The 72,089-nt window shown below is 42.6% G+C and overlaps 2 protein-coding genes across 3 annotated transcripts; both read right to left on the bottom strand.

The window, feature by feature from the left end:
- Positions 1 to 1,041: 1,041 nt before the first annotated feature.
- Amacr (alpha-methylacyl-CoA racemase) lies at positions 1,042 to 11,107 on the bottom strand. Its single transcript, XM_048429546.3, has 5 exons — positions 10,809 to 11,107; positions 9,768 to 9,911; positions 8,299 to 8,459; positions 3,469 to 3,655; positions 1,042 to 1,791 (listed from the first exon to the last, which is right to left on the bottom strand). The coding sequence occupies exons 1-5, from the start codon at positions 11,053 to 11,055 to the stop codon at positions 1,382 to 1,384; spliced, it is 1,149 nt and encodes a 382-aa protein (XP_048285503.2). The 5' UTR covers positions 11,056 to 11,107; the 3' UTR covers positions 1,042 to 1,381.
- A 3,776-nt stretch (positions 11,108 to 14,883) lies between these two features.
- Positions 14,884 to 38,284, bottom strand: C1qtnf3 (C1q and TNF related 3). Of its 2 annotated transcripts, none has more exons than XM_048429539.3 (6): positions 37,845 to 38,284; positions 32,427 to 32,538; positions 29,503 to 29,657; positions 25,646 to 25,775; positions 20,161 to 20,260; positions 14,884 to 16,956 (listed from the first exon to the last, which is right to left on the bottom strand). In XM_048429539.3, exons 1-6 carry the CDS (start codon positions 38,145 to 38,147, stop codon positions 16,797 to 16,799), a joined length of 960 nt encoding a protein of 319 aa, XP_048285496.3. In that variant the 5' UTR covers positions 38,148 to 38,284; the 3' UTR covers positions 14,884 to 16,796. The 2 variants fall into 2 exon arrangements, with proteins under 2 accessions (XP_048285496.3, XP_085532759.2); XM_085676633.2 differs by having other exon boundaries at positions 38,064 to 38,280.
- Positions 38,285 to 72,089: the final 33,805 nt, after the last annotated feature.

The raw sequence follows: 72,089 nt of genomic DNA, 5'->3' as shown, positions 1-72,089 counted from the left end.
AGAATGGGATTGGTGATCTAGGCAGTTTTCATTGTTGATTACTGTTATTCTTGCTATTAAGATTCTATTTTATCCCATGGGAGAAAAATGCACTATTGCAAAATTTTGCATGCCTAAAAGGCTAGTCTTGCATCAAAAAAATTACCAGTAAGGTGATACAACAGAAATAAAAGCAAAGTAGTGGTATCAAGAAGTGGAGACAAATAGAAAAATGGCAGTCACCTGTTGGGAGTTCTGTTGAGGTGGGTGTTGGAGGGGGGAATGGAGGATAGATATAATCAATCTATATTGTATATGCAAATGAAAATTTCAAAGGATAAATACATTTTTTTTTTAAAGAAAAAGAGCATTTCAAAAGAGTTGGGAAGCCATTAAGTGATCAGGGGTTAAGCCGCTGTAGAAATGTGAACTCTAGCACTGAGCAAGGAAAACCATGACTCTCTGACCCAAGACCAAGGCTGACAAAGTCATTAGCATCTTTTGAAGTTGTAATAGAGATGTCCAAAGATGAAGTGCTCACTTTGCTCCTGAAGTTTATCCCAGTCATGGCTTTCACTGAGAGGCAGGTCAGCATTAAGATGTCTTTTTCACACTTATTGGTCTCCATGTTGTCTGTGAAGTACCTCCTGACTTACTTGGTTAATTAAAGCTGCTTAATGTGATTTTCGAGAGGATAAGCAGAGGACTTCTGGGGCAGACAGAGACATGATCAGTTAAGAGGTAGACATTGGTGGGAGGAGCTTAGTAGACATTCATTGGATACAGGACAGTTAATTATCAGATGATGGAGAAGGCCACCAGGCTACCCAGCATCCAGCACACTGATCTAAAGCAGGGTTTATGAAGAAAACTTAAGACCATTTGCTAACATCTGAGTTCAAAGACAAAGAGGGAATGATAAGGCTTCGACATTTTTAAGGGGTATACATCTTTTTAACAATAGAGTCCCAATATTTCAATGCATCAGAAAATGCTATTTAATGACATTTAAAGGGCTTCCTAGAAGGCTTTTACTACTTAAAAACACTGTTCACTTCCAGGTGAAAAAAAAGTTTTATTTATTAAAATTATATTAATCCATTTAAAATATACCATAGTTATATTTCTATAAGAGCATTAATACCAATCAATCATGTTATCAAGTAAATTGAAAGGCAGAGAAGTCATGACAAGTTAATATTGGTACACACACAAAAATATTCCTCAATCAGAGGCTCTGGAACGCGGTTTCAAAATGCAATCATTACTCTGTAATCAGCCTTCAGCTGTGCCTTGATTGGAATACTCGGATCGCTTCATTGCTATTCATCTGCATTTCCACGCACACCATGGGTGTCATTCTCCAGTGTAACAGTGTTCAGATTCCCCGGAGCCATGTGAGTCAGAGGTGGGCTTTTGGCTTCTTATTCCCAATGACTCCATCTGAGCACAGCTGCTTGATCTCGTCTGGACTGAACCCAAACTCTCTAAGAACCTCTTCGGTGTGCTCTCCTACAAAGGAATCCCTTTTGACAGAAGGGACGCCCGGGGTTCTGGACAGCAGAGGTGCAGGGCGGGGGCTTGTACGCTGCTCCTCGTCAGTGATGAATGAGGCGCGCTCCCTGTTGTGACTGTGGTGGACGGCCTCCTTAATCGTCAGCACCGGGGTCACACAGGCGTCTGTCCCATCGAAGATCTGGCACCACTCGGCCCTGGTCTTCTTTGCAAACACATCTGCAAATTTCTTCTTCATTTCCGGCCAATCAGCCACGCTCATCTGGGGGGGCAGTTCTTCCGACTGGAGTCCAAGTCCTGGAGGGAAATGCAGTGTCTGAGGTTATTAGGCTCTGGGCGCAGCAATAATCAGCGAAGACTCCACCATGACAACCTAAATCAGAGTTTCTCAAAGCAGTAGCCAGGAAAAACCTAACCAGTTTGATGCTGAAGCCAACGGCAGGGGTAGTAGCGGGGACATCTCAAAACAAGCTTGTCATTGTCAAGAGTTTTTTTACTGACAATTTCAGAAAAGGAGTCTGTTTTCAATGATCTAGTTTCCAGAAATTGACATCTTTCCTGAGTAGATTTTTTTTTAAAAAAGAAATTTCCTCAGGGGGGCTGGAGAGATGGCTCAGAGGTTAAGAGCACTGACTGCTTTTCCAGAGGTCCTGAGTTCAATTCCCAGCAACCACATGGTGGCTCACAACCATCTGTAATGAGATCTGGTGCCCTCTTCTGGCCTGCAGGCATACATGGAAGTTGAACACTGTGTACATAATAAATAAATCTTTAAAAAAAAAAGAAATTTCCTCAGAATAGCATTATCTGTCTAGCTGAATTAAGGTAACACTACACTTTATATAAAAATAAAATTTTAAATATTATACCTGACTATCACTGCTGACAAGAAAGGAGGCTCAGGATAAGTGGTAAGTACAGGGCTGTAGCTTTGTAAGTAATATTCCTTTCTCTTCACCTTAAACTAAAAGCTCAAAGGTTTTTAAGGTAGCCAAAGTCTAGGTGAAGATTTTTAGACCGCACATTGTTGTGAAAATTTGCCAAAGAACTATTATTTCTCATTGTCAGTGTTCAATAAATTATATGGGATATTCAACAGTTTATTATTTTTAAAAAGCCATGGGTAAGAGGAGTTTTCCAGTTGTATAGTCTCATGTAAGTGTTCAGAGCCCATTAAGTTACGCTGTTCAGCAGACACATCTGATGCATCTTCATGAGTTTGTCTACAACACTGTCCCAAGTGAAGGAGCTTCTATGCAGCCAGAGTCACTTTACAGGGGATGGGTATAAATCTCACTTTCCCTCTTAAAAGTGAGATTTTACGCCTGGGCAGTGGTGACGCAAGCCTTTAACCCCAGCACTCAGGAGGCAGAGGCAGGCAGATCTCTGTGAGTCCAAGGCCAGCCTGGTCTATAATAGCTAGTTTCAGGATAGGCACCAAAAAAGCTACAGAGAAACCCTGTCTCGAAAAAACCTTTAAAAAAAAAGTGAGATTTTACCTAGCTTAGCTGAGCACTAAGCGAACTGGGCAGACTTCAGTGGTTATACATACAAGTAACAGATTTAGTTATGAAAATCATTAGAAACACAAACCTGCAGAGTACTCAATTATCTAATCAGAGAAACAGAATGCCGCATTAATAAAGAGAAATGAACAGACTTCTAAGACACCACCAAATATATTTACAAAAGCATTAACAGGGCCATAAAAAGACAGGACAGAAAGGTCAGAAGAAAGAGACTGAATAAATATCCTGAGTTATTTTACAGAGTAGTAAAATTATCTGTCAATTTAAGAAATTGACAGGAAAAATGCCCCCACAATACGTTGATGGCTAGGGTTACATTAACTAGAAAGTTGGATGTAAAAAACAACAACAACAAAAAGACATCATGGAATTCAAAAGGTCTCAAAATCAAGATTAAAGAGCTCACAGTAAAGGGGGAACAGGAGAATCACAACTGGTTACTTACCTTTGACCAGCAGCTGATAGAACTGAGGCTCTATTGCACCAACAGCCATGAACTTCCCATCTGCTGTCTTGTAGGTTGTGTAGAAAGGTGACCCACCATCTAACAGGTTTTGTCCTCGAGGCTGTTCCCACAGTATCGAGTGCTGAGTCTTCCACAGGAAAGAACTTAAGTAGGCCGATCCTTCCACCTTTGAAGAAGCAAGGCACTTTAGGTTGCAGATGCTTAGGTAGGTATAAAGGAAGGGTTATTTAGGGTTTTGAATATTTATGTATCTGCCTATTTTACAAGGCATGGCAATTATATCTAACCATACAATATTCACTGATATTTCTGCAAACTGAGACAGACAGGGTTTACAAGACAATGCCATTGGTCCACTCTTCAATTTAGGAAATACTGTATGATGTAGAGGAACTATATTTGTCTTCCTTTCAAATACTGCCAAAGTGTTAATGATTCTTGAAGTTAGGTAACAGTGCATGGGCACTCACTGAATTTATTCTCTCTACTTTTGTTTGTGTATGAGTATACAGACGTCAGAGGTCAATGTCAGGTGTCTTTCTCAATTACAGGTATACCAAACAATCCTACAGGTCAGGCAGTTATAGAAAGACCAAATCGAACTATAAAGGATATGCTAAACAAACAGAAAGGAATGGAAAATACTTTCAGAAATAGATTGCATAATGCTTTATTAACCTTTAATGCTGATGAGAAAGGAACAACGGCAGCAGAGAGACATTGGATAGTAGAAAAAACTTCTGATTTAAATCAACCAGTGTATTTTAAGGATGTGTGGACCTCACAATGGAAACGAGGAGATGTGCTATGTCGGGAAAGAGGTTTCACTCTTGTTTCCACCAGAGGAGGAGAAAAGCTATGGATACCATCAAAATCCATAAAGATTCACTTTGAAAAAGAGAAACCTCTTAAAAAAGAATAATGACAGCTCATCCACAGAGGTGGCAACCATACAGGTGATAAGGAAACCTCATAAGAGTTGGGCAGGATTCTGTTCTTGTCTTTACAGGAAAATACACATCTTCAAAAAGTCAAGAGACCCTGGATGTTTAGATGCCTAAAGAAGAAAAAATAACTATCCAGAAAGGATCACTTAACAAAGAAGAATATGACTTATGAGGGCAGGTCATCTGAGGGTAAAAAAAAATCATTATATATATGATATATAATATGATTATATAAAAATATATAAATCTGGCTTTGGAGTTGACAACGGCTATCCTTCTCTAAAACCAAGCATGTTGTTAAAAGAAAAACTCAGAGTTTCTGTCTCATGTCAGGAGCCATCTGGTATGGGACAGAAAGAAAATAGATTTTAAGGAAATATTTTACTTCTCTTCATGCCAATTTTGTTTATATCGTATCTTTTATTGACTATATGTCTATATGAATATTGTTTAAGTTATCCACAATGAACAGTAGATTTTCCTGCAGTAATCTTTGAAGTTTCCAGGAAGAAGAGGGGCCCCACAACAATGACTCTACCTGGCTGATATGACGTCATGATGCTGATAGCGCTACTATAAGACAGGTTTTGGGTACCAGCTGCTCAAGATGCTTCCAACTTGATTAGCTGAAATGGTGCACTTTCTTACAATATTCTGGCCAGAACTCCAAATAAGAACTTCAGAAAAACCTCTAACGACTACTCAGAGACCATCTGCATTATACAAGACAGCAATCTTGAAACTTAACCATCATTTTACTTTTACAGGTTCTCATAAAAAGAACATTACCCCATGACCGTTGGAAGCAATTCTAGGAGATGACATCCCCTCTCCCAACAAAGTTTGTCCTCAGGGTTAGGGACATCATTTACGGGTTGATAATTACTCGTATAGGGTTGGGGTGGAAATTATGTAGGCCCAGAGATCTCCTTGAAAATAAAGAGGGGAGACTGAATGGAATAATAGACAGATTAGTATGAGTAAACTCATATTAATAATAATATTAGTGAGTAATCGAGTGAATACTTGTGAACTATTATTTATAGACAATTTACATTGGTATAGATTCTTATATATTGATACAGGTACAAATTATATTTGTTATATTGAATATGCTATTTCTGTGTACAATATTTGTACACCTATGCAGTTATTTTGTCAGATTGTATATATGCATATTTCTACCACTATTTAAGACATTTTGTATATTGATACAATTTTAGAATATATTTATCATATTGCATTATGTATTTATACCTATGATCAAGATACTTATATATTGTTTACATTTTGAGGTCACTGTCCTCTTTTACTGTACAGTTGTTTAAAGATTGTTTAATATTCTGATATGAAGTCTTAGTCTTTAAGTTATATAGGTATTAAGTATTATAGGTCAATAGTCATTCATGTTTGTCATACTTACAGTCAGACTAAGGAAAACTATTGTTCTACACAGATCTCAGTTTGGGCTTGCTCATTCCAAACCCAACAAGTTAGTGCCCACTACAAAAAGGGCCGGCTTCCTCCTCAGGCCTCACACCTGACAGACAGTTAGGGGAGCAAATACTAAGCAAGCTGCGTTACCCGAGCGGCGGCACTAGCAGTTCTCGTGGGAAGTTCAGAATACTGATCATTTGACTTTCACATTCAGGCCGAAGAGGGCAAAAAGTTTTCAGGTTCCAGACTGAACCAACCTTGTAACAAAGTCTTTCCACTGCGCTTCCTTGTAAGTGAGGCACACTTAGCATCACAGGAGGCCGCAGGAAGAGACCCAGAGCCAGTGATCCTCATCGCACGGTGAGGCCCAGCCGTGACTCGCTCTCTCACATGCCTCGCAAGCTGCCCAGACAAGAGCCTACGGCACAGGAAGAGGGCAGCCCTGACTACCGCCACTGTCATCATGTGGGCCAGCAGTCCACAGGCGACACACAACGCCAAGGTCAGGGGCACTCCAAACAGAGAGCAGATACAACAAAATCAACCTTTGCCACAGATATCTTAACCCCACAGGTTTTAGGGCAAAGCACTGTGGAAAAAAACCAGGCCCCATTTCACTTCAAGTCCTCTGCCACCAAAGATTCTGTTGCTAAACAAGAAGCTACTGGCCTGACGGGAAAAGACATCTGGCTCACCTTAGTGTCTACAAAGCCTTACAGGGCTGAGGACGTGATAAATGAGGTTTATTCAACCTCTTGCCTTAAGTCATTAACCAACAATGATTGCCTAATGTAAGTATGAATCCCAAGGGAAGTTCGTACTTTAACACACACTTGGACCTCACCATTGTTGAATAATTAGGGAAGTCTAATTAGATACATTCTGATGAAAAGTGAAGCCATCTTCTATTTACATTTAACTATAAACAGTCAATTACATGTAGCACATTATGATCCCTTATAACTCCCAAGGCCACATGTCTGTTCTTAGTCCACTCCTTTTGGATGGCATGCACTGTGCCCACGGCAGGCTGTAGAAGAAAGCTTTTGAAAGCCTGGCTTGGGTTAAATTGTGCTACGGTTCTGTTTCTGAATCTTTCTAGCCACCCTTCAAAGAACAGTATCTGGAGTCCCCAAATTTTCAATAGCCAATGGGAATGAGCCCATCGCCCTTGAGCTGTAGGGCTCACAGAGAGGTAGCCACACGGCGCTCAGTGGTACAATATGAACATTTTGCGGCTGTGGCTATCTCAAGTTGAGGCTGTGCAGTGACGAGGCCAGGAGCCAGGGTTAAAGGGTAAACGCCACAGTGCGCCTCCCAAAATACACAACAGAGTGGTCAAAAGGACATGGGGAGCTGTGCCCATGACAGAACCACAAGAAAAAGGCATAGTGCAGGGCTGGCTATGACTCACCCACGGGGAGAAAAAAGCAGTCCACCAAGGCTTCAAGGTGAGGAGGTCCAGTGGGAGATGGACTCTGTAAAGGTCACCCAGTGACCCAATCCAATTCACATTGTTCAATCATTAAAACCTGAGGTGCTCACAGGCCTTCCTTTGACCCTCTGGCCATTAATGTCCTCTGGGCACTGTCTGACTTTGGTCTCCATGATGATAAGGCTCTCCTTGTTCTCGGCTTCTCCTTCCCCCACCATTGCCTCTCCTCTTCTGCCTACACACTCCAGACACAACAGCAGTTTGTCCCCTCCCCAGGGGACCATGGACTCTCCCACTTTATTCCCAAAATGACTGCAAATCTGTCACTAGTTTCTACTTGGGTATTCCCCCTGGACATTGAAAAGCTCCTTCAAATTGAAATGTGCAAAACTAAATTCATTTTCCTCTAGGGGAAAAAGACAATCAAAGATCCTTAGAAAGTCAACTGGGGGCACCGTTGACACACCACACAGCGAGGAACTAACTCCCTAACAACTCTGACAAGTTGACATTTTATTCTTTGCCACGGTTGGAATGTGACCCACCAAGAGGACGGCAGAGCTAGGAGGAAAGAAGTCAGCTGCCCTCTGACCTCCAGATGTATTCTGACACACACAAAGCAATTGAATGAATATTCAATTTGAAGTGCTGGCGCCATAGGTGGCTTCAAGACGGCATTCTAAAGCATACGGGGGGGGGGGTATTTGAAAGAAAAAGATATCTTGTTAGGCATGGTGGCACACACCTTTAATTCCTGCATGCAGGAGACAGGGGTAGGTGGAACTCTATGAGTTCCAGGACAGCCAGGGCTATACAGAGAGATTCTGTGTCAAAGAGAGAGAGAGAGAAAGAGAGAGAGAGAGAGAGAGAGCCACCTCCCTTGAATATTAAGCTTTATTTACTCCTTGTCTTATTCGGAGAATTTCTGAGGCAATCATACATCACACGGCAGCCCTACCATCCCCAGTCCACCACCCAGTTAATACTCACCATGTTCGCATCAATGACCTGACCTCGGCCAGAACGTGTGCGTTCCAAGAGAGCGAGCACAATGCCCAATGCGCACATGAGGCCACCACCACCGAAGTCGGCCAGGAGATTCAATGGGGGGTATGGGTTCTCACCATGTTGGCCAATCTTTGACAGAACACCTGTGCCATGGACAACAAATCGAATGCCCCCTTTAAATAAACACACAAGCATCTTCGAGGTATAACCGATTTTTATAATCATTGACTGAAGTGAAAATGGTACACGGTGCTCCTCAAACTATGAATTCATTTGGTTTAACTTTTCCTCTGCTAAACTGTCATAGACTCAGGCGGTGGCACAGCCCTGCAATCCCTGCACCCAGGTGACTGAGGCAAGCAGATCTAGAGTTTTAGCCTGGGCTAGACAGTGAACTCCCCCGGCAAAATAAATAAATGAGTAAAAACAAAAAAAAATCACTCCAATTCACATTTTTAATATTTTATTAAAGTTTTTGCTTACTAAGTTTAAGAGAAAAAAATAATTACTGTCAATTTGTTTCCTGACTTTAAAGCACAAAATACATTTTCATTTTTTTTTTATCAAAAGGAGATGTAAGAAAATAATCACACACAAAAAGAACAGGAATTAAGTCTTGAAAAGATGTGAAAAGCCAGTATTATACTCACGTCCCCCTCAACCTTTGAATACCTTCTCACAGAAAGCAAATTTATTTTCATCAGAAATACACCACCCTTAGACGTAATAGAGTCAGGCTATTCTAACGCATGTTCTCACAGGCACGGATTCCAACGGAGCAATGGAGAGACCCAAAACCTGTGGGCTTTTCACAGAAGCCTGAAATGGTGGCTCAAAAGGATTCTTGGTGAGGGAATGTCAGAATCCAGCTGAACCATCTTTCCCAAAATGTAGAACGACCATCCATCTTATTACCTTGTTCCTCACCCCAGTAGGGACTTTTCTGAAAACTGACATCCCAATCATAGAAAACAGGTGTTACTAGTGATTATTACCCATCAAATGAGTTGGGGGGGGGCACAAGTAGAGCTTTAAAATGTTTAAAAGGACAGTTCTAGGAACTCAAATCAACCTGTTTTCAACAACCATGCTCTCTTTGCCAGTTCCAACAAGTATTTCTATCTTTACACTTTAAAACTCTTGCTAGTCAGGGCTGGGGGCTAGAGTGATGGCTCAGTCATTCAGGGTGTGTGCTGCTCTAGCAGAGAACCCAAGTTCAGTTCCCAGCGCCCACACAGAAGGGCTCACAACAGAAACCTGTGACCCTAGGTCCAGGTGGTCCAGGACTCTCTTCTGGCGTCCAGAGGCATGTACACTCACACTCATGTATCCACATACATACACACAATGAAAAATAACGAATAGTTTTTAAACCCTTGTCAATCAACGGAACTGCACTTTCTGATGTTGGAGCCAATCCCAAGGGTTTTCGAAAAGCAGTTCCCACATACCTGATAAAGCCAAATAGTTGATGTCATGGCCAGCTGCCTTGGAGAAACTTCCCGACTGGCCGAATCCACTCAGTCGGGCATAGATGAGCTTTGGATTGTCCTTCAGTAGGGTTTCTGGCCCAAGCTGAAGCTTCTCCATGACACCTTTAGAGAAAAAGTCATCAATTGTTTGGGTTTTTTTTTGTTGTTGTTTTTAAAGAGAGCACGAGATAGGGATAATCCCTTCTACATGGCAAACTAAAAGTGTGCTCATGCAAGTAACACTAACAAGAGTTGCTGTGATTTGATGAAAGCTGTCATAATTAAGAGACATTTGGAGAAACCACTTAGCCAGACTGAACCACCCTCATCTTCAAATGGGGCACTTTAGCGCTATAATATAATCCTAAATGTTACCGTTATTGTCCTCAGATACGCCTATGAAGACTAAAAGTTACATATAAATATGCCTGGTGCTCCATTCCCATTCCGTTCATTGCCCAGCTTCTACCAGGCAGTGTCAGTAAGAGTGTTTAGCAAGAGTGGCTAAATCAGGGACTGATGGACACACAGGTGCATGGGATGCTCTGAACTAATAATACTGGAGGAAAGACCATTCTTAAACGGACGGAGAAAGACTTGACTCAGGTTTGTGACAGTTGCAAATACCTGTGGACAGCCAGATGGGGGTGTACGTCACCAAATAAGCAAGTCTACAGCTCGAAAACAGCGTCTGTAGAGCATTAAAACAGTGTCTTTGCAAGGTCCAAAGTAAACGAAGTGATCTTGAAGCCGGAGTTTAGGAATATCATCATTTAGGGAGAGGCTAACATGGACTGTGGATAGCTTTAGAGCACAGGCATACCAACATATCAAAGGGTCAGTGGCAATATTCCAACGAGTCAGATTCTCAAACGGTTCAAAACCCCCAAAGAATAAGGGCAAATGTAGAAGAACTTTTAGGGTAAAAAAAAAAAAATTCAGCAAATTAAAAGCCTAGGGAACCAGAGAGGCTCAGAGTTAGGAGCCAGGAGGGAAGGGCGAACTCGCAGCGCGGCTCACCGCAGCGGAAGGGCTCCAGCAGCACGTCCGCGCTTGCGCACATGCGCCGCAACACGGCGGCTCCGCGCGGCTGCTTCAGGTCCAGCACGAGCGAGCGCTTGCCCCGGGCCAAGAGGCTCACGTCCCCGGCGGAGCCCGGCCGGTCGACGCGCACGACCTGAGCTCCGAAGTCCGCCAGGATCATGCCGCAGAACGGCCCGGGGGCCAGGCCCGCCAGCTCCAAAACCCTGACGCCACGCAGAACCATGGCCAGTCCCGCGGCGACAGCCGAGCGGCCCGGAGTCCAATCCGCCCCGTATCATCTCGGACCCCCCTCCCCCGCACCCCGCCTCCCTCACGCGCCTGCGCGGGGGCGCCCCGGAGGCTTTGCGCTTGCGCACTTCCCGCCTACCCGTGGTGGACCCAGGCTAAAGTTTAGCCAGTTGTTTCACTTAGTGGTTTAAATCGGGTGACAACGTTAAGTCCTTGTCCTTGAACTCCGGCTTCTGCCGACACTCTCTGGAGTCCCTGCTCCCATCCCCCAGAAGTGACTAAAGGTACTTTAAGCCCTTTACTATTTAGAGCAATATAAGGAGGTAAGCACATTTCCTCCTGTACGCCACAGGATGTCTCCCTTGCAGTCTTGAAAACTGTTTCCTTCAGTAACAGTTTGAAACCCCTCCTAGATGTCCTTAGATTTAAAGGGAAGGCCTGGGGTGTAGCTCAGTTGGAAGACTGCGTGCCTAGCATGCATGAAGACCAGCGCGGCTTAAAATACCCGTGGTGTGGACTCCTATGACCCCAGTATTTAGGAGTCTGGGAGATCAGAACTATTGTTCAACCGAGGTTGAGTGAGAGAGACTTAAAAATGGTTTTGGTTTGCCAGCTGTCAGTTTTATGGACAACTACAAGTTCGAGTTAGAAACTCTTTTTTTCAGCCTTTAAAAAAGTACGGCAAACAATCAAATACCCTACCCACGTTTACAGGTCGTTTTCCCAGTAGCGGGTGGAGACTGTGTGTAGGTGGCCAAATACCGTTTTTAAAAGCTCTAGGAAACTGAATAAAGCGAGAGAGACATGAAATCTAGAAAATTCTGGCACCTATGTTTAACAATTGAGGCAGATAAGAAAAGCAAAGGCGAAATGCTATGTAGTTGTCGCCAAAACTGTTTTAACCTGCAGCTGAGTTTTAAGATACTTCTGGGCAGGGGGAATCTGTGCTCTCCCAGAGTGAGCTGCCTCCTGCTAGGGGCAGGTCAGTTGCTGTTTCGCGTGTCTACCCTTGTTCCAGCCTAAAGTTTCCTATTATCGCCGCTTACTTTCTGTGCATTTTGAAAAACTGGAAAGGAAAAAGAAAATTGCAAAGCCTGGTATGGCTGGCTTCCGCACCGAGATATTAGCATTTTATTGGAGTTGCTTTCGTTCTTTTTTTTCTGAAAAACCTGGTACAATGTGACTTGAGCTTACATACAAGATCATAGTCACATGAATTGAAGGTCTTAACCAGTACCATACTTTACAAATCATTTCAAAGTACTGAGTTATCCAGAGGTCCAGACAATGTACTAAGAAATCTCAACACTCCAGATCTTTCCTCTGGCACAAACTGTCTTCGAAAAGATAATCAGAGGAAACAATAATCTAGAATTTTTGGTATAGTGTCACACACCTGTAATCCCAGCACTTGGGAGGTAGAAACAGAACTATCAGAAATTCAAAGTCATCCTTGACTATATATAGCAAGTTCAAAGCCAGCCCGGGCTACATGAAACCCTGTTTCAAATCAACCACAACAATAATAAATAAGCAAATAAAATATAGATGCAAACAAAAAAATCCTCCTAAACCAAAAGATTAAATATGTAAGAAGCATTATTTTATACTTTTTTATTGGTATGGATGTTTTGCCTGCATGTATGTCTGCACACCATAGGCAAGCCTGGTCCCTGCAGAGCCAGAAGAGGGTGTTTATCTGAGGATACAGCAGTTACCTGAGAGAACTGAAGTCAGGTGGCTGTAAGGTGCCAAGTAAGCACTAGGTATCAAATCAGTGTTCTGAAGTGCTGACTCATCTCTGGAATTGTTCTGGAAGTGCTGACCACCCCTAGAATTATATTTACAATTGGGTCTAAATAGCAAATGAGAGTTCTCTGTTGGGTCAAGATAGGAAAATATGTAGAAAACTTGTCAAATGATGTGTCTTATTACTGTGTTTGAAAATAAAATTGTAAGTCTATGGTTGTACTTTAGTCATAGAGTGTTCATGCTTAAGGTGATGGGCTTAAAACCCTAAATAGCGAAGCAATAATAAAGCCACAAATGCATACAGAAAAGGATCTGGCCCCTTGCGGTCTGTGGCTGTTGGAATCTGCTTCACACTGTGCTCCCACTTACTTTTAGCCTACTGTCCTCTGTTGAAAACTCAGAGAAGGCAGACTGAATGGCTGAGTAGCACGTATCTTGAAATGGGGAGGCGTTTACCAACTCTAGCTATGTCTTTTGGGATTTACATTCTCATTGGAATACACATTTATTTTGGTTTAACTTTACGTTTTGTTTTCTGTTTTTTTCCAGTAATGGGATTGAGCCTAGTACCTTGTCTATGCTGGGCCAGCACTCTGCCTGGGCTATATCTCCAGCCCTGTTTACTTTCTAGATTGATTCAGGATCTTGCCAAGTTGCTCAAGCAGTATGGAACTTGTGATCCTCCTGCCTCAGACTCACAAGTAACTGGGATTACAGATTTACACAATCCAGAATTGCTTTTTTATATAGACTTCAACTCTTTCCCATAATGCACTCCCTTATTTTTTTTACTATTTCAAATAATGCAAATAGCATCTGAGAATGTTCTTAATACATAAGCTCAAATCCTAGAAGACTGCATGTGTGCACAAGTGCGCATTGAGTGTGAGTATTTATTTCCACATACGCTTATGAAGTTTTTCTTGCAGCAGTTTTACCTAAGGATAGCTCAAAATCTTCTTCCAAAACACTTACTAGGTTAGCGGGTATCCTTCTTCCTCCAAACACTTAGTAGGGTGTATGTTTATGGAATTTTTCTTATAAACACATTCATGAATGTATTTTTTTCCCATTGTACTATTCACTTACAGTCGTGGCTTTAACTTACACAGTTTGAAGTTGAGCATCAAAACTGGCCCCAGCCTTTTCCTCCTTCACACTATCACAGGCAGATATTATGTCGTCTTAGCAGCCTCGCTATGTGATTTTGTTCTCTTTCCTTTTTATACACAGAGCTTTCCCCCGTTTCACTCAAGGGGAGCACTTCATGACTTCTCTGTGGCATGCCCAGCTTGTCAGTAGCACGACTTTGTGTTTATTGCCATCGTTAAGCAAAATAGGTGTTTCTTGAACCCAGGTACTGAGATGTGAGATGATAACCAAGACAGACACTGAGCAACAAACAGGCTGGCAACACACATAGTGTGGATATGCACAGCAGATGTTCCTATCTTGTGGGGAAGGAGTAGGAGAGCATGACATCCCATTAGTCTACTCGGAATGGCACACAGTTCAGATCTTATTATGAATGTCTAGGGTGTCCTACTTAGAATCTTCAGACCTCAGTTAACCACATGTATTTGAAACTGCAGAAGACATCACCTCAGGTAAGTGACTACTGTGTAATTAGGCCACAAGCTAGAGGACCATCGATAAGTGCTTTGATCTTCCAGCTCTCTCACGAATCACCTTCCTTTACCCACTGGCATTCATTTGCAAGCGAGGTAATTTCATCCCCCACAACCAAATCCATGTACAGCTCTGCTAGGATGAAAATTAAGATTAACTTGTGGCTTGAGCATAAAAAGATTGTAGGTGTATGATGAACCCATCCACTCGGAGACACTCAGGTCGTAAAAGGGAACTGGTACCCACAGATGTCTCAAAGAGTTAACGATATGGAGAAACTGGAAGTGGAGTCTTGTGGGGACAAGTGACCTTGTGGTTTGCTCATCTCTGAGTTGCGTGACTGGTAACACTGACAAGAAAATATTATTGCTTTACAGTAGCCACATGAGTTACAATTATGTCACAATTGTGCTTATCAAGAACACTTATAAAACAAACATGATTACCAGAAGTGTGTTTATTTCCACATATGCTTATGCAATTTTTCTTGCTACAATTTCATCTAAAACTATGCCAGAATCTTCCTGCAAGACAATTAGTAGGTAGCGGATACTCTTCAGATATGAAATTCCTTTGATCATTATGTAACAGTACAATATTTTATGCACTTCTATGAAATGTTTGTGGCATTTAATCGCAGTAAAGCTTAACCTTGTGACTCCATATACCCTGGGCAGAGAACTACACACTAAATCACAAAAATACTTTCTGATAAGGCAAATAATGACAAATAGCCTTTCACTTTAAAAGAGTGTTATATGCAGGCTCAAGAAGAGTTTAAACCAGTTTGTGGGTGAAAAGTATAGGGTCAAAGGTTGGACTGAACCTGGTCACCAATGAATTAGGCAATAGGACAGCCTCACTTGACTTTCATTGTCTCTAGCTGTAGGGTAACAACTTGAAGGAAATCTGTGGTTTAAATGCCTTTGCATAAGTTTAAGTTGTTGTAGAAAATAAATTAAGAGCTCATTACTTTAAAGAGAATTGATTAAATGGTATTTTTCATATAAGAATCTCATTAGTGCATTTTATATACGATTTAACACCAGGGTAAACATTTTGCAGTGCTATGCTTCAAGGAAACAAACTTGGGTACTGAAGATGTAGCTCACTAGAAGAGCACATGCCTAGCATGTGCAAGGCCTCAACAATACACACACACGTATGTATGTATATTTATGTATATGTGGTACTATCTGTGAGTGCCAACTTATGGCACATTCTATGAAGGTGTTTTGATGACAAATTTAACCCTTTTCTGATAGATTCTGGGGTGGTGAAAGTTAGTAAAAAACCAACAAGCACCATCTGTAACATATTACTGCTTTGCAAACGTTAGTCAAATATGATAATAAAGAAAATAATATTACTTTTATTGCAAACATTTAAGATGTGTTATTTTGTATCTCTTAAATGGAATACACTTATGTTCTGCATCCATTAGTCTGCCTGTATATAATTAAGTTAATAAGTTTTTCAACATAACATGGCATACATAAAATATAAATATTTTGGGATAGTTCTCAAATTTAAAAAATGTGATAACATCTGTACTATATCAGCTTAATCTTACCTCAGCTGGTTGTGCAGAGTCAAGAGAGCTCTACTGTGGTCCAAGTAATGCCATGGCAAAGAGGAGAGCTGGCAAGCCAGATGTAAAAAGCCCAGTTCTGGATTATAAGAAAATTTTATATCTGAAAATCTAATCCATTAGAACTCAATATTAATTTACGTGTTTGTTTATGTTCTTAAAGAGGTGCCAATTATTGTGGACATTGGAAATAATTTTACTATTTAAAAGTTATCTGAAATGACTAAAACTTTCTTATAATTTATTCATGAGCATAAGAACACAAATCCATGAAACCAAATGCTATTTCGCAGTCTAGACTTTACAAGAATTTCTCCAGATAGGCTCTGGTAAGATAGGCTCTTATTCTCGTCCTATCCCTGCTGTAATCAGGCTGTTCTCTGGGATGTGAAGAACAGTAAACTAGAACTTGTTTGGTTCCAAAGCTGATACTACATTAAACAGAGCACCAAAACTCTTTATAGATGCTGTCTTTGAGGTGAACACTTATTCCCAACCTGCATCAGGTGACAATTCCTTCAGACATGTAGGGAAGAGTGATAAAGATGCTGAGTGTCTCCCAAGGTCGTCTGGGAAGCTTACTTTGTGGTCTATTCTTCTGAGTCTCTGAAGCATCCAACATTATTGGTATACCAGTAAAACGAGTAGCAATGTGACCAATACAACAGTTAAATATTCCATATAGATCCCCCAATTAAACTCCCTTCCAATCTCCAAGCTCAGCTACAAGTCTTCCCCAAAGTGGAGCTATCCTATCCTTCCTGTCACTTAGTTTCAAAGAGCAGGAAGCCTGCGAAGGTAGAGAAACGCTGGTGGTCCCCATGGAGGGCACCGTTGCCCATTCTCAGCCAGACTTCATCCCCTTTGGCCAGTTTGAGCACTGCGTGGTTGCTGGATGTGTCTGACTTCCCCTTTGTTTCATAGCTGGAAAGAAAGAGAGAGACACACTATTTAGTCTTCACCATGCAAACCCAGCTCTTGAGCCCATTCTGTCTCTACCTTCTCCTACGCTTTAGGTAGAATCACGTGTTAAATTCTCTAAGTGGCATGCAAAGGGGAATAGCATAAATCACTTCTAGACCTGTCCAGTAGGATTACTATATAGAACAGAGTTCCTTATCCCTATCAGACTAGAAACTTATACCCAGCACTATCTTACCAATCCTACCTGTACTGTTAGGTGAGGGAAAAAGAACAGCTCTACTATCTTTGAAGCTTTACATATAATCTGTTTTTACAATGGTTTATTTTCTTCTTGCCAATCTGGAATTTGGTATTGAAAGAAGGTACTTTCAACCACCAAAATGAAAATGCACTTGCTAACAGCCAGGCGGAGGCAATGTGGAAATAAATTCTGTGAACTGAAAAGATAAAGGCTGGTGTGTGGTGGTTTGAATGAGAATGGCCCCTATAGGTTCATGTATCTGAATACCTAGTCCCCAGTTGGTGGACTGTCTAGGAAGGATTAGGGGGTGTGGCCTCATTGGAAGAGGTGTGTCATTGGGGAACTGACTTTGAGGTTTCTAAAGCCCATGACAAGCCCAGTCAGTCTTATATTCTCATATTCATATATATTCTTTGTCTCTCTCTCTCTTTCTCTCTGCTCGCTCTCTCTCTCTCTCTCTCTCTCTCTCTCTCTCTCTCTCTCTCTGTTCCGCCAAAGTGTGGATCAGGATGTTAGCTCTCAGGTACTGCTCCAGTGCCCCTGCCTACTGCCGTTCTCACCACCATGATCTTCAAGAACTCAGCCTCTGAAACTGTAAACAAGCCCCCAGCTAAATGCTTTATCTTATAAGTTGCCTTGGTCCTGGTGTCTGTTAATAGCAGTAGAACAATAACTGAGACACAATATTATGCTTGGGAGATATTTGAAAAAGGCAGGATAATATAGACCTGATATACACTTACGACCTAAGATAATGGATTCAAAAGAGGTAAATATTCTTTGTAGATTTATGATGTTTCTTTAAAAAGATGAGTTTGGAGAAGAACAGACATGCTTGACAGCTAAATAGAGTCTAGACAATCAGGAATACAACAAGGTTGGAAAACGAACAAACAAATAAAAGAAGGTGCTTTTATACCTGAAGAGCCAGGATAGAGCTGATGGGTTCCCATTAGGAATTTACACTCAGAGTCACATACCACTTATCTCATAGATAGAATATGTTGCCTTTCTAACCAAATCTACTGTTTTAAAATGTCTCTTGGCAATAATGGTTGCATTTAGAAAAGGGCAAAACAATGCAGGGCCACAAGAGTAACAGGCTAACTGTCTAGAAGGTGTATTGGCTATCATTCACTAGCACGTAACTGACTGTGAGCAAACAGAGCACAGACCTGATTATGTTCTATGGAAATCATTGCTGAAGACCCAGCCTTGGTTAGAAAGACTTGGGATATTTGGTTTAGTTCTCAGATTTCCACTGGCAGGAAGTGAAACATGAAAAAGCTCTAAGACAGAACAACTTACCCTTTAGATGTGACCGTGGATAAAAGTAGACAAAGAAGACCCTTCAAAGGATAGAATAAGAAGTCAAAGAGAAAATCAGCTGAGGACTGTCTTAAGGAAAGGATTGTTCATCTCTGAGTTCTGCGTTTGAGTTAGGTTAAGCTATCTCCCACGAGGGCCAAGCAGAGAAATGTGTCCTGCGGAAGGAGGAAGAGCTGGGTGGATGATTGGGAATGAGGAGCCTGAAGAGGGTTGGCTTTTACCAGAATTCATTGTCTCCTTGTTATGGATTTGATAGAAAATGTCCAGCACCAGCTCATGTGTTTGAACACTTGGTCCCCAGCCAGTAGAATGCTTTTGAAGGTTGTGGAACCCTTGGAAGGTGGAGGCTGGCTGGAGAAAGTAGGTTGTAACAATGCTTTCTTGAGTGGGTATGTGACAAAAACAAAACAAAACAAAACAAAAAACCTTGGTGTTCTACAGTCTGGCATCAGTAAGAGAGGGGAAGGATGAGTTAGCAGGTAACAGCGCTGTTAGCCATTCAGCACACACGGTCTGAGACATATCAGAACCCTGAGCTGTCCTTGTTCCTTGTCCACTGAGGTGTGAGGGCCTGCCACATCAGGCTCCTGCAGAACTCTCCAATGCTGTCCTTGCTGTGATGAGCTGAGTCCTCTCAATAAACCCTCCCTTAAGTTGCTTCTTTAGGTGATGATCACAGAGATGAGAAAAGCAGTGAATGCCCTCCTACACGGGAGCTGTACTAGTTCATGCTACCCTCAGGTTGGTTAGGTAGAGCTGGGATCAGGGGGATTAAATTCTCTAAATAGAATGACAAACAAAAGTGTTCACTGTCTGTTCTTTCCTCCTTCTGACTCTGGAAAGGACCTTGATCAGTGAGAATTTAGGAGTCAGTTTTATAGATGTCTAAGCTGCTTCATCAGCCAACATCCCTGAAAATAAAAACAAAAGCAAAACAGGAGGAACAGCACCCACCCGCACTGCTTTACAATGGTCTCTTCTACCCTACCTGCCAGCCTATGTTCCCCATCCTGGACCCCTGCCCTGGTTGCTTAAGGTCCTGATATGACAGTGTGTGCTGGATGGCTAACAGCTCTGTTACCTGTTTTTAACTCCTCCTTTCCCTTTATTACAGATGCCAGACTCTAGAAGAACACAGAAATCACAACAAGTGAGAAAAAAATATAGGGGAAAAACCTAAGAGACCAAAAGTGTTTCACTTAATTGCAGGATGGGAGTTGGAGGGTGCTGGCTTTCTGCATGTCCTAGCAGCAGAGCATGATATGGTGCTTTCTAAAGCATTATCCCCCAAGGAACTCCAGGGCCAAGGTGATAAGTATTAAAGTAATGCACAGCATTAGACATAAGGATCTATTCTGCCTTCCTCAATCAGCAGTGAAGGCTGTGAAGACTTCTAATAGTGCCCAGCTTCAGGCAAAGCGGGAGTAGGGAAGCAGAAGAAACCAAAGGGAAGTGAGGAGTTAAAGAAAGGATCTGAGTGGTGATTGTGAAGAGTGCTGCTGGCCATTTGCCCGAGGTCCCTTTACTTAATAAGTTCATTACAGCTCTTCCCAAACAGGAACGATAACCTGACCAAATAGGCGAGAACAATCCTGCTATAGTAGGCTCTTCCTGTGATTGAAGACTGCACGTACCTGTACATGCTGAATACGGTATTGCCGTTGTGCATAAGGTACACGTACACTTCCTCTACGTCCTCATGCTTCATCATGCTGAAGGTGAAGAAATACACACCTGGAAAGGACAAGGATTTACCCATTCACTCATCCGGAGAAGATGAGTCAAGCGGTTGCACACACGGCTTTGTTTTATCTGTGTATTGTGTAGTTTCATGGTCTGTTCATATGAATATACTTTCGTTTGCTCCCTTAAGAAGTGCTTAGTTTTTTTTGGGCGGGGGCGGATTTTGAGACAGGGTATATCTGTGTAACAGTCTTGGTTGTCCTGGAATCCACTTTGTAGACCAGGCTGGCCTTTCTAACTCACTGAGATCCACCTGCTTCTGCCTCCCAAGTGCAGGGATTATAGGAATGTGCCAACACCATCTTGTACTTTGACTATTTTTAACTCAATGTGCTTCCTGTTTATACTTAGTAAGATTACAAAATAATTAATAAAATTAGTCAAATATGAACTTAAAATGTACAACTACATTCCCCAAATGTAGCAAAGGCTACATATTAGAACATAAGTAAATGTTTCATAGTTTTAAAGAAACGGTTTGGGTCATTTCTCACATGGCCTATTGTAAATCAGTAACTCTTCCACAACATACTAATTTCCATCTTACAATTTTTGAACTACATCTTCTTTTCTTTTACAAGTTATATAAAAGAAAAGTCCAAAAATATCTATAGGAAAAAACTAAAGCAATGGACCAGTCATATTTCTTTTCGAACACCTACTTCTTTTCTATGAAGATATCAGCTATAAGGATCCCTCTGATGTTGAGCCGACTAACAGAGGAAAATGATGCTTTGTTAAATGTTAGGGATGTATATTTGATGACAATCTGTGATGCCCATTCAGATACCAAAAGATTGGTTCAGAGAGGGAAAGTAAAGACAGAAGAAAATTAAAGTTCTTCAAGAAACAGTTTGTATGTATCTAGTGTTTTACACATTATAGAATTTCATTTTATACACACATAACAATTATCAATGCCTGCAGAAAATAAATTTATAATCAAAATGACAGGGAAGTACCTTAGCCTTTCTTTAAAAATATACTGTAAATAAAAATAGGTGCAGAAACACTTTAGAAAGAGCAGGTTATGAAACCAGATGGTAAATAATGGAACTCTTAGGATTAGAATTGCAGAAGTGAGCCTGTACCGTATGCACACGGGGCTCTCTCTACAAGAACGTGGGATGACACACTTGTGCTCTGGTTCTCAGGTCTTTGAGCTGTAACTGCAAATATCAGCGTTCTCTGGCTTATCAACTTTAAAGGTGGGGAAGATGATCATTAGTTTGAAACCACTCAGGAGGTTAAAAGATGAGCAGTAAGTAGACGGATTTAAATTATTATTTAAATCAGAATGATGTCCAACCAAGGGAGCACAAAAATTTAATTATGGAGTCATTGAACTCAATGAGACCATTGATCCAAGATAGCTAGACTCTTATCTGTGGCACACGTCATGATTTGCAAAAAATTTTTACATGAAACTTAAAGCCCTCGGAGCAAAAGGATCACAAAACTGACATGGAGTGAAGTCTGATGGAAAGACTGTCTCTGGAGTTGCATGAGTTAGGCCATTTCTTACTTAAACAGGGTGAAATAGAGCACACATTAAAAGCATATGTGTAAATTTAACACGGCCAGCACATTCTTAGAATATTTTTTCCCTGTATATACCATGGAGGGGAACAAGGAAAGAAAACTGAAAAGCAGAAATTGAAAAACTGTCAGATTTATGCAAAACTAGGACACTGGTGGAAATCAATACGCTTCAAGTATGTAAAGGTGCCGCCCAAAGCAGCAGGAAGCTGGACAGGGCTTCTAGGAGCAGCAGAAAATAGATCTCAGCCCTGCCAGGAAAAAAGATATTCTCCCTAATGGAGAAAGGCCACTCTCGAGTGTTGAAAGACAGTCCTGGGATCAGGCCTAAGAGGGCAGTTGGTTAGGAAAAAACAGACTGCAAAAGTGTTTCTTTAGTAGCGGTTATCGGGATTTGCCAGCAATGACAAGATTCCTGGAAATCAGGGAGTTTCAACGCTGGTTCCGAAGTCTTTCTCAGGAAGTGTGGGGAGGAACTGTGGCCACAGGGGATGAAAACACGGAGGAGCTCTGCTTAAGAATCTCTCAGAGGCCTGCTCTTTCTGCTGGGCAATAGAAGAGCAGCGGATTGGGAAAGGTGGGGGTGGAGGACTGGAAGGAGTGGAGGGAGGGAAACTGCAGGTGGGATGTATTGTAAGAGAGAAGAATAAATACAAAGAAAAAAATTAGTTCCCTGGCAACAAGGAGAGGCATTGAAATGCCACATGTTCAAGGTTGCCTGGGTCCTTTGCCAGCAATCTTTAACAAACAGCTGGTCAAGGTGAGCCAGTCAGTCATCAGCTGCCCTTTAAAAGCAGAAAAAACAGCAAAAATTATACAATGGATGATTAGTCCCAAAGGACACACTGTCATATACCCGATGGATGATATTGCCGAATATGTACACCACTGGTTGTAAATATACCAATAAAGCAAACAGCGTTGTTCTAAAACAGAATTCAAGAAAATAGCCAGACAAGAAGGAACTGAAAGCTGAGATACTGGGAAAACCTGGTTGTATTAATTATTTTTCCAATAGTTGTGACCAAATGCCTGACAAGAAGCAATTCAATGGAAGAATGTTTTTAATAAATGTTTAAGAAATGTTTTTAATATCCTCAACTGTGATCACAAGTGCAAGACTGACTCTTCTGGAATCAAGGGATTCTCTTAACTATGGGTCTCTGAACAGGTCAAAACCATATTGTATACTTCCATCATAGTGATGCAGAGTAAATATTCCCATTCTAAAAGGAAGGAATGAGAGCAAAACCAAAACCTATGAGGGCAAGCACCAACCGTACAGCTCCCAGTCTGGGATCTGGGGTCTGTGGCAGAATTATCTGGCTTTGAAGGGCTTTGTCTGGCCTACCCTTCCAAGTTAGCTACCTGTAGCACATATAGCTTCTCTCTCAGGGCAGACTCACTCTATGACTGCAGATTGCCTGCCTGGAAAATCCCAACTTTTGTTCAAAGTTGAGCATCTCCAACATTCTAGGGTCCCCACTGCACCGTGACTTCTTCACCTTCATAACTTCATGAGACAGCCTCTCAAGTCCTCTTTGTAGGGGCTCTGACCCTGCACCCATCGGATGGCCCCAGAGGCTCTCTGAACCCTTGGTACCAGACTGCAAAAGACTCCACAACCCCACGCATCTTACATCATTAATGTCTCCAAAATCAATATCATGAGACTGATGCTGCCAACTTCTAATGCCAGCTCAAAATGTAGCCTGGCCCACCTTGCAACACAGCTGCAAAAGCCTCTATGTGCTTTTTCCACCCTGGAAAAAAACTTCTCTGGGTGGCCATATTAGATCAAGAACCCCTTTAACTCCTTTGTGCACTCTGCATTCCTGTGAGCACTCTGGCTTCCAGGTTGCTATCAGAAGCTTCCACTAAGATCGGCTCACAGCATCCCAGGGCTTTTCTAGTCTGAGGTTCCAAACGCTTCCACATGCCTCCTGCAAACCAACTCCAAGTCTTTGAGAGCCACATGGTCAGGCTGATGACAGCGATGGTTCCACTGTCCCATACCAGTTTTCTGTATCACTTTCCTCATTGCTCTGGCCTAGTGTTTGTAAAGAAGCAAATTAAAGGAGGTGGGTTCACTCTTTGTCTTGCAGCTTAGGAAAGGGCACTGTCCATCACTGCTGGGGAAGCTTGGCATCAGCAGCGTGAGGTGGAGATCCTGTTACCACTGAAGTCAGGAAGCACACATCACAGGTAAGTGAAACCAAGTCCCCAGTGACCCTCTTCCTTCATCAAAAGATGGTGGAACCCATCTTCTAAAGGTCCCACCACCTTCCTAAACAGGGTCACCAGTGGGGTCCAAGTGTTCACACAGACAAGCCGATGGTGGACAGTCCATAGTCAAACCACAGCGCTATTGAATTCCGAATAAATTCCAAAATCAGTGGCAGTGTTGTGCCCGGTGGATGTCTTCATTTTGGCAATCAGATTTTAGTTCTAGTAAATGCAGACTTCAGAGGAAACACACTAGAGTGAGCACAAAACTTTGGCAATATTTTTGTAACTCTTCTGTAAGTCTAGATTACTTTAAAGTTAAAAAAAATAAAACAATAGAGCTTTGTGTTTAGTTTTTAGTTGGCCAACTGTCCAGACATTTTGAAGATTTTGCTGATGGCATTATAGATAGATGAGTGTTTCCCTATCCTAGTAAGAGGAAGAGATGGCTACAACTCTTACAGCCAGCAACCTTGCAGAGCTGGTCAAACTCATAAAGACAGTTTGGTGTGGGAAGTCCTTCTATCTATGCGTTGCTATTATTGGTTAATAAAGAAGCTGCTTTCGGCCAATGGCTTAACAGAGTAAAGCCAGACTGAAAGAGCTATACAGAGAGAGTAGGCAGAGTCAGGGAGAAGCCATGTAGCCTCCAGAGGAAAAAAACACAAGCCACAAGCTGGAAACATTGCTGGTAGGTCATGACCTTGTGGTGATGCACAGACTAATACTAGATTGGCCAAGCAGTGTTTTAATTAATACAGTTTTGTGTAATTATCCCAGGTCTGAGCAGCCAGAAATGAGTGAATAGCTTCAACCTACAAGAGTTTGTCTTTGCTTCCATGATTCCTTTCCTGGTACTTTAGCCTACAGATATATCTGTATGTGTTCAATTATAAATTGGCATAGGAAAACTACTGACAGCAGACTTATTTTAATAACAAAATGTGGAAACAACCCAAAGGGCCAATAACAAGGAAATCAGTAGGTACATTTTCATATGTTGTTTATAAAAAAAGTCATTACATGGAAATATTTTTAAACATTATGCCAAATCTTTTTTAAAAACACAAACTGTATTCAAAATATAGAATATGCTAACTTTTATATAAGCTTAAATATGTTTTCTTAAACAAACTTCAAAAATTGTATTATCTATTCAATTTTCAGTATTAAAAAGAGAACAGGTATTCCTTGGGGGCAATGACGAAGGAACACAGTTATCACACAGTGAAACTGTGAGAATTATGTTCTGGGGACTTTGAACATCAGAGGTGTCTGTACCACCTCAGGGACATCAGACCATTCTCAGTTCTTCCCTCCCTCCCTCCCTTCCTTCTCTGCTCTCAGCAATCCTCCTTCCCACCTCCCCGTCCAGCTTTCCTCTCTCCCTGGCTTCTCTGTTCTCAGCAATCTGCCTTCCCGTCCATCTTCCCTTCCTCTCTCTCTCTGTCTTTCATCCATTTCCTTTTCCTTCCCATGTGTCTTCTTCCTCCTTCCTTCTTTTCCTTTCAACCTTTCCTTTCCCTTCCATCTTCCAATCATTTCTTCTTTGTCTCCCTCCTCCCTCCTTCCTTCTCTTAATGGCTTCATTCATGGATGTGTAAATCTCACCTGATACAGGAGCCCCAAATCTACCAGTCATAACATCAAAGAAGTTTCCGATGTTGGTCTCAACACTGCTGAAGATAATGCCACTGTTCTGATTGCTGAAGTGAGTTGCCAGAGAAGCCATGAATGCAATCTAAGGAGAAAGCTGGTGGTCAGTGCAAATTTGTCTTAAAGAAAAACATCCTCACACAGATAATTTTTTGCAGTGTTATTTGTAATGGAAATCTTGAATATAATAAGTACCAAACAATAGACAAAGAAGTAAATAAATGATAATAAGTTATGTATTTTATTCCATATACGTATAGTCTACATTAACAATTCTGAACGTATTTCAAAAACTACTAGTCATTAAAAGATACTTTTTAAAATATTAAGATTGTGTTATCAAGTAAAACTGGAAAATTTGAATTAAGTTCTCAGGCTGTAGGATTAGATGCATATTTGTATATTAAATGATTAGAGAAACTTACAGTTGAGCAATTTCTTACTTTTGTTAGCCCTAGGGAAATGTCTTTTAATGCATTAATTAAAAAGGCAACACAAGATTATTGTGATTTAATATCAGAATTCATTAAGTGTTCTATTTAAGTGGAGTTGTTCTGTAGTCAAAGTGAGAAAAATATCTTCAAAAATATCCATAAGTGGATAGCAAGATGGTTGAGCAGGTAAAGGTACTTACTGTTGGGCCCAGTGACCTGAGTTTGATCCCCAGGACCTACACTGTGGGCAAAGAGAACCAACTCCCCAAAAGTTGTCCTGTCCTGTTTATTTTACAATGAAAGGGTGTTGGTATGAATTACCTTTAACAGGCAAAAGAGAGGTTTGCAGTTGTCCAAAACATAGCAAAAGTGGTTAAAGAAAATCAGAAATCTATTTGACTATTGGAAAAGCAAATTTTCTGAGCATAATTCTGCATAAAATAAATATCAAACAAATTGAGGCCAGAAAATTCAAGAGAACCAGAGAATCGGTTACTGTGAGCAACCCCACCTGTAACGTAAGACTAATCCCCTATGTTTAGGAAACCTTGAAAGCCTCAGCTTAATTCATGGAAGCTGAGTAGTAACAGTTACTCTGAGAAACCTGTTCCACGATCCAACCACGAGATCCTGTGGATTGGGGAATAATCTATCTATTTGGGTCTTGTCTTAGGCTTTCTACTGCTATGAAGAGACACCATGACCATGGGAAGGAACTCTTATAAAGGAAAATATTTGATTAGGGTGGCTTACAGTTTCAGAGGTTCAGTCCGTTATCATCATGGCAGGGAGCATGGCCATGTGCAGACAGACGAGGTGCGGCTACTTCTTGATCAGAAGGCAACAGGAAGTGGACTGTTGCACAGGGCTTGGCTTTGGCATATATGAGTCCACCCCACAGTGACGTACTTCCTCCCACAAGGCCATACCTACTTCCACAAAGCCACACGTTCTAATAGTGCCACACCCTGAGCTTATGGGTACTAGTTACATTCAAACTCCCTCAGGGCTGAAGATACAGGACTGAGTCTCAGCTTAAATCTGAACCTCAAATATCCATGTCCCTTAAGTTGAGAATGAGGCACCATTATTGCTTTTATGGGTACTGCCATTGTTACTGCTAGTAGTGTTCTAAACTAGAATTTGAATAATTAAGAGCATTAGAACAACTGTCTCTATCAAGAAATTATTTCACTTGATAACACTGTTGGAGGAGATTTGAAAGTCAATGACAATCCCTTAAAAATAAGAAGTAAGAATAATAAATTCTTTAGCATGTAATGAATATTAATTCCCTTTCTTCATAAGTTTTTTAATTTTTAATTTTCACATTTTAAAATTAAAATATGAATTTAAAACTTCCCACTTCCCTTTAAAATTCATGGAGTCTTTTCTATTGTTTTGTTATTTTTGTCTGTTTGTTTGCTTTTTGAGACAAGGTTTCTCTATGTAACAGTTCTAGCTGTCCTAGAACTCAGCTTTGTAATGAGTTGGCTTTGAACTCACAGACATCAGCCTGATTCTTTTTTCTAAGTGCTGGGATTAGAGATGTACACCACCAAGTCCAGCCTGTGGCCTCATTGTAAAAAATTAGTATTGTTATACATATAAATGCACAAAACATAGATATAACCTGCTGAGTCCATTTAGTGTTGCATATACATGCATATATGTGTGCACAAATAAATATAAACACGCACACATTTTCAGGACTGAACACTTGGTATTGGGTAACCAATTAGGGGACTCATCCCTGAAGAAAACTAAACCACCCTCTCTTAGTGCTTAATTGCCTGTATCTCTTTGTTTAGAAGTGGGGCCTAAGAGATTCCTTTCATCCATGTTAGCATGTCTGTTGGTGTTGTCATTGTTCAGAGAGCCATGTGGTTGACGTTTCATGAATGTATGATTCCTATTATTGCTAGGAGACACAATCTCACAGCTGATTTCCTGTTTCTCCAGCTCTGACGATGTTGTTCTGCCTCCTCTGCTGTGATGTTCCCTGAGGCTTAAGTGTGGGGTTGGGTTGTAGATGAATCTACTATGGTTGGCTACCTCACAATCTCTCTGCATTTTGAGCAGTTGTTTCCACTAAGTTAAGTCTTCCATGGATTTGTGAAAGCGTCATCCCAAATGAGCGTATTTGTAACATTTGGGAAAATGATAAACAGATGGCATTTAGTGGTTGCTTAGGTGTCCCCATCACGCTACCTGCCCCATGAAAAGACCATCTATACATTCTTTTTTGCTAGTTTCCATACATCTCTGGACCGTCATAGAAATTACCTTAGCCTAGCTAGGTGGCCTCCCTCCCCACTCGTTAATTTATATCGACATATGAATCCCATCATGCTGAAAGTATTAAACAGTATTAAGAAGTTACCGCCAAGTCCCTCAAAAGTCAGTTCTGCTAACACACAGGACATCTTATTTTACACTTGAAAAGCAGGAGCCCAAGAGAACGATGTAGTGTACCCAAGAGTAAACAGCATGACTTCTGCTCAAATAAACAGCAGTTTCCTCTGATCTTGCAAACAAGAACGGCTTTGTATACCCGTTCTCAGAAAGTCTCTCTTGTTCCAGAATTTTCTCCCAAATACTTAATTCTAACCACAAATTGTTCTTTGAGGAAGACAAATTAGCCAGACACAACCTGAACAACAACAACAACAAAAATCCATTTTTAAATATTAACAAAAGCTAACCTAGATTTAATCATTTTTCTGGGTGACCTAACTTCAATATTTACAAATTTTAGATGTTGCAAGAAGAATTATAAAGATGAGTTCAAAGAGAAATAAAGAGTGCTTCCAACTATAAAGGGGTTATGGCCATATAAATGAATTTTAAGGCTTCATGTTGAGATGAACATAGTCTGATCTACCAAATTGAATAACTCAAAAAGTAAAGTGTCCCTAGTGAAAAAAAGACTTTGATGTGAAAAGTTTAAATAAGATTGAACTATAAAATCTAATTTAACAGAAAGAATGTTAATATACAAAGATGAAATTTAACTACATAATGTGACAAATTAGCAAATAAAATATAAGTAGATGCTTAGCCATTCCATTTGTATGTTTAAATGTTTTAGTGCAACTTGGTTATAACCCTCTTATTTAACCCATTGTCTCATCTGGAAAATAGGATGTGAGTTCATATTTATGACTCTTTGGTCCTATGTGGGAGCTGGATCTCACACTGATAAATATCCTTTCTCAAAATCGTGTTTGAGAACAGTCCTGCCATGTAGGTGAGCAAACTGAAACTGAGATTTTCTCAGGATAAGTGACGGTTTGTTTACTGGAGCCATTTGGTCCCTGGCCCCGAATGTGCATGCAGCGTCGCGAGTCACCTGGGGATGTGCAGAGGGTGGTTTACCTGCAGTTCTGGTGGCACTCCTGGGTAGCCCTTCTCTCCTTTGGGGCCATGCTGCCCCCGCTCCCCTCGAGGCCCCAGGTCTCCTTTGTCTCCCTTCTCGCCTTTAGCCCCTTCATGGCCAGTGGCTCCATTGTTTCCATTGTTTCCATGGTTTCCTTTAAAAGTCAGAGATCATATAAGAAAACTGATTCATTCTGACCACCGTGTGCTTTTAGACAAACACAATTCCTTCCTTCAGAACTAGTCAAACACAGTTGTAAAAGGAGACCATTAAAGAACCCTGACCACAGCCCTTTAAAGGGCATCAGACCAGTGCTCTTGTACTGGGCTCTGGGATATGATTAGAGACCAAGACCCCAAAGCATGCTTTTCTACAGGCAAGGATTGGATGGAAAACTGTGTAAAGACCATCACATTGTTATTGGAAACAGTGAAGATTAACAAGCACAATACCCACCAGTGCCAGAATGGCTCAATTTTAGTAATGGTGCATTTTATTACATTATATTTTATAAAAATATTTTAAATGATCAATGTTACAATAAACATAAGTGATATTTTTAATTAAGGTTGTAACAAGTAGGGATGGCATGGTACTATTTCAGTTTGAATCATTATATATTTATATATTATATCCGTGGATAAAAAACTAATTCTAGTTATTATCCATAATTATTTATAGTTTTTCATTAATAGATGAAGCATGAGTGATTTTTGTGTTGTTCTATATGTTTTTCCATCTCCTTCAAGTCTTCTACAAGAGCAGTTTTATAATTGGGAGGAAAAACTCATATAATAGCATAATAATTTTTCAAATCAAGAGTCAGGTAGTAAATTCAAAGGTTCACTCTGCTGCTCAGACCAGTTCTGCACCAATTTCTTATTTTAATATTTGCTAACCTTCAGTCTCTTTTGCATTATACTTTGTGTGTTATCTTTGACAGGGCAGCAAATCAGGCTTGTACTGCTCTCCGACCAGTGAACTTTGTTGGATCAAAGTGTTCTGTCTCAAAGGTGTTTCTCATGGGAAACATTTAACCCTGTCTCCTGAGAGGAGGTCAGAGAGCCTAAAGACCCTGTCAACTGCGAGGAGATCAAAGAGCCTAAAGATCCTTTGCGTCACATCACTGACCCTGTGAATGAATGACTTTGGTGGACAATGACATGGGCTTAAGTATAGGAAGTATACGGGGGTGAGGGCAGGTAGTTGTTAGGTTTTTTTTTTTATTTCATTATAAGTTTGGTTTCACATGAGAGGCACAAGGAGTTAATCCAGTTTTGATAAGTATAAACATCAGTGAGGGAAAGCCAGGGAACACAAGTAGATTTCTTGTAGAAGGAACTCCTCCGGGGTGGGACAAGTAGAAAGGTCAGACCTTTGGCCGCTCTGTTCACTGTAGTAACTCTCTAACAGAGTGACCCTGAGCTTAAGCGGTCAGAACAGTACAACACAAGTTAACCACCGATCTAGAGCAATGACTCTCAACTTGTGGGCCGTGACCCCTCTGTGGGTTGAACAGCCCTTTCACAGGGGTCGCCCAAGACACCAAATATTTGCTTATGATTCATAACAGTAGCAAAATGAGTTATGAAGTAGCAATGAAAATAGTTTGATGGTTGGGCTCTTTGCAGCATGAACTGTATTAAAGGGTCACAGTAGTAAGTGGCTGAGAACCACTGTTCTAAGGGGTCTGATGAAGTGCCCAAAATATATTATGAGTTTAAGTGAGGCATGGAAATCAACTAGAAACAACAAGGATTTGAATTATTTTTTTTAAAAAAGCCTAAACCTAAGATGACACAGAAAGTCATACCCCTCAGTGAATGGCAGAGCAAAATCCAGCAAGCTTTCCTTTGCTGCGGGAGCTCCTTCCACTCCTTCAGCCAATAGCCTTTAGGATACCAGCCCACTTGGGTGTGGTCTCTTTGGCCCAGCGCCCTCTCTCTCTCTCTCTCTCTCTCTCTCTCTCTCTCTCTCTCTCTCTCTCTCTCTCTCTTCTGGCTCCACTTCCAGCACTAGACTCTGTTCCTGGTCACATGGAGGGCTATTGTCTAGGATAGTGATCTGTAAGTGTTTCCCCTTAAATAAATAACCCTTTTATTAATCATAATTCCAAACTGGTGTGAGATTGTTTTGTGACTTACATCTACATTCCTTTCTACCTTTTCTACTGTCCTCCATTTAATAAGTTTTCAAAAAAGTATGGCGTGTTGTGTCAAGTATACTATGGCAGAAATATTCACCTCTGGGGTTTAGATAAATGCCTCCCCAAAGCCCATGTGTTTGAGACTTGTTCCCCAGTGTGGTGCTGTTGGAAAGTGGTGTAGACCCCGAGGGGTGTGGTCTAGTTGGAGGTTAGAGGTCACTGAGGACATGTGGCTTGAAGGAGGTGGTAGGGGTATGCTCCCTCACTTTCTGCTCCCTCACTCATGAGGTGAGTGACTTTGCTCCCCCACAGCCCCTTCCCCCTTATTACAGGCCCCAAAGTAGTCTTAGCCAGCCATGGGAGAAGCCTCCAGAATCATGAACAAAATAAGCTTCTTCTCTATGTAAGTTGTTTATCTCAGGAATTGGCAACAGTAACTGGAGGTGACTATTACCTAGGTGCTAAGGTGAATCTCAGTACTAAGGTGAGTCTCCGTTCTCAGTAAGTGACTCTGTCCACGGGCTGGTGATGAACCTTCTCTCTTTTGAGTCTCAGCTTGCACGGCTGAAGCCTCTTGGATTCTCGAAGTAGTATGGAGAATAAACACCATAGGGTAGTGTTCCACTTGAACTGACAAATGAACCCAGCTCCTTGTCAGTTCTTTATCTTTGCCATTCCCATGCATACCCAGTATGTCAACCCGAAGGGTTTGCATTTGCTCCTGGCTTCTGTTCCTGACACTGTTATGAAATTGCTGTGCAAACTGTGGGTCCTTACCTGGAATGCCAGGAGGGCCTGGAGGCCCTGGGGGGCCTTGGTAACCACGGAATCCATAATCTCCATGACAACACTTGCTGCAGTCTGGGGGCAGTCCTCCGGTTTGTGGAGACTTGAAAAAATGGGAAAAGAAACTTCGAGTAAAGATATTTGCAAGCACTTAAGAGTTTTTTAACTTCCTCTGGCCTTCACCATTAGATAAGTTTCACTTTGCTCAACTCACGGTCACATCAGAAAAGATGGTGTTGGACACGGGGAATATCTGTGACCTGGGGGCTAGGGAGTGGGTAAGGCGAGTGGATGATTAGAGGTTAAAGCAACAGGGATTCCACGGGGATATGCCTTGGGGTTGGTGTGAGGGCAGCGCTGTGCAGAGATCAGGACTGGTCTTGGACAAGCCCATGACAGCAAAAGCAGAATCTTGTTCCGAAGAGGAAGAGGACATGGAAACCCCTTCTCCCTCAATACCCAGAAGTCTCAGGTACAATTAGACTATGGTAAGCCTCAAAGCAAGCTAGTGATAACTACCAAGGTAGCTCCTAAACACCACACTCCTGATGCTGGCTTAGAAGTCTTGGGACATCTGCAACTTCACCTTTCCAAACCTCTAAAGCACACAAATTGCTGAGGAACATATTCCTTAGTCTGTACATTTGTTTATTTATTTTTGAATTGAAGAGTAGATATATAGTTATCTATACAACAGCTGTTCTGAGATGCACATGTGTGTCTTTGCTGAGTAACCAGTTAGTATATGCATTACCTCGCTTGCTTTCCTCTGATGAGTCCATTCAAACTCTTCTTCTTGGCAGTTCTCAGGAGTTCAATACACTGCTGCTAACTGATTCTTATTATGTACACCTCGGGCAACTCTAAGTTTATTATAAGTATTTAACATTTTATACATTCCTCTTTTAAATTTAAAGTGATTATCTTACTATGTGAACGTTATTTAATAAGTACAAGTGGACACTATGCATGCTCATCTGTGACTCCCATATAAGAAGAATATAAAAATATAGGAATAAAATGTTTATTTATACAAAGATAAAATTCTAAAGTGTACTCTTGCAGTGAAGGAACCAAAGAGCTAGTGGACTGACTGGCGGTAGAGTGAAAAATCTGGATTCTTGTCTGCGCTGGCAACTTGCCTTTTAATTGTGTCATGCAAAATACTCGTGGAAACTTTCCTAGATACCAGTTACAATTCAACAGTTTTGAAAACAGCACATTGTTGCTAAGGGATTCATTGTGAAAAGAAAAGGATCCGAAATGGAGTGGACAGAACAGAGGACGAAGATGGGGCACGAGGCAGGGAAAGAAGAGGGGGGAGGAATTTACCGTTCCGGTTTTCTCTGCCACTAAACATCTTCCAAGGAGAAAACTGGATGAAGAAGGCCTCGCATCACCACACAGCTACACCTTCCTTTGATTGGTTGGTCCTAGAGACTTGGTCACTGTCCTCCCTTTCCCTGAAGTTTCCTATCAACCATTAAGGGAGTAACCTGCCCTGGACCAAGTCTCTGTTGCCACAGCTCAGAACCCAATGTTGAGGAATCAAGAGCTAAATGCTGGAGATAACTCTTAGTCTTAAGTCTGCCAAGCCTAACCGCAGACAAGTATAAATTCATATTGGCGAAGGAAAAAAAAAATCAGCTAATGCACTTGGTTAGAGATGAAGACACTTGGAAATCAAACTCCACAGGCAACCCCACCTACCACACATCTGAGAAGCATGTTCATCGTCTCCTGGGATGCTTTGCTAATGTGAAATGCAGCTTCTAAACCCCAGGACCCAGAGTTTGGCCAATGATGGGTTTCATGGGTTTCATGGATAGAGGGGGAGGCTCTGTAAGAACAGAATGGAAACTCTGAGATGCTTAGGACTGTTCGAACAATCACTGCACTGGGACCAGGGTCCCTGCTCAGTTCTGCGTGGCCTTTGAAAGTCACCATTCCCAGACACCAATCTGAGTTGGCCCTGAATTTTCTTTCTAGTGCTAAGATGCAAGCAAGGATACTATTATGTTTAACTTTTGATAATAATTTTGAAAGGTCTTTAATATTTTTTATTCTTTTTAACAATTTTATTACATGTATTTCTTTCTTATATGCATAGGACATATGATGTAACACACATGTGGCAGTCAGAAGACAAACATGTGGATCCTGGGGAATCAAATTTAGGTCATCAGGCTTGACAACAAGCGCCTCTGCCTGCAGAGTCAGCTCACGCACGAGATAGTCCTGATACTCCCATTTGTAAATGTCTAGTATCTGAATACAGGGAGGTGGTGTTTCTTAGTATCCCAGCTAACAAGGATGAGTGGTGTGCATGTAAGCTGTCTGGAGTAACACCAGGAGCACAGAGCTGCCACCAGTGCAGCAGGCAGTCTCCTGGTTCTCCTAGTTGGATGCCTTCCAGGAACCCTCCTACGATGTCCCATTGTGTGTTCTTTCATCTGGCCTTGTCTTTCAAGGTCTAGTTCAGAGAAACAATGATAGTGCAGCGGGGAGGGAGGGAGAAAAGAGGGAGAGAGAGAGAGAGAGAGAGAATATGTTGTACATGTTGTACATATTTGTTAGCGTAGGTGTGTGCCCATGAGTGTGCATGGTGGGGACCAGAGATGAGTGCCAGTATTCTTCCTCCACCATCATTTTACAAGACACAATTACTGAACCTGAAGCTTGTAGGTGAGCTAGGCAGGCTGGCCAGTGAACTTCAGGGATCGGCCAGTCTCAGCAGACCCCCTCCCACCCCAGCATTGGGTTGCAGATGTGCAGGCACTCCTGTCTCTTTAGATGGCTGCTGGAAATCTGTCTGTAGATCCAGTGCTTGCATAGCAGGCTGGCCGAGCCATCTCCCAGCCCTCTCGTGGGGCTTTTGCTGGACTCCAAAGTTGGACAGGATGTGACCTGGACATTTTAGTCTCACTAAGGAGGAGTTTGTATATGGGAAGTCACCTATCCACAGCCTCATAAGTTTGTCATCCCCCTTTCCAAATCAGAGAGTTATACACTGGGAGCGTGCAGCCGAGCAGCAGAGGGTGTCGTCGGTAAGACAAGCTCCACCCATTTCACAGAACTGAGTGCTACTCTCAATGACTGTAGAAAAAGAATCCACAATTCTTTTCTTGGAGAAACAAGATGGTAAGGAGGGAAGGGAAGTGAGGCTTTGGCAAAGAAAGTGCCCGAAAAAGAGAAGGGAGATAGAATTCTTTCAGCTCCAATCCACCACGGACTCAATAGCCAGCTTCCTTTCTGGTACACAAAGTTTATTACCTCTCTGCTCTGCTATCACAGGCTGAACTTTCAGGAGCAAAGCTTAGTTAGTCTAAAGTTAGTCTAACCAACTTCATTAGTCAAGATTCCTCCTCTGCTATCTGGACACGCAGGTCATCTGCAGTCTCCTCGATCAGCACAGGGCCGAGCCACACCCAGCTGCTCATGGGCTCCATGGTCCTCAGTGTGGCACAGGTCTCTCTCTAGTATTCTTTATTCCTCTGCTATGAACAGCCATCTTTTGGTCTCTTCTCTTTACTATTTTTTAAGGCCCAGTGACCAACACTATTCATTTTTCCCAAATTTTCTTTGTGCATTGGCCTTCTTTACCACACAGAATTTAAAACCAAACATAGTTGATAAATTAGAGAATTTATCTGATTGAATGAGTAATGAAACCCATTGCTTTATATCTAATATTAAAACTTAATAAAAACTCAAAAGAAATAAAAAGATTGAAAATGAGTGAGTGAATGCATGAATGAATGAACGAACAAATAAATACTGACAAAATTTTGTTCCTAATAGAGCACTTCAGAGTGGTTGGTAATGGAGGCTTGGGTGTGTTTATGGTCTCAGTTTCCATCCTATAGCATGGAAGAAGTCAAAGCTGGAAAATGCTTGGGGAGGAATTGGTGGGGAAAGGAGAACAGCATAAAGAAGAGGATGGGGAAGTAGGGAGAGAGGGAAGAGTGTCACATGATCCTAAATTCGGTATCCACTTGTAGAGAAATGGTACAGAAAACTTCCGGGATGTTACTGGCTCTGAATCTTCTGGGCAACTCCACAGGGTCTTTATCTGAGGATGCTTCAGGAGTCCAGGGCTAGAGAACTAGAATGTGGAGTGAAGCAAAACTATAGTTGGTGTTGGTTACCAGGAAATAACCGAGACAACATATAGCACCCCATTGGACGCGTAGGATAGACGCTGTCCGTTGAGATGGAAAGCCAGATCGGGGGCTGGGCGCACATTAAATGAGGATGAGAAAGTTAGATGAAGACCACTGAAGCAAACGTCTTTAAATAGAAGTCTCTAAAAGAGTCATTTTGTTCACACACACACACACACACACACACACACACACAACCCCACAGGGCGACTAAGAAACAGCCCCGTGTGGTCCAGTCACATGTCTCAGGCTTATTCCAGTTCTGCTGCTGAGTCTGTGTGGGATCCTAGTCTGACCACAGAATCGGATAATCAACCGAGTCTGGGCTGGGGGCTTAGATTGCAGCCATGTAAAAAGAAGTTCCAGGGTCTCTACAAAGCATCTGGTCCATGGTTCCTGTGCTCATATGTCCTGCTTCAAAGATCGTGTAGTCCCAGTGCCCTTCTCTGCACTCCATCTAACTTTAGCATTTTGTGTGTTAGATTCAAAGTACAAATAAGTTTCTTCCTGTTTTTGCTGTTTTTGATTAAATTGAAGTTTGCAATTTACTACATCAGAAACCTTTACTCATTCCTATGTTACCTAAAAGACTTAAAGAAATGTCCTCAGATGCTGGGTTTTTGTCCCAAGAAATCAATCAAGTTCTGTCATTAGGAGACTGAGTAATTCAATACCTGTAATTTAAACATGTAATCCTTTTTGTTGTTTGTTTCTTTTTCTTTTAATGAGTTAATCTGTTTTTTTTTTATGTTTAAATGAGAAGGCTTAGCAACCTAGACTGCTACAAAACAAATAAACAAAACTAGAGGGGAAACATTACAGAAAATCCCCAAATCAAAGTAAAGCAATCTTAACTGGCTTTTGGCAGAGGCAAAGGGCAGCTTCTCCCTGCTGGGGAGGATTTAAAAGAATCCAATGCTTTTAGGATCAGCAAAATAATTATCTACAGCAATGCATCTATCCACATGGGTCCAGCCCTTCTTTCCGCATCAACAGAGCAATAAAAATAACAATAATAATAAGATCCCAACACAAAAAGAAGCTGACTCCTCCTGCTCCCTGTTCTCACCCAGCACATCATGCCGGAGACTAGGAGTTCCCGTTGGATCCCAGAACACCCCAGAGACACCCACAAGCAGCTCAGCAAACTGCTCGCAAGCGCTGACCCTAAGAATCATAGTTAAAACAGCAGCAGCAATAGTCATTTACGTCTGCAAAGAAATCCTTAGAAGAGAATTCAGAGTACCTGGCCCCAGAATGGGTTGATCTGGGCTAGGTCCTCTACCTCAGGGTGCGGAAGCTCATCTGGTCTGAAGGGTTTTAGGTCTGTAGAAGTGTTATTATCCACAGTCCCAGTTTTAGGATGGCTCCGCTCTCTCACTTTCTCCCTCCGGGAGCCGCTACGGCCAGTCTGCTGGTGGCTCTGCACTATCCTGGCCACCGCTTTATTAGCTCTTCCGCTCACCTCCATGTATTCATCTTGACACAGGCAAAATGGGAGGGAAAGCAAAGCCAGCAGGTGCCAGCAGACGATCTGCCTCCTGAGCATGGCTCACAACAGAGCCACGGAGTCTTCCTGGGCAGCTGATGGGGGCTGGAGGTGCCGTGGTCGCCTCAGGCAAATGCCAGGTCTGGAGATGAGAGCTGCAGCCGGCTGGGTGGTTTTATACTTTCGGTGTGTACTAAATAAGGCTGCAGTCATGCCAGAGTGACGGCGGCCCTCCCCCCCTAGACAGAACAGCCCCCATCCATCACATTCCTGCACCACAGGCAGGACAGTGTGTGCGCGCGGCGTCCAGTTGGTGGGGTTCATAAATGTCACACCTTGGCATGTTGCTTTGTGTAAGAGTGAAGAAAATGTACACAACCAGCTGGAAACAGAGACCGTGTATCCAGTGGTTTGCTTTCGTGATTAGACATGGAAAGGCTGCGCATTTGTGGTCTAAAACAACTTTTGGAAAAACCTCCCCCTGAGCTTGCCAGGGAATCCAGCTCAACTGTATCAGTTCCTGCAATTACAGCAGGAACTGGTTCAGGTCAACGGAGAGAGGTCTCGCTCTGAGCGGTACAGTTTGCTCGTTCCCACTTTGGGCCACTGCAAACCGTGCATCCTCCCTTCCAGACACCAGCAGTAGCCAGCAGTCTGTGGACTAGGAAAGACTGATCTGAGTCTGGGGCAAAGGCTGAGTTTGGCCGAGATGTTTCCCCTATGCTAAACACTATTTTCTTCTCCTCTGCATCTCTAAAAGCCAACCTTAAACACCAGATGGTCTAAGTTCTTGCTAGGTGGAAACACAACCTACTTCCTTGTTAAAGACAGCCTTCTCTGGCTTCTCTGTACCTATGGAATGCTGCTGAGCAGTACCAAGAAAGTTGGAAAGCACCCAACTAAACATACGATTCTAAGGGCTCAAAATCGAGAGAATTACCACCTCTTAAAAAGCTCCTGTGCCTGTATTGATTAAACCAAAGAACAAATGGACACGCCTAACGTCTTTAGTGATAATAAGTTTAGAGAATTGCTAGTGTTGCCTTTAAAAATTGATTCTTCTTTTGTTTTTGTTCTCTGTTTTGTTTGAGACAGGGTTTCTCTGTGTAGTCCTGACTATGCTGGAACTTGCTCTGTAGACCAGGCTGGCCTTGAACTCACAGAGGTCTGCCTGCCTCTGCCTCCTGAGTGCTGGGATAGAAAGTGGGTATCACCACCGTTCAGCTAAAAATTGCTTTTATTTACAGATCAACCCATCTATTACTCACTGATCAGAAGGTTGTTGGCCCACCCCCTTGAGGCTTGCTGCTGTTCTGAACTCTTAAAGGGGATGAATGGGCTAGTGTCTGGTCTGGGTCCTCGAGGGCAGTTATAGAAGACAGTCAAGACAGTTTCCTATAGAGAAACCAGGGTTACTTACTGAGCAGCCAGAGAGAGTGAGGAAGGAGCTGCCACAGCTGCCCTGTTTCAGCAAAGGGACTTGAGAAATAAATGCTGCCTCTGAACTGACAAACTGGCAAATGCTATCTTGGTCAATTCTGCCACTTATTGCCTGGGCAACTATCTCCCAGAGCCAACATAAATCCAAAGAAAGTGCTGCAAGCCAGTGATAGAGTTTTCCCATAAAATCAAGCTCCCTAGATCACAATAGGAGGTTGGGTGTCATGATTAGTCAGGGCCGGAAGTTCTAATCTTCTGGGCAGAGATACCCCAGTTCACCAGTGTGTTAGCTGCGTCTCAGATGTCTTTTTTGAGCACACACAGCGTGGTGCAAATGTAAGCAACATATTGGACGGCAATCCAGCTTGGATTCTCTCAGGGAACCCCCTCCCAGGCCTGGATGCAATCCGGCAGGATCACAGCCTGTGTGAGTACACATCCATGGTAAAGACTCAACTGTGGGTGAGAAGGACAGTGTCTCAGTGGGGTGCTCCAACCTCAGAGAGGCCTGGAAAAAAAATGACAAAGAGAGAAACAGCTGTGAAAACTAGGTCACCTGATTCACTGGCGCTCCAACAGCTGCCCAGGACTTTCTCTGTAAGGCATGCACTCTCCTCTCTTGTCTTCTCTTGCCTTCTCAGTACAGCAAACCCCTCATTAGGGTTTCATTCCTGCCGTCCATCCTGGTGGTTCTCAATCCTAGCTGCACATTAACATAAACCCAGGGACTTCTAAAAATACCAGGGCCTCAGCTCTGCTTCAGACCTTCCCATCAGAATCTCCGGGACACTGGAACACCAGGCGCTTCCATCCTCAGGAGGAGTGAGGGCTAGGAGTCGTTGATCCGTGTTCTCCTGGACTAAAGGAGAATAGGTAACAATACTGGAATTTGTTGATACCATATGCCAGCCAAATGCTTCTTTAGATTAGCTCACTGGCTTCTCTCAGCAAACTTCTCCATTTTGCAGAGCAAACCTTAGATGCTCACAGAGGTACAGTGGCTTGTTTGCTGTCACACAGAGGGGTGATTGGGAAGACACCCCATCAGTCTCCTATTCTGTACCCTCTGCTTTCTTCCACAGCAGAGCAGGGAGGTGGGCATAGACTACCAACCCTGTACCTTCCAGGAAGCCACTCGTCAGAGGCCCCACAGTGTCAGGGGTCGATTGTATATATCCCAAAGATAAAAGGGTGCTGTAAAATCCCCTATACTTTGAGTATAAATTTTTTGGAAATGATGTTTTCATAGATGATTAAATAAGGTCATTGGAGTAGGTCTTAATCAAATATGATGATGTTCAAATTAAAAAGAAGAAATTAGGACACAGGAACAGACATGTACCTAGGCAGAGCGCCATGTGAAAGTGAAGGTAAGGATCAGGGCAATGCTTTAAAAGCCAAGTGATGCCCATGATTGCCAGGAAAACTGCCCAGAGTGGAAAAAGAGGCACAGGACAGGCCATCCGTCCCTTCAGAGCCCTTAGCAGAAGCAACTTCACTGACACCCGTCTCTGCCTTCTAATTTCAGAATGTGGCATGATGATTCTTTCTCTGTGGCAATCTTCAAGCGAATAAAGATGGAACTGTGGAAAGTTAAGGAAAAAGATAAGGCTCCAGACAGAACAACAGTTCTCTGATGTGTAGCGCAGCAGGCTAGCTATGGCTGACAAAATTAATCGTCTATTAATCTAGAATAGCTAGTAGAAAATATTCTAATGTTTCTAGCATAAAGAAATTATAAATGGTTGAGGTGATATGTCTATCATCCAGACTGGATATTTATACATAGTGTGCATGGATTACATTTTATTATTCATTCCTAAGTATATACAATTGCTATGTGTCAATTAGCAATTGCTTTAAAAAACCTGCAGACTCCTGAGAAGATCCTGTACCTAACTTCAGGCCCTGAATGACCTTGGGCTTCACTGGGCACCGTGGCACACTCCTTTAATCCCAACATTCAGAAGGGAGAGGCAGGCGGATCTCTGTGAGTTCGAGGTTAGTGTGGTCTACGGAGTGAATTCTAGGACGGCCAGGACTATTTACTAAGATCCTATCTTACAAAAAGAAAGAAGGAAAAGAAAGTAAGGTAGGAAGGGAGGGAGGTAAGGGGAGATAGAGAAGAAAGAGGAGGTGGAGGGGGAGGAAGAGGAGGGAGAGGAGAAGGGGGGAAGAGAAGGGAAGGAAAGGGAAGAGAAGGGAAGGGAAGAGAAGGGAACTCAGAAGCGCCTTTGGAGGTTCCTTATCTCATAATGTCTCATCAGGGTGATTGTTTTTATTTATTTCTTTTTACCTCCTTTTACCCTGCAGGTCATGATACCTTTGGGTATATACTATGGCTTCCAATTTCATGTTTTGACGGGAATCCTGAGTGTGCAAATGAGTGGCTCTCTGTCTATATCCGTTTCTTGTGCCTTTTGTCTGGTTCTTTTACTTCTGTTTGTCTGCTTTGTCCTGTCCTGATGTGTTAGTTTTTGTTTATCTTACTGTGTTTTATTTTATTACTATAGTCTGTTTTCTAATGAGAGACAGAAATGGGGTAGATCTGGATGGGAGGGGAGGTGGGGAGGAACTGGGAGGAGTAGGAAGAAAGGAAACCATAATCAGGATATATGAGAAAATCTATTTTCAATAACAGTGGGAAAAACCATGAAGACGACCACCTTATTCCTGAGGAGATGATAGTCTGATGGTTTAGCCAACTGCACAAGTTCAAGGATGATGGATGGCAAATCTGATTCGCCAAGTTCCTGGAATTTCAACTCAGGTTCTTTCTCCTTTACACTCGAATTTCCCATTTAATTGCTTAAATCGTAGCTTATTGTTAAATGTTACTTGTGATTGTCATCCATACATCTTTCAGGATGTCTCTTCTACCTGGTGTTCAAAGGCGAAAATATGACTATGATGCTTGCCTTGCCTATGGGTTAAGTATCAACAGCATCTGGAATCTTCCACCTCCCTGTAGATGATGGAGTTGCAGTTTTGTATAGCTGGCTTGGGCTCTGAAGACTCCCAGAGGATGTATGAGGACATTGGGCTCCCAAAATATCCAGGACTGCCCCCAACATCCTTCCTGCCTTTCCTTCAGCTCCAGCCCGCGATGTTGGCACAGCTTGTAGTACAAGCAGCAAAGGTGTAGGTGCATAGAAATAGATGCATAAAAAGCCAGTTCCATAGCTCAGCTTTGCATGTTGGAGGCAAATATTTGTTTAGCCTTACAAAGGAGGCTGTTGTGAGGTGTGTAGGTGCCCTGTGGCCTCCCCTGCTATGCTTCAACATGGCTTAGGTCCAAAGAGATCAGTTATGGTCTGGCGGTAGACAGTCAGGAGTTATGCTGGATTCAAGGTCTCTTTATTTCACGGCCAACTTAAAGAGTAGCTAATGAAGGAGACTATCTGGCCCATTTTCAGAAACACTTGATGAGTAACCCACATTTCCCTAGTCCTTTTGGGTAAAAATAAATACTCCTTATACACGCTTGGGTGAATTCAGAGATTCCACAATCAAGGCTTTATCCCTTTGTTTAAAAGATCGATGTGTTAAACTACAAGTAAAATTAAAAGCACCCCCCCCCCAAAAAAAGAGCTAAGTTAACTGTATGGTCACTTATATCTAAACATTTAATCCCTCTTCAGATCTTTTCTGGGAAGTTTTATTTGGAGAACAATTTAAGAACAAATGGGATCAAAGAGTTGACATTGTCTCTAGATAGGAGATATTTACAGCTGCAGAAAAGGCAATCCCTGCTTGCCGAAAGGCTGTCCCACAGGCTGTCTGTTTGCTACTATGGCACAAAAGCAGGAGAGGAGCATGGAAGCATGGTGGTCAGCAAGTCAAAGGTGCCACTGCCTTGGTTGAATTACGTGGTTCAGGGAGGGACCATCATCTGGCACATGCAGGAAGTCCAGCATCAGAATCCAAGTAATGGACCTGTCTCGGTGACCAAAATGAGCCAATGAGAAATGGATATACAAAGACCAGCTCTTAAGCAGAATTCCCAGTTGGTTACGTAAGTCACAGTATTTGATGAACAATGAGTTCTCTGTAGGCAATAGACAAGAAACCAATTTCCGATTAGAGAAGTTTGTGGTGTGTGTGTGTGTGTGTGTGTGTGTGTGTGTGTGTGTGTGTGTGTGTAAGGGAATTTGTTGAATGTCATCAAGCATTTGTATCTGTCAAGGAGTCCCTCCCTCCTACTTCCTGTGTGTCTCTCTATCCATACTCCTGACTCCCTTTTACTCTTTATGGTTTTTTTATTGTTCACTTCCTGTCAACTGGTTGGTTGCTCCACCTCTTGACATATGGTTGATCTTATTTAATCCCATTTACATTAAGCAGAAAGCTCTTGGATTAAAGGTGTGTGCAAGGGATAAGCCACACCACAACTAGAAACAGGTTTTTGCAGTTAATAATGGCAATCTCAGAGTTCACGAAGTGATCAAATATCCTGCAGCATTGTTTATTATTTTGGTGTGTGTACATGTGCATGTCTACCTGTACACAGAAACCAGGGGCATTGGGGCCTCCTGGAGCTAAAGTTCTAAGCGACTGTGAGCTGCCTAACATGGTGCTGGGAAACAAATGTGGGTCCCTTGCAAGAGCATCATGTACTTTAAACCACTGGGCCATGTCTCCAACTCACATTCTCCTTTTTGTTTGGAGTAGGATCCCAGCCCATGAAATAGTGCCACCCACATTGATGGTGGGACTTCCCACTTCAGTTAACACAAACTAGGAAATGCTCATTAATATGCCCAGAGGTTTGCCTCCTAAGTGACTCTATATCATGTCAGTATTGACAGGTGACAGTATTAACTATCACAGACACTAACATAACTTTTCCAGGGTTGGCTTGCTCAACGCCAATTCACTCACTGAGAAATGGAGGTTGACTTCTATATGTGGAAGCCATGGTGTGATCCAGGCTTCAGCGAAGCCAGTAGCATGAGTACCTTTGACACTTAGGATCTTATTTCCCAGCAGCACTCTGCTACATCAGCTTCCTAGTCATTGAAAGCAACCAGTATTCACAATAAGCACTCCAACAAGAGTTTTCTCAAAGATCTTCCTATTCTATGGCAAGATCCAGAAAGATTCAAGCTTATTTCTCAAAATGGTAGACTACTGTCATCAGAACCCTTGTATTAATAAGGATTCTCCAGATAAACAGGCATAAGATACATACACATGTCTTACAAACATACAGCCAGTCCATATCAATCCTTTACAGACCAGGGCCGTAAACCAAGATATGATGCCTCCCACAATGGTTTGGGTCCTTCTACATTAATCAGCAGTCAAAACAATCTCCCACAGACCTTCAGGCCAATCCAATCTAGGCAAGTCCCCACATTTCCTTTTCTAGGTCGTGAAAAATAAAATTTCAAAACGAACCATAATGTAGGCTTACTACATTATGAAGGTAACTTAGTTTCTTTTCTAATCTTATGGTAAAAACACTGTGACCACAGCAACTTACAAGAGGACGTTTATCTGGGCTTATGATTACGTTAGAGTTTATGGTGGCAGAGCAAATGTATGATAGTGGGTGGCTCATACATATCTCAGCTACTGAGAGTTCACACCTTCATCTACAAGCAGGAGACAGAGAGCACACTAGGAACAACACAAGAGTTTTAGAACCTCAAAGTCTATCCCCAGTGGCACACCGCCTTGAACAAGACCACACCTCCTAATCGTTCCCAAACAGTTCCACCAACTGGGGACTAAGTATTCTGCTCATGTCTTATGAGCCTAGGGAAGCCATTCTCATTCATACACCACAGAAGTCTATTGTAATTTATCCAAAGGCTAATAATTTACATCAGTCACATTGAAAAAAAAATACCTTCATACATCTAGATTGGTGTGTGACTAAACAGCTCGGCACTATAGTTGGCCAACTGGTCTCAAAATTGACATTTTTTAATAATTTCAATTATTTTTTTAAAAAAGAAAACAAACTATCTTTTTCCATTTTACATACCAATCCCAGTTTCCACTTCCTCCCCTCCTCCCATTTCTTCCACCTATCCCTCCAACCCACCCCCTTCCAATCCTCAGAGAGAGTAAGACACATTGATTTGGGGAAGGTTCAAGATCCTGCCTACTATATCTAGGCTGAACAAGGTATCCATCCAAAGAGAATAGGCTCCCCAAAAAGCCAGTACAAGCAGTAGAGATAAATCCTGGTGCCACTGCCAGTGGCCCCTCAGTCTGCCCCAGCCATACAATTGTCACCCACATCCAGAGGGACGAGTTTGGGCCTATGCTGGTTCCTTCCTGATCCGGCTGGAGTTGCTGAGCTCAGGTAAACTGTTTCAGTGGGTGAACCCATCATGGTCTTGACCTCTTTGCTCGTATTCTCACTCTTCTCACTCTTCAACTGGACTTTGGGAGCTCAGTCCAGTGGTCTGATTCAGGTCTCTGCCTCTGTTTCCATCAGTTGTTGGATAAAGGTTTTATGGTGACATTTAAGATAGTCATCAGTCTGACTACAGGGCAAGGCCAGATCAGGCACTTGTGGGTTCCTGGGAATTTCTTCAGTACCAGGTTTCTTGCTAGCCCTATAATGACTTCCTCAATCAAGATATCTCTTTTCTTGCTCTCATCTCTGTCCTTCCTCCAGCCCAACTATCCTGTTCCCTCAAGTTCTTCTCCTCCTTCCCCTTCTCCCCCCCTCTTCCCCTCCATCCTCTATTCTCCTCCACCCCCATGCTCCCAACATTGTCAGGCAATCTTGTCTATTTCCCCTTTTCAGGTGGATCTATGTATGTTTTTCTTAAGGTTCACCTTGTTACTGAGCTTCTCTAGGATCATGAACTATAGGCTCAATATCCTTTGCTTTACAGCTAGTATCCACTTATGAGTGAGTACAAAACATGTTCATCTTTTTTGAGTCTGGGTTACCTCACTCAGGATTTTTTTTCTAGTTCCATCCATTTGCATGCAAATTTCAGGATGTCATTGTTTGTTTACCACTGAATAGTATTCTAATGTGTAAATGTGCCACATTTTCTTTATCCATTCTTTGGTTGAAAGGCATCTAGGTTGTTCCCAGATTCTGACTATTACAAAAAATGCTACTATGAACATATATACTATTGAACAAATGTCCTTGTAGTATGATTGAGTATCTTTTGGGTACATGCCGACAAGTGGTATTGCTGGGTTCTGAGGTAAGCTGATTCCTAATTTTCTGAAAAGCCATCATACTAATTTCCGGAGTGGTTGTTCAAGTTTGCATTCCCACCAGCAGTGGAGGAGTGTTCCCCTCACTCCAGATCTTCTCCAGCATAAGCTATCATTGGTGCTTTAGAGTTTAGCTATTCTGACTGGTGTAAGATGATACCTGAGAGTCGTTTTGATTTGCATTTCCCTGATGGCTAAGGATGTTGAACATTTCCTTAAGTGTCTTTTGGCCATTTGATATTTTTCTGTTGAAAATTTTCTACTTAGTTCTGTGCCCCATTTTTAATTGGATTATTTGAAATTTTGATGTATAATTTCTTGAGTTCTTGATATGCTTTGGAGATCAGTCCTCTGTTTGATGTGGGGTTGGTGAAGATCTTTTCCCGTTCATCAGGCTGCCTTTTTGTCTTAGTGACCATGTCCTTTGCTTTACAGAAGCTTCTCAATTTTAGGAGGTCCCATTTATTTATTGCTCTTAGTGTCTGTGCTGCTGGGATTTGGGACATGGCTTAGCTGCACAAGCTCACATGTAACATGAGGGCCAGCTTGTTGGGATTTCTATCCCGCCTGGTACTCCACAGCCGGCAAGTTTCAAAAAAAAATCACACTGAGTCTACATTAGGTTATAAGCTGATTGGCCCATTAGGTCAGGCTACTTTATTAGCTCTTATAACTTATGTTACCCCATTATCCTTATCCACGTTAGCCACGTGGCTCAGTACCTTTCTCAGCTGGGCAAGTTACATGCTGCTTCTTCGGTGGTCTGCACAGGAATGGCAGAGGGAGCTTCCTGCTTTCCAGGATATTCCTAGTCTCTTTGCTCCACCTCTACTTCCTGTCTGGTTTTCCTGCCTATACTTCCTGCCTGGCCAATCAGCATTTATTTAAAATATGATTGACAGAATACAGACAATTCTCCCACACCACTCACACATCCTTAGGGTTGCAAATACATTTCCATCCCAGTCTGGCTGTTCCTTCTATGCTCCATCAATCCCAATGCATTCCTTTCTCTTGATCTTGGCCATTGTCTCCTTGGCCAAAAAGCTTCTCATTCAATCATGTTTCTTCACATTTTCCAATGTATTTTCCTAATGTTAAAATATATTTCCAAGCTGTTCATTTACCACTTAGCATCATTTATATGACAGATGAAATTTATTTTTGGCCTGGCAACTATTATTCTCTTACTACCATGTAAAAACAAATCTCACTCTTGTTCTTCTATCTTTCAGAGGTAAATCATGATGTGTGTGATATGCTGTGGTCTGAGATACTCCATGCCTAAAATTGGAGATAGAGAAAGAAATGTACTTTTTCTGTCTCTTTCTCCACAAATGCTATTGTGTTTACCTGTAAAGTGGGACACTATAGAAACCTATAGGGTTTTAGAACAAAATGATGGAAGATGCTTTTCCTCTTGGCCTCTATTAGCCACTGATCTAGCCAGCCTCAAACCCACTCAGTTGCCTTCTGTGTGTGACCTATGGGTACTGTGTTCATAACTTGAGATATCTCAACGCTGTCTTCAGCATGATGCTCCTGGATGTTCTCCACATAGCTGTATTTTCAATTGAAATGTTGCTAGGATAGAAATACCCTGGTTATCATGTTATAGGGCCTTGTTCTACAATTGACACATCAGAAACATTTCATAACTTCGCATCAAGAGAATAAATTGAAAATAAAAAGTAAGCTCATAGATTCATAATGAACTGATTAATTAAAGACTGTCTAAGGTAAAATATATACTATGGAGGAGAGGGAAATCTTTCCCCCATTTTCATTCCCCCAAAATATTTCTGGCAGAAGCTGAGTAATTTCTCAATATGGCCAGTCACTCCTTCTTCTTGGAATCCTGCCAAAATCTCTCTCCACAGACACAAAGTTCTGTATTTAGTCAATAATGTGCTTCCTGCACCCCTCCCAGCCTCCTCTACTGTAACATTGGGGCCACATGACTGGGTTCTGGCCAGTAGACATAAGAGGCAAGCCACTTCTATGTTTGACTTTCAACAGCATCTAGGGAGACCATCTGACTGTCCCTTTCTTCAAACACTGACGTCGGAAGGTGCATATTCCCCATGGTGGAGCTGTGAGGGCAGAGCTTCTGCCAGCCTCGGTTCCAGGGACAATGTCTGGAGATGGCTGTCTGCTGACCCTACAGACATGTACTCTAAGCTGGTCGCGAACTTCACTGTGCTCAGCCATTGCCTTTAGAACTAATCACTATAGGCAGCTGCTAATTTATACCCTTAACTGATTTCTCTCTTGGATGCTTTCAGGGTACTAAACTCTTTTTTGTAAGATTTCCAAATCAAAATTTGTATGTATTTACTGTATTCTTTTGCTATTTTTCCCTACCAGTATGTATATGCCATAATGAAAACTTTTTCTCATTACTGTGCTTTTTTTTTTAAGACAGGGTCACATATAGCCCACCCTGGTTCCAAACTGGTTATATAACCTAAGCTGTTCTTAACCTCCCGGTTCTCCCATTCTACCACATTATTGCTATAGTCATTAGATGTCACACTGACTTCACTGCTGTATTTTTAATGCCTAACATCGTGTTGGATATGATAAAGCTAGTATTTGCTAATGAATAAATGGGCTTGTGGATAGATGTGAATTGATTTTAGCTTCAGACGCACCTGAGTTTGGGTACCAGTTTCTCAATGTTCTAGACAGGTTACCTTAACCTTTAAAAGCCTCGGTTTCCTCATTAATAAAATAAACTGTATAGCTTATAGAATCGCTAGGAAGATTTAGAGGGACATCCTAACAGTCTCTAGAGCATCCCTCCTAAGATCCACTGTCAATACTGGCCATTGTTAATTAGAATTTATTAGGAAGACCATGTCAAGGCAATGCAAGTTTTACTCTGCTTCACGCAAAGGATTCAGCAAATGTAATTTGAATCAATGAAGCAAAAAGAAAAAGAAAATTTGTGCTTCGTTTATAGACTAAAACAACCTCTTCCTGTTTATTTTAATTGACAGTGAGAAATTTTTGTTTGTCAAGATCAGTTTTAAGTATTACAGGGCGTTGGTGTTCTTTTGCGTTTGGGGAGCCTAATGTATTTTGCAAGTATGTCTGTATCCATCTTATTCCCCAAAGGTGTATCTGAAAAAATAAGGATAGCACTCTGGAGAGAAACAAAGACAAACATCCTGGAGAAATAAAGCTAAGTTTATGAAAACTCCAGATGAAACTTTGAGTCTGCCTTCAGAATTAATCATCTGATTCTGCCAATAGCGACGCAGCTCCATCTTGCCTGCTTTCATGGTTTGCCACAGTCTGTTCCAGGACTTTGCAAGCATTAAGGAGTGCAATGTTTCCACATGAGTAATGCTGATGCTAGACACTCCACCCGAACCACAAGGGGAGCAGATCTGGGGCTGGCGTCCCAGATACATTTCTTTATTCCCAGCCTTAAACTAAGCAATAAAGGAACGGCTCTTGGACGGCAACCCTGGAACATCTCCAACCATGTCCACTAGTTCCTGTCTGCTGGTGTGACAGACACAGTGCTCTCGTCTCCCACCGCCATTCACCTCATTTGTCTGCCTGCTTTTCCACAAACACAGTCAATACCCACCTTCCAAGGCAGCCTTCTTGGCTGGCCCCGTTGAGGATGGGCTTTGATGAAAAAATCAGGTGATTTTATGCACTTGGTGGAAAAGTGTATTGGCTGAGAGGGCGTGTGTTTTATAAGCAGTCGGGGCACTCGGGAATTTTAGGAAAAGCTGCAGCCCACTTAATTGAATTCTGCCACCTTATTGGTTTGAACAAACAATGGCATAAACAGGAGAATCAACATGCCGAAGATAATATAGCTCTCCAGTAGCAGAACGAGCACTAAAACATAGAACTGTTGGCGGCTAGATGAGTGTCTTCGTGATTCACAATGTTCGATGGGTTCTGTATATAGCACAATGAAATATTGCCCTTTGGTACTGCTGTCTCCCAGATAGTCAAATGCTTTATAGACAATGCACAGTATTTTAATATCACTTGTAACTATTGCCCATACATTTTAAACCATACCTAGATTATTCAGATCTCTAAAACAATGCAAATGCTATATTAATGGCCATTACACTGTCTAGTTTCAGAAAACCCTTGTGGTTTTAACTTTCTATTGTTTTAATCTTTTTTTTTCACGTTTTCTGTTTCTTCTTCCTATTTTTTCTTTTCTGTTTTGGTTGCCACCATCAGTGCTGGCTAACATATGTTGACCAAAGTCATGTGCATTATTTAGGGATTTAGAGATGAACAACTGAACCCCTCACAGGATGTCTTCAGCAGAAAAGATTTGCCTGGGAGGTTGTAGGGATCAGAGAATGGATAGGGAACTAAACCTCAGACTTGAAAACATAAGTCAGAAATGGTTTAAAGAGTCCCACACAAGAAGCTGATTAATTTTGCACAGGAGCAGTCAGGATGTGATGTCATATCAATAGAGTGAGACCTGCATATCCCTGTACACTCGGGAGGCTGGCAGGACTACTATGCACCTTCACTGACTGATTCTAAATAATACGCCCATTCCATTATTGCTAATGATAAAATGTCACCATGCTCCACGACAGAAGGTAGGCTTGAGTATTCCACTCATGCTACAAACATATAGGGAGAAATTCTCACATAGGAGGGATGCGACATTTGATAACCAACATGGTAACAAAAGGCAATGAGCATATATGAAGAATTCAGGGTCTGTGAAAAACGCCCAATCCACATCTGAGGCCGGCATATCAGGGGAAATATAAACTGACCATGGTCTTTTTACTTGTGTTTTGCCTATGAGTTCGGGCAAGAATAAGAGGTATATATTGTCACCCTGAAGAGATTCACATTGCTATAGATGGATTTTCAAGATGCAAAGGGAACTGTGAAACTTCTGACTTATCACTGACATAGATTCCCGACCGTGACCCCTTGGTGCTAAGAAGTCCACATCTGTTGTCTAAGCCTAAGGCTTTACTAATAAGTTAAAGCTCCAGAGACAGAGACAATCCTCTGGCAGTTATGTAAATCAATGTCTCATATTTTCCAAGATGCAGTGGGAAATCTGCATACATCTGTCTTCAGCTCTGAAGCAAACAGCAGCTGCGGGGCAGCTGTTCAGCTTTGGGAAGATAGGGTTTATTGTCCCCGGGTATCCCCTGCTCAAAATCTGGTCCTTTTGTTCAAACCGTTACGGTTTCAGACATTATAGACCCAAACAGCAGAGAGATTCTCCAAAGATTACTACGTTTGTTCAAAGTATTAAAATGGGAATCTGTGGGTCATAGTAAATTATGAACACAGTCAAGGAGGATGGGACAATGGGAAACTTGTAAAGAGGGGTGGGGACTACAGAAGTTGATACAGGAGAATAATGTATGGCTGTTAAAGGGCCAATACCAAGGGCAGGTGCAGCTAACCAAGCAGATGATTCTTGAGCAGACTTCACGGAAAGGTTTTCTGTGTAAGGCTACTGTGAGATGGTGGACTTGTGGTTATGTCTAAGTGTCTAGTGCCAGGTGTTTATATGACACATAGGCTGTTGTATGATGTTTTGTTCTTTAGACTTTTTGGATGCCCATCTAATAAGTCGTACATGGAAGCTTATTCTTAGCTATGCATACCTAGACTGAGTTTGGCTTGTTTGTAGCCAGTTTTTCTTAACTGAAATTATCCCATCTACCTCTCGCCTCTGGCCTTTTTTCCTTTTCTTACTTCTATATATCTTACTTTTATATCTATATCTTACTTTCATTCTTATTCCATGTCTGGCTGGAGAGCGGGGGGTCCTGGGGACCTGGCCCCTGATGTCTTCTTCTCCTTGTTCTCTTCTTTTCTTCCTGGTTTCACCTCTTATTTATCCTCTCTGCCTGCCAGCCCCACCTATCCTTACTCCTGCCTCACTATTGGCCGCTCAGCGCTTCATTAGGGCCATCAGGTTTTCTAGACAGGCAAAGAATCACAACTTCAGAGTTAAACAAATGCAGCATAAACAAAGCAACACATCTTTACATCATTGAGCAAATGTTCTATAGCATAAACAAAAGTAACTCACCTTAAAATAATATCTACAACAATAATCACAAGAGCCCTTCCTTCACAACTTCCCAGGTTCATTTGCTTACTTATGCTTATGACTTGAGATAAGGAGATTCTATTTTGATCCTGACAACTTTCACAGGAGAAAGCTATTATGGGGTGTGCCACCTAACTTAGTCACTATCACTAGAATTTCAAAACTTCACTTTGTTGGAGCAGCCTCCATCACCTTGACCATTAAATATGTGATTTTGCATTTTTTAATAAGCTGAATTCTTAGAATTTGTTCATTTATTACACTCGATTTTCTTTGATGACATCTTTAGCCTAAGGCTCTTTGCCACAGGCCTTAGCCGGTTCACAGCTGTAATAAACCGCCTTATCCATTTCCTTTGCCAACCATTTTTACAGACACCTGTCCACTCTCCCGGTGTCTTACTGTCAGCATCCTTAGCTAGATTGGTTTGGTGTTCAACACAAAGGGCTTCCACACACTTGACCGACACGGGCTCATCACAACTGGCAACAATCACAGAGATGGGCCTAGTGCTTATGTAAGCTGTTCACAGCGTTGTAAGTTCCGTGCGCTAGGCCATCAGGGCTGAGGGCGGCCTTTGGCGCCTCTGTAAAGCAGTATTACCATCCATTACATTCCCAACAGTAGTGTCATCCTCAGCCATGGCTGTCAGTTAGGGGGAAGCGAAACTGTGTACACACCCAAGCCTCCGCCTCCACAGCGCTCCATGGGGAGAAATGTGTGATTTTTTACTATGGTTCAGAAAAATTTGATAAGATTCCAAGAAATAAAAATTTGATTTGCTCCTCCACTTTAATAGAAAGTGGAGGAGTGGTTATGGTGGGTTGCAGGGCACTGTGTGTGGGCTCACAACAGACCTCACATCGAGGAAAGGAGGACACACAGAAACCAAGTGCAGTCAAGGCCCTGACCTTGAACTTTCGCTTACATTTGTTTGTATTTGTTTCTCATTCTTGGCTTGGACTGTCTCTGGATGATATCCCACGGGCACTGGAGTCTTAGTTTTCATTTTTAGATAATTTCAAACATTTGAAGTTGTACAATGCCATTTACAGTAAAATATAATTTCCTAATTTTATTATGACTTTTGTATTCTAATGCCTTGGTCCAGCTATCAGATAATTTTTTTTATATTAGAGATACTCAAATAAAAAAATTAACGAGGAGAATGCAAGTTTAATGAGAACAACATTAACTATTAAGGTTATACTTTAATTCTCCCTTTAGTGAATATTAACAGAGGCAAGACGACAATTGTAGGCCTTTGGTTCATTAAAAAATAAAACTCATATGAGGCTGGAGCCTTAGTGGGTAAGAGAATTTACTGTTCCTGCAGAGGAACTAAGTTCAGTTTCCAGCACCCACAACATATGGCTCACGGATATAACAGCAGATCCAGGGGATCCCATGCTCCTGGTCTCTATACGCACATGAACATACCCATGTGCAGATACACATACTTACATGTAATTAATAATAGAAATGGTATTTTCTTTTAAAGCACAAAACTTTTAGAAATATTCTGGAATTTCTGGGGATAAGCTTAATCTTAAACATAAAACCTCTCAATTTTATATCCACTAACATATCTCCTCTGACACTGCCAAGCTACCTTCTAGCCATTTAATTAACATGGGATAAATGGTGGTCCAGAATCACACTCCGCAAAATAGCCAGCCTTCACACCATGTGAAATAGTCAGTAGAACAGGAGGTATGGGGATGGTTGGAGCTAGTATCATTGACAGTTTTGTCAAAGGAACTAAAGGATGGATGAGAGTAGGTCAGTCAGCAGAGAAGAAAGGCACCTGTGAGCTTGTAATATTAGGATTTTAAGATGTGGGATCTTGTTTTCCAGGGAATAGTTTGCATGGGGACAAATGATACTCAGGGGCATTCTTTCTCCTTCCTGCCGTGTGTCTACCCGGGATAAATGCAAGGCATTTCTTCACCGCCTATCCTTTCCAGCACATAGCCTGGATTCCTTATTTATAACCCACACTCCAAAAAGAAATACCCTTCAACAACTCTCAACTCTAAATGTGTTTGACTAAGTATTTTTGCAAAAACAAACAAAAATGCCTTTATTAGATAGTACTTTTTATAACTAGCGTAAGTTTCTCAGAGTCCATGAGACCTGGTTTTGCAGCAATAGGAAGGCTAGAGGCTAGGAGCACGCAGTAAAAGTTAGCCAACCTGAACTGGAGGTGTGGTTCGGCAGGAAATGGTGTGCACAGTCCCAGGATTTCAGCCACAGCACCAGGAGAAAAGAAAGGTGCCCAGCTTTATTCAGAGATAACCAGAGCCAGGAGGGACCTCAGACCCCTAGAACTAGCCTCACAGAAATGAAGCACTTCCCTTTCAAGTCTAAAACCTCAGCGTGTACAGAAAAGAGGCATTTGGAAGGGGTGCTTGGGCTCAGTGGACAGAAGTTCTTCTTGCTACAGTTCCTTGGTTTCCTGAGTCCTCCACTGGACAATATCGATGTGAGGGGTAGGATCCCACTGGCAATGGATGAGTGTTCAGTCTGGTCAAGGGCATGTGTGCAGGTTAGCAGACCCTGCTGCAGCCTGAAGAATAGCATCAGTGAGTCCTCTGGGTGTCCCAGCGGGATTCTCTCTCACATCTCTTCCCTTTTCCTTCTGTTGTGGATGCCGGTTGAGGCTACTTCTCACTGGAGATAGGATTCTTACCGGTTACCTTTGTTCATCTTCTCTGAAGCTCTGAAAATCGTGTGCTCTTCTTAAACTTGAATTTTGCCTTCATTATCTCAAAGCAGTTGATTTCAGGGTTGTAGACAGATGGGAAGTCAGACAAAGGGATGCCGAAAGAGCTGTATCGGGAAGGAGCAAAAGGGGCAAGGGGCAGCTGAGAGCCGCTTAGCGACCTCCCATTCAAGTTCCTGCCAAGATTAACATGTTTAACCACACCTTGTTTCCACAGTGCACTGGGCTGCCACTCAGTACACTCGAAGACAAAAAGATCCCAGAGAAATGTCATTCTCATCGGAATATGATAGCCTTGAGTCCAGACAGGGACGCCTGAGTAAGACAAATGACGCGCTGTCGAGCGGGGTTTGGCTGACTCTTGGTGTGTTCTGGGGCAGGGAGGGGATAGAAATGTTAAACAGCAAGCAAGCACCGTGTTTCCCTGATCTCTTTAGGAGGTGGTTTAAAGCTTAGGTAATGTGCTAAATTGCAGAACATAGCTGTGCAAATAAATGCTGTTGACATGCACTATAGTCAACTGCTCATTGTGAGCATTAGTTGAGGGGAGGAAGTCATCTCAAGCATATGCTGGGTCTTCTCTTCTCTTCCCTTCTCTTCTCTTCTCTTCTCTTCTCTTCTCTTCTCTTCTCTTCTCTTCTCTTCTCTCCTCTCCTCTCCTCTCCTCTCCTCTCCTCTCCTCTCCTCTCCTCTCCTCTCCTCTTCTCTTCTCCTTGGGTTGGATTGTGGGCATGTTTCAATCTATTTCCCTTAGTGGGAACTATACTTTGTTCTATTTGCAATACTTGTATATACAAGTATATTATATTGTACATATATTGTATATATTGTACACTAGTGTATTATAGTGCAAGTATAGACATATGAATTCATAAATACCTTTAGGTCTAAAGCTCATTCTATAATTTTGTTTGCCTGGAAGGCAGCATAATACTGGCTTTCACAGGATAAACTCTGAATGGCGGTGTCTCAGGATTTCTGTTGCTGTGAAGAGACACCATGACCACAACAACTCTAATAAAGGAAAAACATTTAACTGAAAAAATTTAATTTTCAGGGGATCATGGTGAGACATGGTGGTGTGCAGGCAGACATGGTACTGGGGCAGGAACTGTGAGTCCTTACATCTTGACTCACAGGCAACAGGAAGTGGTTTAGACACTGGGTGTGTCTTGAGCATATATGAGACCTGGAGACCTCAGAGCCCTCCCCCACAGTGACACATTTCCACCAACAAGACCACACCTACTCCAAGGCCACACCTCCTGATAGTGTCTCTCCCTCTGGGGACCATTTTCTTTCAACCACCATAGATGGAATAAATTTATGAATGGTCATATTCTCAGGAAGACAATCACAAAGATAGCCAATGCTGACTCCTCCAAGTTTTCACAAGAGAACCAAAATGTCAGGCATTGAAAAATATCAATTTACAAAAACAGAATTCCCCTCCTTCAGGGAATCAGTCAACAGGAAACCCAAGACCTGATATAGAGCTAGAGTGAAGTTTTTGAATGGATGCAAAAGAAAAAATTGAAAGAAAGCTGAATGTAAAAACCCAAATGTCCTGTAGCACCCCGTGCCACCACAAGACAGTATGTGAGCCAGAAACTAAGCTGGAGACTTGAAAATATATGCACACACAGAAAGACAGAGAGACAGGGACACGGGTCATCCTTGATACAAGAATGCAAAACTTTATTATACTCAGGGGCAGCTTATATAGGATCCTAGTCATGCCCAGCTCTTGGGATCTTTCAGCTGCAGACTCATCAGGCTCAGAGCAGCTGCAAGCTTGTGCTCAGAGCAGCCGCAGACACAGTTGTTTTGCTCAGTTCACTCCAGCAGCAAAGGGTCTAAAGCAAGCAAAGAAAGTCAAGAAGCCAGGGGTCTGTAGCTCCCAATAGCTGAAGATGCTGTAGGGTTTTCTTATAAAGACACAGTCACAGGGGATTAGGTCCACACCAGTCTACTACCTCATGCCTTAGTCAGTTTGAAGATTGTAAGAAATCCTAGAAATGAGGTAATTTTATTTCTCATGTTCTGAAGATGAGCCAGCCGAGGTCCCAACAGATTCAGTATATGGTCAGGGGCCCCATTCTAATTCACAGGCAACCATTTCCCTGTGTCTCTATATATCCAAAGGGTACAGGAAGCTCACTCTTAAGAGGTCATGAGTCTCATGAGAACTCCACTCTCAGGGCATAATGCCCACCAAAGGGAACTATATCCTCGTTTCATCACTTTGGTGGCTAAGATCTAAACTTAAAAGCTTTGGGACCATACAAGCCTTCAGTCCACATCTCCTCTGTAAGGAACCAACCTCTGGATACAGTCACTCTGAGGCCCTGGGGTGACAAATGAACTTCAACACATATATTCTGAAGGAACACAACTTGGCTCAATAATTATGGCCCATGAATAACCCAGAACTGCTGTGGGAGCACATTCCACAGCAAGATTTGACAGTCTTTTTCCTTGTGTCCTGCTTATCCACTTCTGGATACCATGTATTTTGTCAGTGCTTGAGGTATGGGCAGTTCCTTGCCCAAAGGTCAATTGTGCCAAGACAGAACTTTCCTAAAGTGCAAACAACCTGAGTTCCAACATGTGCCACATCCACTATAACTACCACAGACACTGGGTGTGGGCCCTCCATCTCCCTTAGAACAAGACAGACTCTGAGGTTTATAACACAACAGCAAGTGCCCATAGTTCTAAAGACAGATCTGGAATAGAGCTTAATTCTCTATGTTAGTTTTCCTACAGAGGCCTCTTGTATAAATATTTCCTCACCAAAAGTCTTCACTGTCTGGCTTTCAGACTAGCCCTCATTTATTGTGGTCTTGGTGAACCCTCATATTACCACAGAGTCCTCATCCTCCCTCTTTTACACTATGTCTAGTTTCTAAGTAGCTTCATTCTCTTGAGAGCAAAAAACAATTGTGTTTGCTGATAAGCAAGGGACTGGGACATTAACTTTTTCTTGAAAGTTACATATTTAAAGATATAAAAACTTTAAAATCACTATTTACACATTTAGTGATATGTGTGTGTGCTTGTTTGTGTGTGTGTGTGTGTGTGTGTGTGCGTGTGTGTGTGTGTGTGTGTGTGTGTGTGTGCATATGCACACACATGCCACAATACAGGTTAGGGAAGTCAGAGGGTGTCTTTACAGTCTTCTATTACTGTAAAGAGACATCATGACCTTCACAACTCTTATAAAGGAAAAACATTTAGACATGGTGGCTGGCTTACATTTTCAGAGTAGTTTAGTCCCTTATCATCATGGTGAGGCATGGTAGCGTGCAGGCAGACACGGAGAAGGAACTAAGAGTCCTACATCTTGACTTGCAGGCAACAGGAAGTGGCCTGAGTTTCATGGTGAGTGTAACTTGAGCAAAGGAGACCTCAAAACCCACCCCACAGTGACGCACTTCCTCCAACAAGGCCACACCTACCCCAACAAAGCCACATCTCCAATAGTGTACTCCCTATGAGCTTACGAGGCCAGTTACACTCAAGCTACCACAGAGGGTGATTTGTGAGACTCGGTTCTCTTCTTTCTCTACGTGTTTTCTGGAGATTTAACTCAGAATGTTTAACTCAGGTTTCGGTGGCAAATACTTTTAATCACTGAAGGATCTCTCCAGCCTAAATTATTTTTAATTTTTTTATTCCTTGTATCTCACATCAAGCCTCCAGATCCCACCCATCTCTCTCCCCACCCATGCTATCTCAAGACGGATGAGCAATGGGGACAGCTCTCCCATACTCACAACTTCAGGCCTGCCTCGCCCACACCTCTGCTAACAGTCTTGGCTGTATTGTGCTGCCCAGGCAAGGTGCAGGGCCCGCTCTCCCAAGTGTTGAAGCTGGTGTGGGGCCAGGGACATCACTTCCACTCTTAGGACCTCAGGGCCAGCTCTTCCTCATGCATCAGACATTGATGGGCAGAGGTGGGGAAGGCGGCGTCTTTCCCCAGCCCATGCTGCTTCAAGACAAACGAGTAATGGGGGCAACTCTCCCATGCTGGCGAAAACCAGCAAGAATGAGGAAGGACTAAGGGTAAGGTAGGTCTCTGAAAGACCACATCTCCACAAGCATTAATAGTTAATGAATAAGTAACTTAGAAGACAGGGTTTGGCTTGGTAGGCATCATGGTTCATCTCGATTTTCAACTTGACTGGGTGTGGAATCAGCTAAGCGACAAGGTCTGGGCACACGTGTAAGGGAATTATTATTATTATTATTATTATTATTATTATTATTATTATATGCTAACTAAAGTGGGAAGACACACTCTAAATGTGGACAGCACCTTTTGCCAGAGCTCTCTATATTAGACCCTGAGGGGTAGGTTCATCAGGTCTAAAAGAAAGCACCTCTACCCTCGGAGCCATCTTGCCGGCCCAGGTCTCTTGATTTTTCAAGTACTGACTCCAGCGGTGTCTAATACCCTTCACAGACCCTCCAACCTGGACTGAAAACCACTGACTCTCCAAGAATCCTCCAGACCAGCAGTTCTCATCCTCCCTAATGCTACAAACTTTAATACACTTCCTCATGTTGTGACCCCAACCATAAAATTATTTTTGTTGCTACCTCATAACTGTAATTTTGCTACTGTTATAAATCAAAATGTAAATACCTAACGTTTTCAATAGTCTTAGGTAACCGCTGTGAAAGGGTCATTTGAACACCCAAAGGGGTCTCGAACAACATGTTGAGAACCATTGATTGCACTATATTGGGATGGCTGAGGCATCCAGCTACGGTTCTCAGTCTTTTCAATGTGGAGACAGTTATTGCTAGACTGCCAAGACCATATCCTGTAAGTTAAGCTAATACATACCCTTTTAATATACTGAATGTGTATGTATGGATGGATGGATTACATACAGATGGATAGATGGATGGATGGACAGCATATCAGTTCTGTTCCTCTACAAAACCCTGACTACTACAGTCAGGATATGACAGTTATCTGCAGACTGATTTTCTTAGAGTTTTTCTAACATTTGAAAGCGGCAGCTACTGCCCTAAAATATGTAGACTGGGCACCGGTTTAATGTTGGCTTGCATAGTAATTAAGGGTTAGTCTGCCTCATGATGGGCCCAAACATATAGGAAAATGAAGTCTTTTGATTTGTGTGGTTCCCCCTGTTGAGTTCTTAAGGGGAGGGACCCTGCTTTGTGGTCTCTCAGCAGTGACTTCGTCCACAGATTACTGTCCTTTGACTAGTACTTCCCAAAACCACCCACAAGGATCAGAACAACTGGATTATATGAACTTTATGAAGTTAAGGCAGTTCTGATGACCTAGGCCCCTTTGTTCCAGGATTTTCTATCAGGGAAGGCAGCCATTACAGTCTGAAAAAGGATGGCTTCATACAAATGGACCTTCTGGACGCTGGCCATCATTATGACTTCAGTTCCTAAATGCAAATCACAGCTCTGACTCTAACTTGACCACAAGCCACACAGCTCTACTCTGGCTAGTGAAGCCAAGCCACCCTCAGCAGCTCATCTGTGAATCCTCCTCTCCTAGCATTAGAGAAACATCTGCAAGATTCATTTTATCCCCTGGAATAAGGCGAAGGAAAATGCACATGCTGGCTTACTTGTTAAAAATGAGAGACTTTCCATTGAGCTGGACGCTTTGCTTCTGAAGAGTGATGTGGATGGGCTTACTCTGCAGCTGGGGTCTCAGCCTTCACAGACTCTCAGATTTAGAGAGGGGGCTGTCTCTGCCAGGTCGCATCTTAGTGGGTAGAAGATGTAAGGGTGCACATACTGAATTGTTGTTCCCCCTAAGACCCTTAACCATAAGAAAGTGAGGCAGACAGGGCTGTGGGAATGTCTAGGCTGAACACACTGCATCTCTCTGAAATAGGAATAGGGTTAGGAAGCCTGACCATAAAACACTGTCCACACAATCAAAGTAAAAGAATAACTTATTCTAAGTCAAATATGAGCAAATGTGATCCTATATGGCCCAGGATCAGAAATTTAGGTCAGGCTTGTCACTGATAAGTTCTAATGCGAAAGTGGTTACACGAACTGTCTTAGTATCACAAAAAAAAAAAAAAGAGAAAGTTATAAGCCAGAGCATTTACCAACCACATGGCTGAGGACATCACACAGACAGGATATAGAAATGTGGGGACATTTCTGCTGTAGATCTCAAATGCTTGTGACATTCTTAACTTTTGGGTTAATAGAAACTAGAGGCCTGTTATATTAATATATTCCAAAGTTTTTACTTTGGATCCTGTACAGAAAGTGGGTTGTTAAAGGGACTAAATATAGCCAGAGAATAATTTTGGTTCTGGATTTGCAACATCCCCATTCTCCACAATGTAGTCCTAATCAGTCAGTCAGTCCTGTGTAGTCTTCAGTATGAAGAGACACTCTTCAGGGAACGGGATTTTACACAGTGTACCTTCAGGAGCAAAGGCCCCATTTTCGCCATCCATGAAGAGATAATACCAGCCCACCCAAGACATTCGTTTCTACATCTGAGATTTCTTCTTTGATCTTTCTCTGAATTTTTGTTTTGGAAATCTGAATTTTATTGTTATGCATTTTGAAATTCCATCTTCAGGAAAGCTCTGATGCCCACAATAATCCAGGCTTAGAAAGTGAGTTTATGGGAAAATCCTTTCGTGTATCAGTTGGGGAGACCTCTAGTGAGGGATTCAGCTCTACACAATCATTATCAAAGGTCAAAGGTAGCCCTTGGTAAAAACTGAATCGTGTTCACATTTAATTATAAACGCATGTGGACTGATTCTCTAAAGGGTAGTTATATGAAATAACAAAATTTCAAAACACTAAGTTGCAAAGGTCTAAATAGCACTTATTTTTTGTTCATAAAAGGAGTCATATCCAGTCATGAGAACGGAAGACTCTCTGTTGGGTGTTTTGTAAGGTAGATGAGCAAAAACATGGAAACAGCATAGACTGCAAAGCAAATGGATTAACAACAGCTCGCTTTATTTGTACAGATTATAGTTGGGAGACGGGGTAGCTCCTGTTACCATGGTTCAAATACAGATGCTCCAATGTGGGGCTCCCAAAAGATCAGATTCTTTCACTCACTGCTTTCGGAACCTAGAGAGCGAGTGGTGCAGAAGTGGTCATCGATGATTTTGGAAGGGCTAGCGACTTGGGCGCTGGCTTTGAGGTGCTGGCCCATGCAGTCACGCTGTCTTCTTTGCAATGCGCTTTGGTTGAGCATTGCCTCAGTGCTCTGGTGTCCTGTCGGCAGCAGGGAATGTAGGAGCAGCGGGCTGCGTTCCGCCCGGATCCCAGCTAGTTTACACCCCGGAGCCAGGTGGGACGAAAAGCAGGCCTGCTTGCCTCATGCTACAAGGGAAGACATTTGCCTGCAAGGCCTAGCGTTCCTAATCATGAGAAATGGTGGGGAGAGATGACGCAGAGCGTGAGCCAGGTGGGCACAGCAGAGGGACTTGGACTTATGCCTGGTCCTCTTGTGGGTCTAGGCAATGAGTAGACATGTGTAGGGGCTTTTGTGCTCTGAAGCAGGCTTCATACAGCATCATACAACAAAAAGATGGTTAAAAGTCTCTTGGTTATAATATATATCCCTGTGAATATTGAAAATATTTTATTTGCCTATATCTTGAATGAAGGCGACCAAGAGAAATTAGGTAATTGGGGGTTTTCTGTTACTGCTGCTGTTCGTTTGTTTTGAGACAGGGCAGTCTTGATTGTATAATCCCAAGAGCTTGCATTACAGGCCTCATGCTATCACTCTGGCACACACGCCTTAAACAATACGCATGCCTGTCTAAAGAGTTAAGTAGAATTTGTCCCAAAGAGATGTGTAATATGAAGGCAGAGGTGTCAAACTTCTGCCGGCTCTAGGTATCAATAGATCATCTACAGGAAGACACGGTACTTTGGGCAAAAGCAGACTTGAGCTGCCTGCCCCAGCTCTGCCCTAGTTTTTGCTCATTCCTTAGACTTGAAATGATTGGGATGTTGACAGTCTGATTGATCCTGCTCATTCATGACTTCATTCTGGGCAAAAGTCATGGGCACAGTTGTATTCATTTGAAAGCATTTTAGGGTCCCGAGTTGTCACCTTTTCACCTAACCTGAGCAGATCTTGGCTGCTGGACCTGGGATCCGAGAGAATGGGGCAGACTACAGTCTAATGCTGTAGACGGCTCACTTCAGGCTCAGTGTACTTTTATACATGAGCATAACAAATAAAGCAATGATCCAAGGTTGCTTGAGTTCAGAAAGCACGTAAATAAATGTAGGTAAACACATACTAAATATTAACAGAGCAGTCCTTTCCCAGATCTTTCTCAGCACAGAGAAATTGAAACGCAATTGCAGGGCATGTACTATAGATTATAAATAGGAAATGAAAGCAAGGCAGAAGGCCATAGCCAGATTCAGGGTACACTGCCAGATTGGGTCCAATAGCTATGTTCTGACATCCAACAAGAATTCTTATAAGTTAAATGTAAATGTTTGTCACTGGAGTCCCCAAATCACATCCAAGAACAATGCAGGGAGTGAAATGCACCTGAGGTTAAAACAAAAGCAAAGACAAAAACAAACAAACAAAAAAAACTTTACCACTTTTCCTGGAATCTCTCGCACAGTTCCCCAAAGCATTGCTCAATATAGGTCATCTTTTTACCATATCCCAACACTGAGTCTATGGTAAAGGAGTGATGAAGGGGACAAGCAGGGTCTTAACACGGTGGGCATAAAATAGAGATAGCTCTATATAGGAGGACCCAAGAGAAAGTCAAAGCCATGATACAACCAGCTAAATAATTTACACAAGGAGATCTCTCTTTTAAGATTTTTCTTTTTTTTTTTCCTGAGATAAAGTCTCTCTAAGTGAACCTAGCTGTCCTAGAACTCACTACATAGACGAGTTTGGCTTCAGACTCACAGAAATCCATCTACCTCTATTGCCCAAGGCTTGGGATTAAAGGCTTGTACCACCACACCCTGTTGAGGTGTGAATATTTTTCATTACATGCATATGTGTAGGGGGGAGGTATGTGTATGCATGAGTGCAGGTGCCTGCAGAGTCCAGGAAAGGGCACTGAGTCCCACTGAGCCGGAGTTGCAGTCAGTTGTTTGTAAACCACTTGACATGGGTACAAGGAACCAAACTCAAGTTCTTCTACAAGAGCAGTACATGTTCTTAACCTTTGAACCATCTTTCCAACTCTCTCTCTCTCTGTCTCTCTCTGTCTCTCTGTCTCTCTGTCTCTCTGTCTCTCTGTCTCTCTCTCTCTCTCTCTCTCTCTCCCCAGCCCTATGGACAAGACACACACACTGACGTACACTATTTGAGGTCAGTGAATACAGACAATTTTTGTCTCTTCTTAGAGTTCCTTTGTCAAAGTCATGTGCCCCACCTTCTGTGCAGAGGAACTTAGTGGGTGGGCATTTACTTCCAAGCTTGGTTTGAATGACCATTGTGGATGCTGTGAACCAGAACCTGCCCTGGCCCCAGGTCCAAGAGAAAGTGACATATGACAAGGAGTCAGTGTCAAAATCTTTTGGCCATATTTCAGCAGCAAAGAGATTTAGAAGTAGTTCTTAGGCTGAGCTTCCCTGGAGCTTTGGGTAGTTTTAATCTTATCTTTCATTAGTTTAATCTTTTCTAGAGAATGATTAGCATCTTTGAGTACTGAGCCAAATTACTTTGTTAAGAGTTGTAATCCTGAAGAGATGTTGTAATTCGTTGAAGGCTTTATCAGCATCTAATGAGATGATCATGTTTTTTTTTTTCAGTTTGTTTATATGGTGGATTACATTAAGAGATTTTCATACTTTGAACCATCCCTGCATCTCTGGGATGAAGCTGATTTGATCATGGTGGATGATTTTTCTGATGTGTTCTTGGATTTGGTTTGTTAGTGTTTTATTGAGTACTTTTACATCAGTGTTCATGAGTGAGATTGGTCTGTAATTCTCTTTCTTAGTAATGTCTTGGAGAGAGCATCAGGGATACAAGGAACATACCTAAACATAATAAAGGCAATTTATAATACAGCAAACCAATAGCCAACATCAAACTTAATGGAGAGAAACACAACATGATCCCACTGAAATCAGGAACAAGACAAGGTTGTCTACTCTCTTCATATCTATTCAATATAGTTCCCAAGGTCCTAGCTAGAGCAATAAGACAACAAAAGAATATCAAGGGGATACAAATTGGAAAAGAAGAAGTCAAACTCACTATTTGCTGATGATAATGATAGTTTACATAAGCAACCCCAAAAACTCTACCAAGGAACTTCTGATTAAATCTGTATAAACCTATCTGCCAGGTATGGTGGTGCACACCTGTAATCCTAGCATTCAGGAGGTAAAGGCAAGAGGATCCAAAGTTTACAATCATTTTAGCTTAGTCTGGGGCAGGGAGAAAAGAGGAAAAGAGGGGCTGGGTTGAACTGCATGTTTGTAGTTTTTGAATGAAGTGGTTCTTCACTGTGTGAAAGTATTTTTTGCTGTGTGTTCTCAGAACCTAATGAAGGAGTTACAAAGTCTACACAATTTGGACACACAAAGTTAATGCTGAGTGGCAAACGATTCATGCAGAATTTTTTAAAATTAACCCTTACAATTAATGCCACCACGACTCTGAAGCAGATACAAAGTACTAGGGCACTGGTTAGATATGAGAAGGCTGGGAGACCATTAAGGATGACCCTTGCCTCATCAACAATAGCCTGGTAAAACCAGAAACTAAATATGAATGGTGCTGGTTGCTGGTCCAAAGTCTGGGGACTGAGTTATTTCTCCGCCCCCAGGTGGAAACAAGATATTCTGAATCGCTGGAACAGAACTAATAGCCATCTAACTGTGAGATTGCTATCTAGCTGGAGGCTTTCTGGAAATAACAAGGACACTGCCTAAAAATTCATACAAATAGCTCTGATACCGGGAGAAGAAACTACCCCGGGGAAAGCTGTCTGTTCCAGAGACTTTAGAAATAGCACACAGGGTGCCTGACATGAAGGTTGACCATCGACAAATAGCGATTGCTTGGTGGCCACTGTTCACGGTCCCCTTAGAGAGTGCCCCACTTTACTCCGGCACAAGCTCTGCTTCTCCTCTACACCGTGGTCTGTGTGTCTTGTCTCACTTCTTTCTCCAGAGCCACAAGGACCCCAGATCTGAGGGGAGTCCAGGACAAGATTCTGGTGGCAGAGGGATGCTCTGGTGAGGAGGTAACTAAGGATGCTCGGCAGTGGGCCAGCGGGTAAATCCGAGTCCCGGCTGGATTTGTGCTATCATTTCTCTCCCACTTCCCACACCTTGTTCTTCACAGATGGTGATTTCAGTAACCCCAAATCCTCTTTCAGCGAGGGTCTGTCAGGAGCAGGAGAAGGCCGTGGGGAGTCTGCTTTTTCTTTCCGTTCTTTATATTTGGATGCTTCCTTCAATACCTCATACTGAGTTTCTGTGCTTAAGAAAATGGTGTATGCAACTGTCAAACAGCCTGCTGTGGTTTGGAAAAAAATCCCCCCCACAAGCACCGTAGGTTCCTATATTTGAATGCTTAGTCGCCAGGAAGTGGCACTATTTGAAAGAGTTAGGAGGATTAGGAAGTATGGCCTTGTTTAGGGAAGTGTATCACTGGGGGGTGGACTTTGAGGTTTTAAAGCCCATGCCAGCCCAGTCTCCCTCTCTTTTGCCCCCTGCCTTGGAATCAGGGTGTAGTTCTCAGTTCCTCCTCCAGCAGCATGCGTGCCTCCATGTTCCCTGCCCTGGCGATGGACTTAGCCTCTGAGACTGTAAGCAGGCGCCCAGGCAAATGCTTTCTTTCCTGAGAGTTGTCATGGTCTTGTCTCAGTGTCTCTTCACAGCAACAGAGCAGTGGCTGAAACATAGCCATTAAGTTCCGCCTGGCCCTCAAGTTTCTCTGCCTTTGCACTTGGGTTATTAAAGTCTGAACTCTTTCTTCAAACTTCTCAGCACACTCTTCTCCAGCTCCGTCGTTAACCCAGGCTGGAACTCGGGGGTGGGGGCGGGGCTCATGCCACTGCTGCTCTCTCCTGGGCAAACCTGAATTGACATCTCCCTGGACATTGGCACCTGCTGTGCCCCCCTTGCCCCCGACTTCATGGGCCTCCCGTCCTGTGACACTGGCTCCACCATCATTTAGCTTCTGCCACAAGAAGCCCATCTGCACGAGTTTCTGTTTAGCAAGTAAAAACAGTTAAATCTGATTTAGTGCTGCGTGAATAACCTGCTATAGAACTCAATCATTTCCTAATAAATCTTGATGTTAAATACTGCAGCTATGAACCAACATTTGTAGATACCTAGAATATGGCAGGCATAAATGCCAGTGATTGGTGGAATCTTCTGAACCATCTGGGAGAAAGCAAGGCTTGCCCATAAAGATATTGTTATTCCATTGGGACACTTTTAGAACTAACCACGCCCATCCGAGCCACCTTTGACCCTCCTCCCGCCGCCATCTTCTCTCTTTCTCTCTCTCTCTCTCTCTCTCTCTGTCTGTCTTGCGCGCGCGCGCGCGCGCGCGCGCGTATGTGTGTATATGTGTCTTTTTCCTAGGTTTGTCTATGTTTTCCTTTCTTTAAGTAATAAATGTCTAGCTTTATGTATAGCCTTATGTCTATTTACTCTGTCGTCCACCGTATCCAGCCGTTTGACTCTGCCGCTCACCCGGGGACCCTGACTCCCCCCGCCGCATGGCGCTGCCACTTGCAGCTGCTCCGCGAGCTGCCCAGGACATTCACTCATGGTATTTTTAAAAGAACAGTAGATATGAGCAGGGGATAACTGAATGTTAGGACGTCTCAGTGAGTGAAAAGCCAATAAGCATTACCAGAGAACAAGAGCATGGAGAGGGGTTTCTCACAGGGAGCAGGTAAAGAAGGTCACTGGGCCATATCCTGAGCATACTCAGTCTAGAGTGCACAGTGCTGAACAAGCTTGGTGTAGGTCCCTGGCTCAGAGGAGAGGTGCCAAACACGTGCCTGGGCATGCTGAGCCCAAACTCCTAGAGAAGATGTTTGAAGGTTAAAACAGAACGTGAACGCTCACGAGCATACCCAACTGTGATATAGAAGACTCATGAGCATACCCGGCTGTGATATACAAGACAGTCGGGGCATGCGCAGCCACTTTTATCCAGAAGGGTTTTGTTTAGAATCAAAGAAAAAGGCACTGTGAAGGTGGCCCCTTAGGACTTCTCATTCAGAGGTGCCTTGCGCTTACATGAATTCTCTGTTATTCTGAGATGCAGAGCCTTGGCTTTCCATTTCCGGTCCATCTTCTTAAATTTCTTTCACATGTGTGGAGGTGTTTGCGTATTGGGTCTCCTAAAACAAGACTCAGGTACAGCCTGTGCACAAGACTCATGTGCATCCCGTACACAGGACCCACGTTCACACTGTACACAAGACTCACTCGCATTTTATATTCAAGGCTCACATGCATCCTGTGTACAGTAAAATAGTGCCATGCAAACTGTCTTCCTAGGTGTCTTTGGTCTCAGCCAGTAGCTACATCCACTCTGCAGCAGGCTGTGCTCAGCAGATATTCTGTGGTAAACAGACCTCTCTATCACAGCTCACCAGGAAGCTGGGAAAATCAATCTGCTCAAAAGATGAATTTCCATAGCTTCGGATGAGAAGGGAAAATTTTTTACCCGAATGAGAACTGGTTTTGGATTTGAGTGTAGCTTGTGTTGGGGCAACAGCGCCCTCTGTCGGAACAATAGAGTTTTTACATGCGAACTGGCTATGGGAGAGTCATATTGTCAGGAGAGCCGGGCCAGGCGAATATCAGAGAAGCTTGAAGCATTAGCTCCCTTGTTTCTCTGAGCCTGATTTCCCAAGCCTGACATCCTTAAGCTGCTCAGAACGCACTGGCTCCCCCCACCCCCCAGCCAGGGTAGCTTTCCTACGCTACGTCCTCCTGCTCACACCCATATTACTTCCTTTTCCTTCTTGCTCTTCATTCTCTCAAAACTGTGGCCTTGAGATCTGGCGGTGCTAACGAGTCAGTGCTCTGTGCTGAGGATAATGGATACACAGAGCCTTTCCTTCAATCTCAGCATCCTTCCATGAAGGTTAATGGTGTCTTCTTCAGACGCCTGGCTACACCGACTACATAAAAAGGGAGTTTGTACGGCCAGAGAGACGACTCAGTGGCTCAGAGCATTCGCTGCTCTTGCAGAGAACCTGGACTCAGTTCCCAACACCTATATCAGGCAGCTCCCAACTACCTACAACTCCCACTAAAGGGTCGTCTTCTGTGAGTAACTGTAGTGTGCAGTACCCACAGACTCCCACATACACATAAAACAGACGAATGAGTTTTTTAAGAGAAGGATTGGGGGATATGGAGAGAAGGGAGGCGATACGACATCTCAGACCCAAAACGGGGGAAAGCTTCCATAATGTTTCCTTCAAATCAAAGGAGTAGTAACCCTCACTTTACCAGGATAGACCACTGATGCTTTCAGGGAGAAAAGAAGAAATATGCATATTAAAGGTCAGAGTTTTCTTGGGTAAAACATCCATAGTACAGTTCTTGAAGAGGTCACTGGAGTGTTTAAATATGTTATCAAGACCCCAGATTCACTTTAGGAACTGTAAAAAAAAAAATCTGCCCTCCATCTCTCTATCCATTCATTCAGGAAAAACATAAAAACATTCTGCAACTCGTGTCTCAACTAAATTCCAGATTAGATGGAACCCTGGTCACACGGGATTAGTGTCCTTACATGAAAAGGTTTCAGAGACCACACACTTTGTGTGGACCAGCCCTCAGCCTACAGGATAAAGACTGTATGAGGATTAATCAGAAAAATTGTTTTTATTAGAAGCCAAATCTGCTAGTGTGTTGGCATTGGATTTCACAGAACTATAAGAAGATACATCTCTGATATCTAATACCCAGTCTGTGGTGCATCATTTTGACAGACTGAACTGACTAATATGTCAGTGTTGCCTTATGCATTTCTCCAAAGGACATAAAGCACTGAGGTTGAAGATATCTGGAGAGAATATTTCAGTGGGGAATTGATGGAGGCACTCATAAGAGAATATCCACATGGAACTATGTCCCCAGAAGGTTAGAGGTTAAGGCGTGTGTCATATGTACCTAAGACACATAGCTGTAGAGTATGGTTGGAGCAGAATGGAAGGAAAATGGCTGCTTGGGAGCAAATGCCCAACCCCTACCCCCCAATAGAGATGTGTGTGCACTTCCTAGTGGTCAAACGCAGTATGAGAAACAAGGACCCTCCGAGAAGACTGCACAGGGAAGGTAGGTGACCCTAACAGTGGCAGAAAGCCCAGGACCTGTGACTCCCAGGTCACTTCAGGGATGCTGTAGTTAACTTGAGTGACAAGTTCTGTGGGTGCTGTCACACAGACTGCCCTTGACAGCAAGACTCAAGTCTGAACATCTGCCATATCCAGAGAGAACCACAGCCAGGCACAACCATCCACTCAAGAAAGGCGTTTCTTGTCTACCTGCATTTGATGTAAGTCTGTGTTGAGCTGGGGGATGTTCCACCAAAATACAGATATTGGAGATGTCATCGTCTGTATCTCAGAATGTGGCTGTATTTGGAGACAGCACCTTTAAAGAAGTGATTAGGAAAATGTAAGTTCGTTGTATGTAGCACACCTAATCTGGTCGGAGTCCACGGAAGAAGAGTAGCAGCCACCAAGGACATGTCTGTACAGAATAAGGTACATAAGAGGCCATAGAAGAAAGCTGCAGGCACAAGCAAGCATGTGGGCACCTTCACCTTGAATGTAACCTCTCCAAAGATAAGAGTAAATAAATGTCTGCTCTTTTGCTACTCCTGTGGTATTTTTTTTAATGGACGCCCCAGGCAACTAATGTACCTTCCCTGCACACAACTCTGGCTGGATAAACCACAATAGGACCAGAAATCCAGGCATGGCCCTGCTCCTATTACAGGTGACCCAGAGAAAGGAGCTCAGGAGTTGCTTCAGGATGGTGAATGTCTTAGCTACTTTTCTATTTCCATGAAGAGACACCATGACCGAGGCATATGTCTTTTCATAAGAGAAAGCATATAATTGGGGCCTTGCTTACAGTATGAGCTTACAGAAGTCATATGAGTATGAGTTTATGACCATCAGAGTGGGAAATCTTGGTGGGAGGAGGCAGTCTTGGTGCTGGAGCCATGACTGAGAGTTTATATCCTGATCTGCAGGCTGGAAGCAGAAAGAGAGTAAGATTAAGCCTGGCATGGGTTTTAGAAACCTCAAAGCCCACCATCAGCGACCCACCTCCACCAACAAGGCCACACCTCCTAATCCTTCCTAAAAAGTCCACAAACTGGGAACCAAACTTGTAAATATATACTCCTACGGTGTGTGTGTGTGTGGGGGGGTCTCATTCTAACCACTAGAATGAACTTTTAGGATTTCAGCTGTTATGCCAACTGTACAAGCGTTACATAGTTACTAACTAGTCTGCCTGTTTTGCTATCTAAAAGTAACCAGTGGTGTTATGGCAT

Source organism: Myodes glareolus, chromosome 15 (genome assembly GCF_982192425.1).
Source record: "Myodes glareolus chromosome 15, mMyoGla1.1, whole genome shotgun sequence".
NCBI lineage: Eukaryota > Metazoa > Chordata > Mammalia > Rodentia > Cricetidae > Myodes > Myodes glareolus.
This window is presented reverse-complemented; position numbering and strand designations above follow the sequence as displayed.

Bases quoted from the DNA above. Each gene is read 5' to 3' on its own strand.
- C1qtnf3 (XM_048429539.3), bottom strand. From the start codon at position 38,147: ATGCTCAGGAGGCAGATCGTCTGCTGGCACCTGCTGGCTTTGCTTTCC. The intron at 32,539-37,844 runs GTACTCTGAATT...CATTTTTTCAAG, and splicing joins TCAACCCATTCTGGGGCCAG to TCTCCACAAACCGGAGGACT. The intron at 16,957-20,160 runs GTACGTGCAGTC...CTTTCTTTCCAG, and splicing joins ACCGTATTCAGCATGTACAG to CTATGAAACAAAGGGGAAGT.
- Amacr (XM_048429546.3), bottom strand. From the start codon at position 11,055: ATGGTTCTGCGTGGCGTCAGGGTTTTGGAGCTGGCGGGCCTGGCCCCC. The intron at 8,460-9,767 runs GTATGTGGGAAC...TCCATGGCACAG, and splicing joins CAACTATTTGGCTTTATCAG to GTGTTCTGTCAAAGATTGGC. The intron at 1,792-3,468 runs GTAAGTAACCAG...ATTTCCCTCCAG, and splicing joins CTATCAGCTGCTGGTCAAAG to GACTTGGACTCCAGTCGGAA.